At 40.4% G+C, this 72089-nt stretch overlaps 1 protein-coding gene across 1 annotated transcript; it reads right to left on the reverse strand.

Annotated features, from left to right (window-relative positions):
* Positions 1-4898: 4898 nt before the first annotated feature.
* On the reverse strand, positions 4899-59088 carry cfap74 (cilia and flagella associated protein 74). Its single transcript, XM_061074641.1, is given in 39 exon segments — positions 4899-5003; positions 5558-5692; positions 6294-6421; positions 7705-7837; positions 8138-8330; positions 8449-8452; positions 8731-8851; positions 8984-9139; positions 9391-9510; positions 9998-10053; positions 10162-10271; positions 11838-11972; positions 12400-12554; positions 12741-12875; positions 14960-15236; positions 15407-15540; positions 15855-16028; positions 17986-18073; positions 26589-26717; positions 34532-34653; positions 34761-34883; positions 38003-38100; positions 39538-39652; positions 39863-40048; positions 40434-40523; positions 40977-41043; positions 51196-51314; positions 51517-51675; positions 53756-53893; positions 54003-54213; positions 54373-54530; positions 55239-55341; positions 56326-56436; positions 56778-56951; positions 57250-57354; positions 57455-57553; positions 58437-58583; positions 58883-58946; positions 59082-59088. Coding segments are annotated over 39 exon segments (4884 nt in total).
* Between the last annotated feature and the right edge of the window lie 13001 nt (positions 59089-72089).

Here is a 72089-nt window from a genome sequence, read left to right on the forward strand (position 1 = left end):
GTGTTGTTGGAGTTTACGTGTGTGAGACAGTGTAAACTCACTGACCAACATTTTGCTTATTGTTGACTTTACCTTCTTATTTTCATGGTTTAGAGGCCATAATTACACATCCCCTATTGAATCAACTTAAAAAACAGAGGCAAATAAATACAGGACGAGCGGAAAACACTGCTCCTGTGTGTATACACGGGTGAGTCTCTGCGCTTGTGTATCAGGCAGTGTTCTGGGTGTGAGTTTCCACCGGGACTCATCGGCCCAGGTTAATGCAGCTGAGATTTAGTTGCCCCTGGATACGCCCCTGCCTGTCTGCATATATGTGTTGTGAAGCGTCTTTTGGATTCAGACCACAGGGGACAAAGCTTATTCTCTGTATTCAGCCTTTTGAGAAGAAAGAAAACAGTCCACACCTCAATGTACGATCTGTGCCAAACTAAGCTAACTGATTTCGTTATTTTACATCGAATAAGCCAAGTGATCATTATGAAGCAAATTACCCTGAATGAGGAAAGCTCATTCATTTATTTTCCTATAAGACACATTAGTTTATTCTTTTCATAGCCTTCATCACTTACTTTAGATAATAACAAACCCATCAGCATATTTAAACTCTACAAATAAAATGTCTGTAATGGTGTTTACCCCTAATTAGAGAAAAGTATGAGTGTGTCACAATGTACCAATTCACATAGCTGGGAATAATGTCTGCTGCGTGTATAAATGCAGTATAAATTAAATGAATTGGCTTTCATGAGAAACTTTTTAGTCAAGTCTATTGGCAGCACACTTGAAAACAACCGCAGTTTACCATAGTGCTGAACATTGAAAGAAGACGATGCAAAATATAAGAAAAGAGTACAAACCAATAACATAGACTAGCATAAAATCAAATTAAATAAAAATGCGATGATTTGAATAAAAGCAACTTAAGGACTCCCATGTGGACCGAAGGGCAGCACCTGATTGTAAACAGTAGACTGTTCTCAAGCTTTTAATGAGTATGAGTATGAGATTTAGGAAAGTCACCTTCCCTGGCTGCTCATGTGCTGACAGACGAAACAGGCAGACAGACACGCACACACCACTGAGTGGAGCGTGGACCGTAAGTAGCACTATCTCACAGTATTAGCGAGAGATCAGAGGAGAAATCAGATTAGAAAAAGGGGCAAAATGACAACACAAATATTACCTAATATGATCTTGTACGTTTCATAAAACGGGTGACATTACACGAGGCTAAGCTCATAATGACCTTGCTTTTAATAGGCAGGTTGGGGAACGGTAATCTGATTTAGCATAATCTCCTACAATCTCTGATAAATGCTTACAGCATGTATCTCTCAGAGAGGTCAGACCCTATTGGTCGGTTTCGACGCATTAGTGACATCTGCTGTTACACACACACACACACACACACAAAGCCTCTTTCTCGTACAGAAGGACACTCTTCAGAGTGTAAAGAATTTAATGATGCACGTTTAACAGATTAATACTGGGGATGAAAATAATTACAGTTTTATAAAGATTCAAATAAATATGTGTTAGGAATAAAATTTAATTCAAAAAAGGATTAAAAACTGGTGTACTGTGCGGTGTAGTTTGTATACAGCTTAGACATTACTAACCCCCGTACAGCCATGAATCTGTAGAACCTACAGTCACACAACAACATAAAGATTGAAATAAAAGAAAGCGGTTGAACTTTCTTAGCTAAAAAAGTATGGATAAACTGTTGAAGAAGATATCTAAAAGTATAATGAATAATTATCTAAAATATTTAGTTTTATATTTGGTTTGTCAGATTTATGTCCTTTTTTTCCATTTCACACTCTTAATCATATACTATGAATGAAAAAGGTGCAGGAAGAAGTAAAATGTTATGTCAACCTTCCACTTTCATAAGAATTACAACATACATGCAAATGGCCATTCCTTCTTATTTCTTTTCATTTCACAAATCGCATAAATAAATTAATCATTCATTAATCAATACCCATCATCATAACATAAATGTTATTATTTTTTTTATCTTGAATCAAATAATATTCAAGCAACATTTTAAAACATTGTCAAGAGAATTCCATATTTTCCCTTCATAAATAGAAATACACATAGTGGACAGATGGACTTTTGAGATTATACATCCTTCTATGATTCTCATCATTCAATAATAATATAAACAGCGTATGTAGGTGTTCAGGTAGCAGTCCCTTTCTGACTTAACATATAACCAACAATATTTTTGACGTCAACTGAATCTTTATGGTTCAACATGTGATTTGATGAACAGTCTAATCAGTATGTTCTCCTACATTGACCAAATCATTTACTTTCATCAAACCACACTTACATTTTACCATTTCACAAACAACATTGTCTGTAACTGCTCTAAATTTAAACCTGAAAAAAACAATTGTTTTATCTGTAAACAGTAGGAAGTGTAATATTGTGGATACATCACTAATAATGTCAAATAAAAGGTGGTCTCTCTGATTTGTAACCAGCCAACTGTCCAAACTGTTGTTGTTCTCAAAAGAACTTCTCAACTATCTCTTAACAGATTTCAGCATCTTGTAATTTTCTAGTGACAAAGAGTTGTCAATAGTATCAAATGCATTCTTTAAATCAATAAACACCCCGCCCATGTATTGCTTTCTTCCTGATATATAAACAATTAAACTAACCAACTAAAATAAACGCACAAACAGCTCAAATAGTTAGTTCAAGTTAAAGAGTTGAAATAATTAGGTAAGGTAAATGTTGGAAATAGCTTAAAGTTATGAGTCCATTGTGACTGAAACACTGATAATTCAAGTGTTCTCCCCGTTAAACGAATTGAAAAGAGGCCACTTGGAATGTGACATACGCAGTTAATGAAGGGAACCAGTACATGAGATCATGTGATGCAGGAGAACTATCAATCAATCAATCAAATTTTATTTGTATAGCCCATATTCACAAATCACAATTCATCTCATAGGGCTTTAACATGGTGTGACATCCTCTGTCCTTAACCCTCAGCAAGAGTAAGGAAAAACTACTAAAAACCCTTTAAACAGGTACTGTTCTACAGCGTGTCACATTGATCCACTCATCTGTGATTGACAAACAGACGTGAGGAGGTAAAACTCTAACTATGTTGACTTGTTTTCAATTCAAATATTGAAAGTTACATTTTTAAATTCAAATTTACCATGATGACAAAAAAAGCGTTTGAAACATAAATCGATCGGTTGCATAGAATTGTGTACTTTGCAATTAAAATCCATTCATTACCCATGAATGGATAAAGATGAAATATTGTGTTTGTTAAAGAGTATTTTCTACAAACTTGTTACAAACTGAAAGACAAACATATCTCCATTCATTAAATAACATGATATTGTTTAATAAAAGAATTGGACACATGATGGCAGAGCATTTGTTATCTTTTAGTGTTACCTAGTGTTTGCAAAGATTTTGTCAGCTGATGAGTGGATAAAAGACATTAGAGGAAACAATAAGTTCTGCAAATCATACAGTTTTGATAATTATGTACTTTCCTACATGATTATTCTAAAAACTTAGATTATTTGACATTTCACCACTTTAAATTCCAGGAGTTATCAGGATCTCCATAACCACTGTTGGACATGGTGGGTATTTGGGCCTCCCAGTGGCAGCAACCTGTAAGTGCATATATCTGGTGCTGCTCTGTGCTCTTTCCAGATCCTCTGGATGTGAATGATTATAATATTATATTCTCTCCATACTGTCTAAAATCAGTTGCAAACTGTTCTGATCTCCACTAAAAGTCAGACATTGACCAGTAGGTTTAATCCACAAGAAGAGGTTTCAGTGTGATGTGAGAGAATATTTACTGTGTAACCGTTTCTGACAACTTTAAAACCGATAATTACCTTAAAACCTTTGGGTATTTAGCTGACACTTCTATAATGCTAAGATACTTCACTGCCTTTTTCCATTTTAAAAACATTTGACGAGTGGAAAACCTTTGTTTGAGAGATTTATACAGAATATGCAGAGAAAATAGGAAAGTTGATGAGCTAACTCACATGTCATTTACGTCTTTGGTGAATAATCAAAGTGCAAACATTAATACAATAAAGCAGATTTGTAAATGATAATTATAAGTGTCTGCCTACTACAATAGCTACTGGCTCCAGATTGCTGCTGATACAAACTGACCAGTACGTCAGTGAAGGCCTGATCAACAGGCTACAATTTCATTTGCTTTTATAACAAATGAATCTATGAATATGCATTAAATCACATTCTAGTTCATAGACAGCACCTTGTTTGACCTCAGTCTGAACTCTGTCTCCTTTCACTTCATGTGTACAGTACTAGCAAAGTTACAGTATGCACTTTACACATCTGCTAGTTTCCACCAGCTGACACACCATTAACCAGGGGTCTAGTGGGTATCACATGCACCCTCTGGTGGCGGAATTAGGTTCATTCAGTCAAGTGCGTGAAGTGGTGAACAGTAGTTTGAAGCTCTTCTCCGCTACATCTGAATCATCTAGTCTGTAAGAAAACTAGCAAAAATGTCAAAAGCCACTAAAGCTTTGTCCTTGAGTGGAGTGTTGTGATCCCCACGGCTTTACAGTAATGCAGCATTTAATCATCTACATTTCTAGTAACTGTATCTTCTACTTTATGTTGCTGTCAAGTATAACACAATGAGGATGTAGTGTACACTGTGACTGTGTGGTAGAATGAAATGGTTCAAATTAAATTCTCAGACAATTCTTACTACCTTTCATTTTTATTTATGTCGAATAGGGAATTCATACATGCACTGAATATACAGTATAGGGCATATCTGTGTATAGTTTCAGTGTGTGTGTGTGTGTGACCAGGTCTCCACAGTGGACGTCATCCAGGTGCATCAGAGGTCAGTCAGCAGTGTGGGAGATAAAAGCCATCAAGGTGATTCTGTAAACCTGCTTCTCCTCCCCCTTAACAGTAAGAGGCACACATGTCTCCACCACCTCATAGGGCTGAATGGTGTTACACGTGCACACACACACACACACGTACACAAACACACACACACACACGCACATAAACAATTGGTGAGCGGAGAGTATGCACAAACAAATAGTGAAGTTAAAGGTACAAAAGACACAGGATTTAAAAGGTTGATGATTTACAAATTTTTATAGTTTACAAGTATTTGCTTGATCGAAAACCTATTTTTCTTTTTGTAGAATGAGCAAAATTCTGAGTTTCCACAATCTTTCTCAGGAAGAAAAAAAGCTGAGCGAAGACTTTTCAGACTTTCACCCCGGACTATTTTTTTAGGGACCTGATGTCCTGTTACAGAGTTGGCGATCAACAAATACAATTTTACCTAAAGATGCTTTGACTTTTGTATTCATCGATTCAATTAATCATCAAGCATCACATTTAATATGGAGCAGGTATGAAGTCCACATCTTGCCATCAAATCCCAACTGACACAGTTTAAACTTTTGACTGATTCATTTGTAAGACGTTTTTATGCACTCGCTTCTGTAAATAATTTAGGAAAGGAAAGTGGTCTCTTTCTCACCTTGTGTCCACTATGGGGGATCCATGTGACCTTGATGGTGCGTTTGTGGCCTGCCTCCACTGTGCCTTTGATGGGCTCTATACTGAAGCCCTGTTGCTGAAGGGACGCCACATTATCCAAGAAAAACTCACCATTCTGCAAACAAATTGGTACAATGAGCTTAGAGACAATGAAACAACCTAAGGGCAGTTGAATAATGAAGAAATTAACATACAGAATAATAAGGATATAGAATAATAGTGATAGTAAATTCTGTTAAAGGATCAGTGTGTAGAATGCAGTGAGTGAATTTGCATGATCCCCCCTCACCCCACCCTCCCCTTCCAAACATGAACCTGTGGTAGCCTTCAGTTGTCATAAAAACTCAAATGGTGTTTAGTTTGTCCAGTTTGGGCTCCTGTAAATTACATGGCGGCCTCCATAGAGAGGACCCGCTCCTAATGTAAATATAAAGTATTTAAAGATAAAGGGGCCATTCGAGGGTAAAGAAAACAAAAGGGTTAGATTGATTAAACACTAGTGAAAACATCGCTACAATTATTGTATATTTAATTTCTGCCAAAAGATCCTTTTCCCCTGAATCTTACACACTGAACCTTCAAGTATGTGTGATGTTTATTCCTTTCCTGCCTGAAATAAGCTATCAACCCTCCTACGACACATGTCAGTTCACTTGTTGAAAACTGCATTAGCAGTTTGTTAATTGCCTCTGTGGTTCCTCATGCAGTCCCAGTACCTTCTTATTGGAGGAGATGCAGCCCACCTGCAGCTCCCTGACTGCAGGCGTGAAGGCACCCCCGCTGTAACGTGCCCGTAGGGTCACCAGCACCGTGAAGCGGGGTTCTGAACTCCCATCTGACTCATCTAGATAGAAAGAGGGTCATGTCAGCAGTTTTAGCACATTTAAGTCATACAGACTTTAACTTCTCTTGAAGGGAGTTTTCTGGCACAGTTCATTTGAATCCCAGTTAAACATTAAAAAAAAGCAAGTGACCTGATTTATAACTTTGAATGCAGTGCTAGTGGCTCGGCTCTAGTGATCGCAAAAAGAATCTGTCAGTCTGGGAATTGGTGAAATTTGACACAGGCCTTCTACACAGCGCTATCAGGTCAAAATTAGAATTTGTCTAAACACTTTGCTTTAAATATTTTAAGAGCCAAGATAAACTAAGCTAACCATGTTGAACATTACATCCTACGTTGTAACATGTTGGCATGCTAGTGTTAGCATTTAGCTTACAGCACCACTAAGCTTGAACATGGCTTCACTACTTGGTTCGACTTTAAACATTACATTACATAGATACTTAAATATAAATGTTTACATTTTCAGACAAAGGGCAGATATTAGCCTACATGGTAATGGAACTGTAATATCACACAATAATAATGTGACATTAACATGGATTAATGCCCACCTCATGTTCAGTATGAGCATGTTTCAAGAGTCTGATTGGTTTTATACTGTAGGGAAATGAATGAAAGCAACAGTCTGCCTATATGGAAAATGGTCAGAAAAGACATCAAGGATACAAAGTGTATAGTGAAGGATAAATAAAACACATTGTCCTATAGTATCATCTTTCTTTAAAAAAATATGCAAACTTCACAGATGCCAGTTTTGCTGGGTGTCATCAACATTCAACATTACATCTTCTTTCCTGCAGGAGCCTTGTGTCTGTTACACAATCAGCAGAGATCTAACGTCTCATCCAGTCGTTGATGTGATTTTAATGCACAAACCAACATCTGTCTGATTTAGTCAAACTCACAATAGCCTTGTGAAGCAGGTGGGCCTATTCTCACACATGGCCTCTGTAGTGGAATATTATCTGACTGCTGGTGATGAGCCTATGTGCTGTCAGCATGCTACGATTAGCATATATTACTACTTCTCAGGTACTGGCCTTGCTTGCATAAATCATGGAATGTGTCAGGGAGTTATTCGTCATCTTCATAGCGCCAGGGTCTTTATTTTCCCTACCTGACTTCCCTGTCTTGTTGAAGTCAATAACTGAGATAACGTGCTGCGGTTGAAGCTAAAATCAATTTTCACAGATCATTTCCAGAGCTCGTTCAAACTGACTTTGTGTTCCAGTAAAACATCAGCAGAGGGGAAGGAGTTAGGGAGATGGAGGCTTTTCTACCTTTGGGCTGAGGTTGACCAAGTGTCAGTGGAAGGAGGAGGGGTTCGAAGGGCACGTTCAAGACATCTCCTCCGTGTAGATACATGTTGTGCAAGGAGGCGGCCCCCTTCAGATCCATCACACACACTTCACTCTGAGAGGCAGAAATGACACAGTGGTGAGGTTGTGATATCATGAAGACAAGAGAGAGTAGAGAACATACAGGTGCATTTAGTACATCTGGACAAGATGGTCCCGAGCTGACAGCCTGGGCCAAGTGATGACTTTTACAACCAGTGATGAAGGCCAAGGTCAAGTTGTGTAAAGAAATGCAATAAATGCTTAAAGGGTGGGTCTGTGCAGGTGTGTGTGTGTGTGTGTGTGTGTGTGTGTGTGTGTGTGTGTGTGTGTGTGTGTGTGTGTGTGCCTGTGTGTGTATGTTACTATTACTGACCTTATTCATGAGCTGTATGGTGAGTTTGTCAGAATATTTGACAGACTGGTGGTCAGGCTGGAAGGTGACAGTGATGTCTTGGCTCTGCCCTGGAGCAATGCTGCCCTTCACTGGACCTGCACTGAACACACTTTGCCCACTGTAGTTCTGGGTTCCTGTTTAACATACAACAGATAGATTGCCATCACTATGTCTAATAGTGCTATGTCAGCTAATAGTACGGCTGATACACAAAAACACTTTTCAGTTTTAATCAATGTGACCAAGATAAATACTGAGTGGAATTTTTTACAGCTGGGAAATCATCTCACTGACCTACTGACATATACACTGATACTATCTGCAATCAACCTGCACTAACCAATATATCGGCCTGGATGGCTTGACTGCTCAACTTAAAATTGTACTAACCATGTAAATCATGTAAAGGGAAGCTTGTGATGCTATAGAAACATACAGTATAAGCAGTACAACAAGTGCAGTATAGCTAAATACTATTTAATCATTTTAATGCTATTTGTACCACACAAACTGACTGTATCCGTAAAGTACATTACATTAGAATATTAGCGTACAGCTTCATTTCAGCTTACCCACAACTGTGTAGTCACCCAGCATGACGGTGACAATTTCAGCCGCACTCTGAGGCCGGGGGGGAGACAGACTGGCAAGCAGCGCCCTGAAACTCACATCCACCGCAGAGTTGTTGTGCAACTGCAGACACAACCAAGCTTAATGTTGTTACCAAGGATGCAAAGTGATGCCATGCAATCAATGCATATTAACAGTCAACACACTCGCAGTTATGTTATCAATCAAGCTCTCACACTTCTTCTCTCGACTGACCTTTACGACCTGTGAGGTGCTCTCCTTCTCCATCACACAGCCGAAGTCGAAAAGACCTCCAGGGTGGGACGAGGTGACATCGGGGACCACGCCCTCCCCACGCAGTGTCACCTCCAGGCTCATTTTATGGTCACAGATGTCCAGAGTCTCACAGTACTGGAGAATAGAGGAAGTGGGGAGGGTAAGGTCTTAATATTCAATAGGGAATCACTAACTTTCTTTTGAGACTTGCAATGGCAAATCGGTGGACTAACATGGGATCTAGGACTAATTTAGAATAATTAACTTGTTGACGTCTGGGTCATTCATTATTGTTGAGAAGTGTGACACACTGGTGATAAACAGTATGTTTACTCTTTGTTAGAATCCAGCAATAAACCAGTGCTTCACAATGAATTCCAACCCACCGTTTTCTCCTGATCTGGACTGAAGGAAAACAACAGAGTGTGTTTTCCTCCTGGTCTAATGCATCTGAGAGCATTGAGGAGAGAAATTGGTCCATGGATGTCCAGCAGTGACGTCCTCAGCTTGTGTATGGTCAAAGAAAAGAACTGTGAAGGGTCATCACTATCATTTATTAATATTGACCTGTGCCAAGGAGGTTATGTTTTCGGCCCTTAGCGTTAGTTGGTTTGTTTGTCAGCTGGATTGAACATACTTTAACAAACTGTGTGTGATGGTGAATACTTATAGTTAAGTAAGAAAACATTTATTGATAAAGTTCTTAGATTTTTCAGTTTTTAAAACATTCACTTGTTGCTTGAAGTCATTCATGTATTTGGCATAACCTCTTTGAAATAGTGAAACTGTAAAAGACAAATGGATGAGCACAACAAGAAGGCATTATGATCAGGAAACAACCCAGTTTTAGGGAAGTAGATACAATGTTAGAGCGGAAAGTCTGATTAAAAATCACAGTATCTAAGATTAAGGCTAAGATGAAGCAGAAATGTAAATTCATTAGCAGCTGTTAATTCTATTAGCACTTGAGCGCTGGTTCTGCAGAAAGGATACATCCAAGGGTTCATTGGAAATGTTCTGAACTGTAAACTTCTTAAACACCCTCTGTCCTAAAAGCAGAAGACACAAATACAAAAAGGGGTTTGAGGTGTTTTGAAAGTGAACATTTATAGTGTGTTAAGAACCATTGAGTCACACAAACATTCAGAATGACTCACCCACTGCCACCTGATGGAAGTCTATGATGTTTTGTCCGTTATTGGAAATCACCAATAGTGAGGGCCTGACAGCAGGACACTGCAGCTTCAAGTAGAGCGTGTTGAAGGCACTGAAGAGATGTGGGGACATGACAAGCTATGAAATCAGGAATGTGGATAGTAGCTCACACTTCATTCAAGCAGGTTGAGTCGGGAGAATTCTTGTTTTCATGCTGATGGACACAGATTCATATAATTGATTTGGGTAAAATGTTTTGCAATTAAACTTAATAAAAAGTTGTTGGGAACATATGTTTGGTGAGCTGGGAGTGGAAAATCAGGTATGAATTTATACAGCAAAACATAGGAATAAAACTATCATATGTAATATGGCCCCTGGCAACCAATATTAAAACAACAACTTAAAATCTAGGTGTCACATTTGATTACCAACTGAATTTTAAAACACACACCAATAAGATGTTACTTCCATCTATGAAATTTCCAAAATTAAATCAGTTCTATCTCTCCCTGACATAGAAAAGCTAATACATGCCTCTGTCTTTCAACGTCTGGACTATTGCAATGCACTTTATACCTTAGTAACTTGTTTGCAAGTTGTTCAAAATGCTGCTGCTCGTAGTTTAACTAAAACAAACCAGATGTCTCATATCACACCAATCCTTGCTTTCCTCCACTGGTTGCCAGTTTAATTCAGGATTGATTTTAAGATTCTCTAATAACTTTTAAAGCTCAACATGGGCTGGCTCCTACTTTCATTTCACAGCTCTTGACTCCGTACCATACCAGTCGCACACTGAGACCGGCAAGCCTGTCCTTGTTAGCTGTCCCGAGGTCAAGGCTGGCTACTCAGGGTGACAGGGCTTTCTCTGTCAGGGCCCGAGGCTCTGGAACTCATTGCCTGACGAGATTAGATTCACCAACTTAATACCTATCTATCTTTAAATCCCTGCTTACAATATATTTTTTATAGGAAAGCTTTTTTAACATGCGATTTGTAACTCTTCTGTTAGTGTGTTGTTTTAACTCCTTTATTCCTTTTGTCTCACTTTTACTGCAACCACATTTGGTGTAGTTTCTTAAATAGGACATCTTCTGACTCTGCTGCCTATGAGAGTTGGTATTAGTTTAGTTTAAAAAGGGAAAGAGGTTATGACGTCTGATCTACTGAGCGAGCCACATGGCTTTCATAGCACTGCCATACAAGCCAGTAGACAGTCAGATTTACCTTCAACCTCAGCGAACCCTCAGGTACGGCTATAACCTTATTGCAATAAAAAAGGCTGAAACACCTGATTATCCCGGGGTACAATTGAAGATTATTATTATTATTTTCATTATAACAACCAGTCTGACAGACCTCAAATGTGATGGTTACACAACTGTTCCTGGTCTCTCTCTCTTGGTGAATGAGGCCCATTGATACCAGTTTCATATCTGTACAGCATATTTGAAGCTACAACTTTCCTTCCTCTGGTATGAAAGAACACTTCCCACTAAAGCTCACTAAGTCACATGCCTTATTATATTGTGTATATCTGTATTATTATTGTTTCTTTTGAACAAGAGTGTGTTCAAAACAACATGTTGTCTATTCCTGAATATTCTCCGTCAAGTTCTGAAACTTCCCCGGGCTGACATGTTGCCTACGTACGGAGGTGGACTCCATGTGTTACCTCCATGTCGGTGGGGCCTGTCTGTCATCGTCAGGTTGGTCTCCATCTGATATGAAGCAGGGAACGATGAAGTCGCTCCAGCGCTGAGTTACGGAGCACAGCAGAGAGGCCCTGGCCTGCTCATAATGCACTGACCTAGAAGCAAAAGACCCCACACATTTAAATAAATCAACAAGCACTCCTTAAATTTTGCACAATGAAATCCTTTGTGTTTGTGGTGTGATCAGTGCAAATCAAGAGAAGAGGGAATGCTGATGAAACCACTTATGCTTTGGCAGAAGAGAGACTGTACAAGTAAAAGCTTTGTGTGTAATGTATATTTCAGTGTTGTTGGATTTGAGACTTCTAAACAAGTTATTAATTGGGTATAGCCTACTTACAGAGACGGGCCTTCGGGGAGCATGTGAAAGATATTTCCTTAAGAATAATTTATTCTCTTTATGCAGACCTAATCTTTGATTTTTGGCAATAGAATATTTATTAATGATTTTTTACTTCACAGGCATTACCCTTCGGCAAACTAGACATGTTTTCCAAATCAAGTTTGATAAAAAGTGAGGACCAAGACAAAAAAAACTCCCACCCTGGCTGTATGTCGGCAGGATTTGGTGATTCTGATTGTTGGTCTGTCTTTGGCTCATCTGGCTTCTTGTTTTGCTTTCGATTTGCAGGTGATTTTTTTCCTTTGGCGGGTTCCACTGGGATCTCCTTTTTAGTCTTATATCACAAACATAAACATGAGTGATGGGTTCATACAACGGTTCAAATCCTTGTGCAAGTGTGGTTATGAAAGAGATTAAAAAAAATCTGCACGCTGACGAAGAGTGTCCAAATTTCAAACTCTCTCACCAGCAGAGGGGGTCAGTAGAGTAGATGTGTGTGTGTGTGTGTGTGTGAAGTTACCTCCTGTTCATTGAGTCTCTTCCTCTCCAGCTCCTTCTGGCGGAGCAGCTTGGCTCGCTGGAGAACACGCAGTGCCTCTTCTCTGATATCTTGCTCCAGCAGTCTGGGTTGGAACGTCACCTGAACCTGGCATCTCTGGTGAGAGGAGAGATGGTCGCATGTAAGGGATCAGTGACCTCTTTAGGACTGAAAGCTACCTGAAGGGTAGAGAATCATAAGGAGGGATACTTTCAATATATATAATGTCCCAGACTATCAAATATTAATGTTCTTAACGTGCTGTGGTTTTGTAAAATTGTTGCCTGCAGACTAAGAAACAACTTTTAAAATCAATTTTAAAAAGACTTGTTTCATATTTATATTCCTGGATAAACGGTTCATCACTTCTTCTGCAACAATTACGTTAAAAACATTATCTGCTGTTAGAACTTATCTTTTTCCTGCAGGACTTTGTATGTACAGGACTATCTGCCAGTCTCTGTCCTTCTTCACACAAACTGACCATCTCATGTATTTAGACAGTAATCGATGATGTCGGATCATGTGTCCGGATCGTTCCGGTCACTTTAACCCTGATGTGCGTGTCACGTGTAGTCTCATGTTGTGTGTGGCAGGTGAACTGCTTGTGGACAAACTGTTTAAATACACGTCTCATAAATTTTCAACCTAATAAAACAAACACAAAGTAATTCTCAATACTGTTTAGGTCCTAATAACTTCGGATTAGTGTTGGTGTTTATTGTGCAAAGTGAGCGCAGGTCAGAGGGAGGACTTGCGGCAGGTTAATACAGCACGGTACAAGAATACCAATGTGTTTCTGCCCCAATCAGGAAGCAGCGACAGGCTGCCACTGCAAAATAAACGTAGTGGAAACCCTGCCTACCTTATATTGAATATACTAGGTGACAAATAATTCCCATAGTTTTTTTCCAGAGACCCCCCAGAATTTTTCTATTGAGGCTTTCAGAGACCCCCATATTTTGCACTCAGCCCTCAACCTAATCTTAACATTAAGCTTGACGGTACTTACCACGTCACACCATAAAGCAAAGCTTAATTAAAAAAAAAAATCTCTGCGATGTTAAACTTAAAAATATGTATGCAATTTTTTACTGAGCTCTTCTGGTGACTATGATGTTAATTTTAGAACTGCCTTGCAGGAACTCATTGACTGCCTTTTAGCGACCAGGTGCTTGCGGGCATCGTGTTGGCTACCTCTGATGTGGTCAATCGCTCACACTAATTGTTTCAAGGAACTGGTGATCAGTATTGTGTTTTGTGTCGAACACATTTTCAGGAAACTGGAGAATGACATTCAGATTGCAGTAGTCTTAAACCCTAGTGATTTTAATCTCTACTCTGATCCATACTTCGAAGTCTAAATTACTTTTTGGGCAGTGTGTGTTCCACGGTTTCTCATATGACGTGAACCACATCAAGTGGATTGAGATTTATAATCCCCCTGTCACACAGTCGCAGTGCTTACTGGATTTCTCCCTGTGGGCCTCTGTTATCAGTTTGGAAATATAAATACAATCGATAAATCTTTTCTATAAACACAGTATAGAGACTTCAAATACAATCCAGAGCAAGTAAACTGCAAAGATGTTCAAACTGTCTGATGAATATAACATTTTGATTCATTATTTTTCTTATTGTGTTCTGTACTCATTGATATTAATGCACAGACGATGCAAAAGAATGAGAACTTGTTCACTTCCATCAGGCGTCCAGTAGAGTGCGGTGTTACACTATGAAATCCTCTGTTGTGAGTCAGTCGCAGCTGCGACCCTTGTTTGTCTCACTGTAATTATTTACAACTCTATTGAATTAAACTGAACAGCAACATCTTCCCTCTGAGATCTGTGAGTTTTGAGATTGTTACATATCTGTGGCAAAAGTCATAATGGGACAATACCAGATTACTTCATAGTCCAAGGTTTAGTTTGATTACATAGTAAAATAATAGGTTGTGTTTCTGTTGTCTTTTTAAACCCCACCTGCCCTCCACTTTCTGATGTGTTACAAAACAATGCAGATTTCCTCATCAGGTTTGTGTCCTTAGACCTGTCGAAGCTTCTCAACAGCTCCAACGGGGAATTCAGAGTTGTTTTTTCATTTCTCAGGACGATCAATCTACTATTTAGTTAAATCTTCAGGTAAAATCTCTCGAGTGCCCCTTTAACATTAAGGTAAACACATGATGGGTTTTACTCAACCTGTCCGGGGAGCAGGCGTCCTACTGAAGGTGTAATGCTGATGTCCGAATCCTTGGGTAGGGCGAAGGAGAACAGCCTGGGTCCTTCAGCAGTCGTGACGTTCTTGACCCCTGGCGTTGCTGGTTGTTTGGATTGGTTACGGTTGGCGTGAGGGTTTGTGAGGTAAATTATGGCTTTGGAGTTGCCACATAGGGCCGTGGCTCTAAACTGGATCACAGAATGGGAGAGCTCAAGGGGAGGGCGGACACCTACTGCTCGGCAGGACAGCAGGAAATCTCTGATGCAAAAGGAAAAGAAAATGTTAAGTAATAAATTAACAAACATATCATTTAATCAATTAATAAATCAGATAGCAATCAAACCAGATTTCCCCATTCCATAAATCAATGTCCCATAAAAAACATCCATATAAATCATACAAATTTTTATAAAGTACTACAAGTGAACCTGTTAATTTCAGTTTTGCAGGTGAGCTGGAAGTTGTACTCTCTGGCTTCGTTGGCACTGAAAATCAGATCAAGGTCCAGGGTTTCTTGTGGGAGCAGAGTACCAAAGCCATCATTAGGCTGGACCTCAATACACTGTAATGTGGGAAAACACAATCAAAAACAGCTCAAATTTGTTTTCTAGATTTTACCTCACTGTGTAAAAACCTTACTGTTAATTGATCACTGTTAGCATATAGCATTACAGCTGCAAATGAGACAAAACTAGTGACAGGATGGTTGAGGCTAGCACTGAACACACTCGACTCCTCTCCATTTTGTAGTTTTCAGTGAATAGTGTCTGGATTCAGGTTACTGTACTGCATAAATACATTAACATTTAACCCAGGAAAAGAAATTCGTACAACAGCAAACTGAGGTCATAGAAGCTTGTGTTATTCATGCAGTACCTCTGGAACTCCCAGGAAGCCAAACGCCTGTGGCAGCAGGGACAGGTTGGAGAGGCGAACGCGGCTCCTGACCGAATGGAAAACGGAACAGTAGCCAAAGTCCACCTCCGTGGGCTCGAACTGCAGGTCTGTGCAAGTCACCACTGCCTGCACTGTATAATGGACAGGCTGCACCTGAACACACAAACATGGGGCATCTTTACAGACCTGCATTTAATGTGGATTCTCTATATTTTATCCAACCAACATGTGAACGTGTGTAAATCAGGATGTTTTGAATTTACGCTACATAACATGGTTCCAGTGTCTGTTCTGAAATCTGCTTGGCACTGGTATCACATCTAAAATCTTAATTGTATATTTTCACATCATTCAGACTGTAGGAAAAAAAACTGAAAGGAGAACAAAGAACATGGCACAAGGATGAGTTGATGTTCCTTTATCAAAAATTTTGAATTTTTACGTCTGTGATTTCACACATATATGCACTTTAAATGTATATTAAAAGCAACATCAATGTTTAAGACAAGGCCAGTTTAGTCATCCTCCATCATTGAGTGGTTGGTACACAAGACTGTGTGTGTGTGTGTTGGATTGGTCCCTGGAAGGTTTGTTCAGGATCACCAGGTTATTTGACTCCTTTGGGTAAATAATACATCTACAGAAAACTAAATAATCTTATGATTTTGTGAGCAGTGCTTCATTGAGTCAAGATGACGTCTTCTAGAGTCGTGTCAGTGCTCAGCACATGACCTGGTTTACTGGTGTCTGCACCATTGCTGCTGTGTCGTCTGGTGACCGTACAACAATGTGTGTGTGTGTGTGTATGTTTGCACTTGGGTAAATGCCAAAAGCTCAGGGCCTGGGGTAGGGGTGACAGCTTTAGTGCTCCACAGGAGCATCCTGGCCCATTCTTTTGGCTCCCCCACCCACCCCCACACTCCCCTCTCCTCATCCTCGTAGGGAAAGGGAAAAGGGGGTGGACGAAGATGCACCAGATTTAAATTGACTGAGAAAGAGGACTGGCATTGATGCAACACAAATGTTTAAGCAGCTGCTGAGTGTGTTTTTTAATAAAGCTGCAGCTGACAAGTTAAAGGAATGCGGCTGTTGTCAGGATTTGATTTTCCACTTCAAGGATTTCTGAATTTATTGTTTTCATATTTCAAAATACAAGCTGCACCCTGAAGAATATATTTTGAAGTGTAGCTGTTGAGAGGAACAACGATGATGTCAGTATACAGCAACAGGTGTAAAGAGGTACATCCTTGTTGCAGTTGAAAACAAAAGACAGAAAAAGACTGAAGCCGAGGCTTCAAAGATTAACCCCAGATCTCGAAGTTAATTTGTTTAGATTGCAGTTTAGGTTACCAGTTTTCTAGAAAGCATGATTGTTACCACGGTAACAGGTCATTGGTTGACTGTTTCGTACCAAAATAAACCTTGGAAGCTGTGAATTAACTTCTCTACAAACATTTTTATGTGCTAAATTATTTTTTACCTGTTTCAGAAGGAAACTTTGATGCCCTAAAAAATAACTAAGTATTAGTTATGTAAGACTTTATCTTCCAGGAACCACCTGTCTGGTAAACACACATTATTTCTAATTAGGAACTCTAGTGAGTATCTTGTCTTCTTTATCTGAGGGGACTCCATTGCCTGACATTCACCAATAATGATAGAGGCAATATGTGAAGGCACTATAAAAATAGTATCCCTCATTCCATAAGAGCTTAGCATGAAAGGCAGGAAATTGAGTAAAAACAACAGAACAATAGGAATGCATTTTAACATGTAACATGTCCAGGATGGAATAAGAGAATAACACACACTGTAAATTCCTTCACAGGTCCCTCCCATCTTTTGAGCTTCAGGAGACATTTTCAGTAAAATAATGTGAAATGACCTTTACGCTCTGCTTATTGACGCCTGTGGACTAACTGGGCCTTGGAGGTGGGAGATAATTTTAGCTTGTTACCAGCTAAATATGTTGCAACCTTGAGTTTGTTTCTGTGAGGGACAAAGTAGGACACAAGCCCGGTATGGCAGGATAGGTTCACTGTTTACATGATCACAGAGAGCTGTACTGTAAAATACACTGATTCTACACAGTGTATAGTACCATACATACCTGGCCTGCTACTTGCACTGTCATTGGAACCTCCAGGACTCCTGTATCACTGTCAAAGTACTTTGTGGCATCTTTGCACAAGGAAAGTCTGTGAGAGAGGAAAAAAACTGATAATGTAAGAGCACGGACGATTATGCAAAGTGGCCCTCAAGAACACTGCTTCATCTTAACATCATGTACAGAGGAGGGCAAAGACGACCAATTAGAGGTTGAAAACAAACAGTAATTTCAAAGGTTTTTAATATTCTTTTATAAGTCAGATACAGGCAGTCAAAAGCTAAGAGCACCTGTCAAGCTTTTCAAAGAAAGATAAAGTCGCAGACCCTGAACACCCATTACTTTATGTTAACCCACGACTGTAGGATCGGCTTGCCAGGGAAAGCAGGAGAGAGATGTGGAGTGCGCCTCCACACTAGTGTAGGTTGTAGCCATGGTGATGGCAGAGACCTAAGTATGATTCAAAGAGGCCCGGTAGTCATTCACAGGCTTATATAAAACTCCAGTATCTCAGTATCGTCCAGTGTTCAGAGTTGCTTACGTGATAATATAACCAGTATGCATGGTCTGTATGTACGTGTAGCCTATTATCATGTAAACATTGGTCAAACTGGTCAAATGCAGTTTATGGTAGAAATCCACCCCCTCCTCTCGCTTGCTCACTTTCCCTCCATCCTTCTCTTTTTTTCTCCCTGCTACTCCCTCCTCTCTTTCTCTCTTATCAGCTGTCTTCTCTGTCTTTCTCTCTTCACGCTCTTAATGCTGGCTGAAGGTTTGAGAGCTAATACCGTAAATGTCAGTGGTTTTAAAGCTCTCCAGTTGTCAGCTTGTTTTATTTTTTACAAAGCGAAACCACCAAGCCTCGCCTTCAACAGATCTGTCAGCTTCAGGTTCAAGGACAGGTTTGCCTCCATGTTTCCCAGGCCTCGTTTCTGCAGACGAATGTAAACACGCTGTCCTGCTCCGACACCGTGAAAGACTCAAAGCTAGATTGGACACTTCCTCACAAGTTAAATCTCTGCATTTAAGAATACGAGTAATGGAAAAAAAGTGTTTGTTTCCCTCTGCAGCTTGACCAATGAGCAGAGAGGGTGTATTTAAGGACCCACTCTTGTTATGCCTGCTAATAGAATCTCTGCTGGAGAGTCACTCTTGAATTAGCTTGGCAGGGCAGAGTGGAAAAGCCTGGTGGGACGTCGACAGGCCATATGCTCGGGAGAATTTTGCGGATGGATGGGGTTTCAGATTTGTCGGAGTCCTGCAAAGATTTACTCGTGTGCTCGTCCTCTCCGTTGCCAGATTATTCACAGCCTCATCCAAAAGTAATTCTCCTCCGTGCTCTTTAATGATACTTCTGACATCAGTGGAGGACATAGTAAAATGGAAATAGACGTCTAGTCAGAGAGCTGTGATGTGTAAAGGATTTGACCAAGAACTTTTGGAATATCTGGGCAGATCAACCTTATCTACACTTGTTAAAAAATAGAAGTTATAATCACGATGAGCAAATATAATACCTGAGAGCACCCAAAGGACATTTTTTTTATCAGATTAGTAAGCGTTCGATGTGGGTAAAGTAGCAGGTTTAGTACTTCAGGTAGATGGGAGCCAAAAGGGTACAAAAAATGACATGTACATATTTACATATATATCAAAATCCTTTTCAATATGGGCTCCAGCTTGAATTTCACCTCACCAATACAAAAAGGGATCATGAAAAAGAACAGAAAACGGATTTCGATGCTCTATAGCGATTTGACATAATGTCGAAGTGGATTGACAAAAAACCTCCAGTCAGTGAGGACAAAAACAAATCTTAAGAGTCTTGTAAACCAAACGAGTTTTGTTTTTTGCCAGTTGTCCTGCAAATTGCAGCGTCATTAAAGTTTCAGGCGCTGGCGTGAGCGGTGATCTGGAAGTGACAGCACCGGAAGAGCCGGCGGTTTAATCTGTGGTAAATCATCCCTGTAATCTCCCTCTTATCAGCTGGAACCGCTGGGCCGGGACACACAGCTCGCTCTCCAGAGATTACACCTAAACTGTTCATTCAAGCAATCCTATTCTAATGATCTAGTCATTGGGTTTTCACAGCAAAATAAGACACAAATTGTCCGCTTTAAAATCTGTTAAACTGAAATTCTCCACATGCAGGATGTTTACTTAACGCTGGAAGGCTGGTTTATGGTTGTATAAACTAGTCAACTAGGAAAATGTTCAAAAGCCAAGTTAGCTGGTCACATAGGTAACATAGCTCATACTAGTAATAATGAGCCATGATGCTAATTCTATCACCACCTGTCAGATTTAGTCACTTATCATTGAAAACATTAACCACTCCAGGATATAGCTTATGTGTCCACCAATGTTTCCTACATGTCTGAAAAACGAAAATGAAAAAATGAAACAAAATAATATCATATTGTGAACAGAAACTGACAATTAAACACAATGAACAATGTCAGGTTAAAGTAACTTTAAGTCTGTCTTCTTCGAAGTGTAACTAAGCAACATCCCTGTTTGCTGAACAAGATCACAAACCTGTGTGAACCACTGGCCTCGATACTGTGGAGGGGATTATGTAGAGAATGGAACAATAGCTGTGGATATGTGAGGGAAACATGTGGGCTGTATGCAGTGTTGGGAAGGATACTTTCAAAATGTATTTCGTTACAGAATACAGAATACATGTCCAAAAATGTAATCTGTAACGTATTCCATTACATTAACTTATCTGAGTAACGTATTCTGAATACTTGGAATACTTCCGGTTTGTATTGCATTTTTTAAGTGTATGATTGCGGCGTTGTTATAGTCAGTGGAGCAGCAGCAGTTTAAACTCTCTCGGCTGATGCGGCGGGCCAGCTGGATGTCCGGCTCCCATCCACTCCCACCTCTGTGCGGGTCCCACCGGAGGCTTAAGCCCCGCGCTGCGCCAAGGCTGCCTCGCGCAGTGCAGCGATCGTTTTGTTGAGTCTATTTTAGTTTGAGCTTGACGCGAGCGTATCGCTCCATGAAACACACTGAAAAATGATTTTAAAAGATATTGATGACATATTTTATATGATATAAATGATAAAGTATGCATCCCATAGTTTGTATTCCCCTTCTGTTGTCCTGGAGTTTTAATTTTACCAATTTTACCAATCACATTATTAAATGCCCCCTTCTGACCATCCACTACAGACACACAAGCAGTCATAAAGATAAAAAGAGAGAGAGAGGGGGGGACTCCCCATTGGCTTGAGTGGAGAATACGTAATTTACCCTCGACACCCGACATTGAACGGAGCTAACAGCGGAGAAGTTCTTGAAGATGGATGACATTAAATTATTGATGATATTATTAGCGCTGCCCGGCGCTTCAGTGTCCGGTGTGAACCCGGCGTGCCTCGCTGGTCTCCTGCAGAGCCATGACAGCGGAGCTCTGGAGCGCAGGTCGGTCTTCTCTCACCAGGCGCTGGAAGGGCAGCTTGCGGATCAGCAGCTTCGTAGATTTCTGGTAGCGACGGAACTCTCTCAGAGCCACGGTCCCGGGCCTGTAACGGTCCCGAGCCGGTCGCGGTGAGGCTTCTTCACGCCGCCGGGGGCCCGGGCGCTCTTACGGCAGCCCTGGTCTCCAGCTGCTTCCTGGGGGTCTTTGCCGCCGGTGGATTTACGAGAGAGTGAATAAACTTGTGAAACAGAGAAGTACCGTCATGTAATCCACTGATTTCAACAATGTAACTGTATTCTGAATACCATCTTTTTAATTTGTAACTGTAACGGAATACAGTTACTCATAATTTGTATTCTAAATACGTAACGCCGTTACATGTATTCCGTTACTCCCCAACACTGGCTGTATGGTGACAAATAAAAGTGGAGGAAGACAGAAGGCAGAGAGGGATGAAGCGAAGGAAAGACAGTGGAGGTTGTGGGCAGGTTGAGCGCAATCCTCCACAGTAGGAAGCAAGAATGTGCCCACCCTATGCTGAGGAGCCAGACGAAGGAAGGCAAGAAGCAAACACCTGCGTGAAGACTGAGAGCTGTGAGTCATTTCAGAACCGAGGTTTAACGTGTGAGTGTGTCTGTGGATGACACACAGTGAGAGGGAAAGCAGGGCTGCTAATGAGGATTTTGGACATTCAAGCAGGCTCTGGCTAGGGAGACTTGGCAGTGCCATTTTAAATGACACACTGCTGCTGCTGCTGCTGCTGCTGCTGTGTTAAAAAAAGCAAACCTTTCAAAAATCAACAGATTGGAAGGCGAATTCCACCGTGACAGAGATGACACATCTTCCTGACATATATGGTTTGTGCATGATTTGTATGGATCTCCTGCTGTGGGTGAGACAAATCTTTGGAGGCTCTGGGCAAGATAAATCCCTGAAAATAAAATCTTTAGAAAGTAATCCAACAAACCTTATCACTGTTTTAAATATCTATGTTAAATACATCTGCTATTTCCAGAATCATCAAAGAGTCTGATCTGTAAAAGGAATATTCCAACCGTGCACAATAAAAATGTCTTTGTTCATTTCCCAAATCATACATGCATATTCCCAAAAGTGAAAAATGGCTAAAGAAATAAAAATAAAGACACCAATAGAGGAGATGCGTCATGACTATGAACTCATTCCCTGGACTTTGCCTCCTGATTAAGGAGAATTTTGGTTTTGATCAAGGAGTTTTCACTGTGTTTCAGTATCTCAGTCATTAACTTGGTGTGCTGATGATGTTAATATGATCACAGACAAACCTGGGGGCTAAAAGTACAAAAGTAAAGAACAACAAACTGGAACAATCCTTTGAGAAGAACACTGTTATGAATGAGAGCACAGGGAACTGGGTCTGGTGTCCTAGGTTATGTAAGCAGAATCAGGGCCAGCCATATAAGCAGCGGTTGGATGGTGGATGCATGGAGGGATGAGAGCAGTTTGAGAATAACAGAGAGAGGCAGAATAGATTCAGTCAGAGGCAGGGTGGAAAAGCACGGAGACAGAGAACAGTGGAGATCGAGAAAACCAAAAGGGTATAATTAAGCAAAGAGGTGAGAGGCCAAGAACAAATGTGTGTGAGAGAGAGGGAGAGAAGTTAAAGAGAGAGGGATGGAGAGTGTGATAAAGTGTGAAACGTGTGATACGGAGGCAGTAGGGAGGGGGTGGTAGCTGTGTTAGTGCTCGTGAGCGTGGCACCATCTTAGCAGCAGCACGAGTAATGCTGTCCTCTAATCCTTGCATTAAAACCTCTGCCGATTCACTAAGGCAGATTACTGGCATTTCCCCACTATCTCCTCCTGCCCCCATGACTGAACGATGACCCCTGCATTCCCCCGAAGTTTTGTCAAGAACGGAAAAAAAACATCCTTCTGGTTGTGTTTTATTTTCTCATCAGCTATCAATACACAAAGTTGCTGAACTGTGGAGGGAAAAGAACTGGAGGGTGGGCAGAGGGATACTTGCGCCCACGCTGAGTTTTTACATACTGCACGCCTCTCACATCTGCCCTGGGGGTCCCCGGTCGGCTCTCCTGGCAGCTCAACTCATGCCTCTCCTGCTGTCTAAATATAGAGCCGATATTATTGTAGAAAGAATTACCATGTCCTTCAAAGTCATTCTGAACCATTATCAGAAGCCTTTGTGCCGCTGCACTCAGAGAACAGGTTTTGTGTCGCAACTGTTCTCTACCGGCTGGCTGATTGCTGTCATTTGTGACTCTGCTAGACTCTACAGCTTTCTTTTGTCAAAAAGAGAAGCTATCATATAAACTGCGTAGTATCCTAGTCAATGATTTCTGAACAGATTTAGTCAGATAATATTCTATTTTAATTCAATTTGGATAGCTACTTGATCATCGCTCTTGAGATATTTTGCACTTTCATGCAATTTATGGCAAGCTCTGGGTTAACCTTTAGATCATCGGTTCCCAAACTGGGGTACATGTACCCCCAGGGGTACATGAAGTGGTTCAGGGGGTACGCGGGGATAACATTTTATTCGCGTTTTCAAAGTGAAAAAGCCCATTACATTTTCAAACTGAGCTATAAATAATCATGCAATATTAAATAGTGTGAATAGCCAAGTCGCATTGCCAAAAATACTCATGTATACCCATATTCAGCGAAATAATTTCGTCGATGACATTATTTTGTCATCGACATAATTCTGTTGCATTCACTGCCAACACTGCAAAGCTATATGTCTCCATGAGTGCCTGAGGAGTCCACTGCTCTTCTTCAAGTAGGAGGTCGGAATATCCGAGTGGCCTGGAACACAGCACAGTGAGGATGTTAGCAGCTTGAGGAAGCAGCCCGTAGCTATACTCTTTAGCCCTCTGAGAGGGCAGCATCTAGCCGCCGGGAACTAGCTGGATTTGACGGTTCTCGACCTCACAGTCCGTTTTTTGTCACTTCCTCACTCCCGGAACCCTCACCCAGACCTGGCTCTGAACAGGAGAACCTCATTGAAGTCGGAACAAGTGGATCCATTAAAATTGAATTCAATCAGAAGCCTCTGCCAGATTTCTGGATAGGACTGTGCACAGAGTACCATTCAGTGGCCAAACGCGCTGTCAAGACTTTGATGCCATTTGCCACCACATATTTATGTGAGGTTTTCAGCTCTGATGAGCATGAAAACTAAATACAGGCATAGACTGTGTTTAGAAGATGATTTAAGATTCAAGGCCGGCGCATGCTTCTGCGTTTTCAAGGGCCCGGAAGCGCAAGAGCCCTTCCGGGCCCCTTACGTGCTTACGTACCCCTTCTTACGTGCTTACGTGCGTCGCCCAATTTTTCTAACTAGACGGCAAAGCTCCGCAAGCCTCACGTAGCCGGCAAGGCTGTGATTGGTCTGCTAACTACATCCTTTCCAGAGTCGCATTTCCGGTTTCATGCACGGAATATTTAGAAGAACGAATATGGACCAAATAGAATCTCTTCTTGGCAGAAGAGATCCGAAACTATGACCACTAGTATAACCCGTCACTGACTGGCGGATTTGTCCGCCAGAAAAAGGCTATGAGGAGCCGCCGTGGCAATGTAAATAAACGGCTCTACTTCGTGCCACACATGACTTGCCAACTTCGACAAAAAACATTACTCCGCCTAGTGTTCTGGCGGGGAACTGCTTTGCAACTCGCGCAACGCTTGGAAAACCATGAATGACAATGAGTCCTGCTTCACAACAGCGTGAAAAGCCGCAGACGCCGTTGCAGAAGCATGCGCCGGCCTTAAGACTTTCTCCAAATCAGCCACACATTGCAGAATTATGTGCATCGTCTCAAGCACACCCGTCTCATTAACCTGTGCCTGTGGTGATTCTGGCTGAACTCCGCTCCGGCCACGCTCCTTTTTTCAAATTCAACGCACACACTTCTGCACACTGTTTAGTTTATTTATGTTCTTAGTTAAACATTGTTAGTTTGTTTTCTTCCGGCATTTGACGCTGAGTATCTTGGTTTTCATCTGTTTTGCCTTGTTTGAGTTAAATAGTTATTTGCGTTAAACCCCTGAGTGAGTTAGTTCAACCTCCTTGTTTGTTTTTCATTTCCCTTTAGTTGGGGGGGGGGGGGGGGGTACGTAGCTGGAGATTGAATGTCTGAAGGGGTACGGGACTGTAAAAAGTTTGGGAACCACTGCTTTAGATGATATGAATGCACGTGCTTCTTAAAAAGACAATTCTGTGGTACAACAGATTTTGCTACAGTAGTGCTTGGAGTTAAAACAATATCAATAATTATAATATTTATTATCATCAATATCAATTTTTGGGCATATCACCCATACAGATCTCATAAGTTGTAGAAAATCATTATAATGTTTTGTATATCTAGTAATTCCAGAAATCTCTGTCTGGCTGTCTGTATGTGGAACAAATATCTCAGACAACCCTTATCTCATCGCCTTCACACTTGGAATATGTATTATAAAAGGCCCTAGGAAGTGCAGTGGTGCGATTTGGACATGCAATGCTCTATATTGATGAACTCTAAATAAACGTTGACTAATGCTGTGTTGTAGCGGCAGCCGGGACTCGGCGTAAGTGACGTTGTCAATCCTGACAACACTGCGTTCATTAACATGGCAATGATAACTGATTCTTTGGGGTTCTGTGTGATGAGTTGAGCTTCACTGAACTTTGAAACAGGTGAACAGCTCTTTGTGCTGCAGTGGTGGTGCAGCTTCAGGGTTTAACTTACTGCGACTCAATTACTACAGGTCACTTTTACAGTTTCAGGAAGAAAGCTGCAACCAGCAATAACCACATGCAAAGCAAACAGGCAGGTTTAGAATGGCACTGCACTAGTAGAAATGATGGTCAAAACTACAAGATTAATAAACCAGACTAGCAGTAAAGCAGAATTGTCTGTACTCTAACCGTGTATTGTTCCTTGTGTGCTGCTGACACCTCTAAAGAAACTAAAGAACCAGTTCCACAGATGCCTGAACATGCAGAGGATAGAACGCCACGACCTTCTGACTCAATACATATGATTCTCCTTTGGAGTGACGCAGTTTTCACTTTGAGGGAAGGTGGATAGAATCTTAACAAGCTGACAGTCCAAAACAAGATTATCAATGCTCCACTGATTCCATTATCATTGAATCCTCTGTGTGTCCTTCCTCACCTCGGCAGGAACTTCAGTTGGGCATTAAAAGTTGATTGAGCCTGGAGGAAGCCGGTCTTTGGTAAGAGCTTCATGTGTTTCCTCATTTCCGGGCACACGTCAAAAGTCACCTTCAACGCTGCGGTGGATCTGAAAGGAGAGAGTTTCATTGGCATAAAGCAAACACATCAGGTGCATGAACCTAAGACAAAGGTGATGTATAGATATATGATTAGGCACAGGCGGTAGCACACAGGGATTTATATACAGGGACATTGTAAAATCTAAAAGGGAAGACATCACATTCCACCTATTCTGATATGCCACAGCTCCTTGCTTGAGATGACAGTACTGCACCAAGATGATCTCTTTATTAGAGCTGCAACTAATTATTCTTTTTATAGAAAGTAATTTGCTGATACATTTTCTATAATGTACACACACAAAAGCAAAACATGTTACCATATGAGAAGAGATCAGAGTCATTTTGCCATTTTTTCTTGAACAGTAAGATAAACAATTAATAATTATCAACATAATTTATTAATATAATTATAATATCTTTACTCTTGGTATAGTTTTGCCTTAAACCTTTTTAGACACATGGAGAAAGCCACTGCCCCGTATTGGTTAAATGATTGTTAAAACAAACCCTGAATTTACAATCCAACAACTGTATATTTAGTTATTCATAGTGGACAATTCTGCAAAACATTCAAAACACTTAAATAATAAGAAATTTATTTATTCCTGCAGTGTCTCCAAAATGTAAAACACAACATGTTTAAGATTATTGGAAGATAACAGTTAAATTCCAAATGTTTAACTTATTTGATTTCATTTACAACCTCCTTTGTTTTGTCAATCCCCAGTAAAATCTCTTTTGCATTTCATTTGTTTGAAGGTGTTATGATGAGGTATGATTATAATTATCTACAACTCCCAATGAGGCCCTTTGCACCCCTGGGTTCAGGACCAATACTGCAGCCAGCCCCCACATGGGGATCAAGACGCTTTGGCTTCACCTTTTGGCCGCTGTCATGTTGTCCATTTTTATATACAGTCAATAATAGGGACAAACCCCCTCTGTCTATCTGTGTACTACATATCCATCCACTAAAATGACCTATACACAATAACTTTTTCCCTTTATGGATGACGTTCTTCCCTGGCTTGCACTGACATCTTGTATCCTGCAGTGTTGTTGGAGACTGAGCTGGGCCATTCAGATTGATTCTTCACAGAGAGCAGAGTGTGTAATGAGTTCCCTGGAAGGGTGATTTGATGACCTACAGTCTTTTAGGTCCTCAGGCAAAATCCTCTCCCTTGGCTCTTTGATACAAGAGAATAACTCAAAAGTGTCATTGGTACGCCTGTTCCCATTGACAATTGGCGCTGCAGGTTTTTCTTTTCAGGTGACATAAACAAGAGAAACAACAATAAATAGATATTTTATGTGCTTTGCCCAATACACATCCTCTAATCAAACCTCTAATCCCTCGAGGACTCGGCAAGGACAAACAAAATACTTTTGTTTGAGTGACACCTACAGAAATGGCCTTGTATTGAGTGATGTACGGAACGCCACGTCCGTATCACTCAGCTGACCCATTTTCCAGGAGCTCCAACAGATGGTTGTGCCTGTGGCTACAAGGCTCAGTAATAGCTGAGGTTTGTGATATAAATGGCTCTTCACCTTGGGAATTCCACAGCCCACACTTACACACCTTCTAAAACAATGACAGCACAAACACACTGAGGAAAAACACTCTCTTTGCTGCTGGTGATGTGCATGTACAGCAATCATCTTTTGTTGCGCCTGCTCATGTCTTCGAAGAAGTAAAGGTAAGACATGAGCAAACTGAGGCCACACAGACTGAGGAAGCCTTCATTTTTTAATTCCCCTCCAAACTTAAATGACCCTCTCTGATGGGGGTTAAACAGATGGTTGTTTCCCTGAGGCGAGGACTCTCAGGGACACTCTGGGGATATTAAAAGCTTTCTTTATTCCAGCCAAATAATAACCTTCAAATCACTCTTGGGGGGAATATTCATGAATACATAATCATTTAGGGTAATTAGGATTTTTAATTAACAGGGGTATTTAGCTGATCCTGTCTTTTTTATTGGCTGCCTGCGTGACCAGTTTGTTTCTGAAGGAACATTTTGTTATTTACAGATAAGTTCATGGCAGCTCACACTGTGATGCTGATGAGTTTACCTTTACAGTTAAAGTTTTCTTTCCTTTGTGCATACATTTACATGATAAACCAAATTCAGGGAAGCAATGTGGTAGATATGCTTCTAAAATGTATACTGAAAGAAGAGTTTATTATTTAATGGAACCATAGAAAATAATGGCACACTGTTTTTCTTCCGGGGCTCATGTTGCTTTGCTTTAGACCCCTTTATTCAAATTAGGTAACATTTCTTTCAATGTGACAATGGTTCGGGGAGAGTACGTTCCAATGTCCCATGGACAATACTTCCTGCACAGAGCCACGTCCATGACAAATGTTTTTCCCAGTTGGATGTGAAGAGACTGTTCCGCTCAGAGTAATGACAACATCAGTCATTTCAGCTAGTGCCCCAGTACGGCATATGTTTATTTTCAAGTGATAATGAAAGACATAAGACTGCATATGGAGGGGACGAGGTGGATGCATGGGTCAAAGAAAAGTAAGGTCAGGACATATCAGCTAAAAGTAATTTTTTAACCATTTGCATAATTGTTACATATGCCTAACTATGTAACCATGACGATAAAGATCCCCTAACTTAAAGAAAGTTGTCATTTTAATCTAAATCATGGTCGTTCTCTAACCGAATCAAAGTGCTATAATGTCTTTGTGCCCACAAAGCTTGGGTTGTGACCTAACCAGGTCATATCAGAAAACACTGTCATTCTAGGAGGCCTGAGCAAATGTAATATTTTGTTGTTAAATTTAAAGGACTTAAAAGTCACCTTAAGATGCATTGGAAGACTGACTGAGAGCCAGGTCCTATTGTCTAATATCAGTGGCTGACCTTTGTGATACCCTGTTGCTTAATGGGAGAAAATAACGACAGTCAGGATTGAAAATCTTGTGGAAACAAGCTCCTTAAGGAGTGGAGACTATTGCAGCTGCAGATAAATGAGTGCAATCTGTGCAGTCCATTGTGTTCTGGCTATCAGGCTACAGCGGGTACAAATGTTTCTCTGGGTTTGATTTAATTTGCCATTTCTGCAGCCTGCATCCATCAGCAACATCTCCCACTCTTCCATGTGCTGCTTGTAAAACTAACTTCCTGGCAGTGAATGCACACCCTAAATATATTTTAGTCATTTATTTTCAATTAAATCACTCTCTGGAACTTGAGCATGACGTGGTTCCTGGGCTAGTTTGAGGCACTTTAGTGTAACAGACATTTATCTGACTGGGAGCCACTGCTGCATGTCAGAGCCCTTCTTCCCCTCATGTTTCCTGTCTTGTACCTCTGTTGACTGCTAAAGGCAAAACGCCTACAGATAATCTTGTAAAAAAAAAGAAAAAAGAAAAGATAAAGAAGTTCAAGGGTTCTCTTTTTCCAAACTATAGAAGATGAAAATCACAAAACAGCTTGTTCTCAAGTGAGAGTAATAATTGAACAAAGTCACTGTGTAGAGACTATATTAAGAATCATGTGAGTAACAAGGAGAATTAGCATGAACATCATCTTTAACTGTTTGTGTAACAGTCCTAAACAGCTGACATGTGTGAAAGCAACACAGATGACACTCATGTTGAGTCTGCATGCAGAGCTGAGTAAGTGAGAGCTCGGCCTGTGTTTGCCCACAGCTACATCAGAGCCTCTGCCCTCTTTTGAAAGGGCCAGGTGGCTGCGCTTGCTTACTAAGCCTCATGGGATACCAAGTCTTCGCAGCAAGGGCTCTAGGAAACCCCCCCCCCCCCCCCAATACAGCATTGTCAGCTTCATACTAAAATGAATCAACCTGCTGGAAGAGCAGGGTTCTTTCTACTTTCTTGTCATCTATATATTTCTTTTCTTCAAGCCAAAGAACACGGGACACAGGCTGGACTCAGACAAGGTGCAGTGGGGATAACAGAAATGCGGTAAACAGAGAAACCGAGAACAGACGGCTTTATGAAAATGGTCGGTCGTGTTTGTTTGTGGCAGTTTGGAGTTTGGGCAGGAACCCTGGACTCCCCAGCAGGGGCCAGTGGAGGAGGGTTGGAAATGAATAGATAAATAATAAAAACAGTTCCCAAAAAGAAAAGAAAATATCTGCCTACCGAGTTCAGAATCAGCCAATCACTGTCTCACAAGCTTAAGTCAGACACTGCACATTTGAGAGGCTCTTACAAATTCCTTCAGTTAGTGGGAGTGATATTCAAATCACTGACTCGCAGACAAGAGAGACATATTCAATTATGCGTGTGCTGCGCTCTTAAAAAACGAAGGCGGACTTGTGGGATAGGATCTGTTCATCCACTCAAAGGAAAAAGTGACAAACTGTGCAATGAAAGCCGCAGCTCGCTTATTGTTTCCCTGCCAAGTTATCTTGTGATGGAATTACTATCTTGGAGATGGAGTGACATATTGCACGGTTTGCTGGTGCAAGCTTTAGCATTTTTTTTTTTTCCAACTTCAAAGCTTCTGTTCACACTGACGCTGTCATCGTCATGTTGTCACATGTGCTGCATTGCCAGCACACCAGATGGCAGTTGTCACAAATGCCCCACCCCCACGCATGCTCACCCTCCCCCACATGATGTGACACGATGACTGGCTAGGTGGTGGACCACACGTCTGTAAATGTCGTCGCCCCCCCCCCCCCCCCCCCCCCCCCCGGTGTGTTCTTAACCTCCCGTGTGCCTCGTAATACATCACATCCATAATCATAAAGGATTTACTTTTGCTCTATATGCTATTGTATGGGCCAAAGAGGATTGTGAGGATGTGGGCTTATACTGCTTAGCCCCTCACATCTCCTCTCTTTAGGAATATTTATCAGCTAATACATCTCTCTTTTATTATGTCGGCACATTTGTTGAACATCTCAATACGTCACTTGGTTCCCTAGTGTACTGAGGCGGAGAGTTTTGTGCTGGCTGAAAACTAAGCTGGCCCTGTCAATTTTAAGGGATTTCCATGAGCCGTTTTTCTGTGAAAATTGCCGCTTTGGCAGAGACTCAGTATGTTAGGGGAGTTTTAGTTTTTGCATTCAGCAGATAAGCTGGCGTGCTAAGTCAGTAGTCCGTGCTTTTCACACTCTTACTCCAAGGACGTTTTCCCTGCATAACAACAAACAAAATGGAAATATGACATGTACCACTCACTTCTGCAGGGGGTTTAAACAGCCTCTCAAATAATAACAGGAGAAGATTTGGTGTAGTTCATTGTCATAACTAATATAAACTACACTAATGCTGTAACGATGGAAGTGAAGTAGTTCATTGTTAAGATTTTGTTGCTTCTAATTCGTTAAATTTAAACAGCATAAAAATTGTACTGCTCTGACTTTTTAGATTGATCGATATAGATTGTTACGTGAGCATAAAGACTGATGAAGAAGTTGCAATTCATATTAAATAGTCCATCATTAGCTCATATTAAACAGTGACTAATGCAGATCTGGTAGGAGATTAATACATCATGTTTCATTCGGTTTGTTGTGGACTTGTGTTCACTTACAGGAACTTGATAAATAATATAGATACGGTATGTGTCTAATAATTTAGGAAATCTCTCACTGTCTGCTTGTGGTTCACTCGAGAAACACTTGGTATGTGTAATGTTACCGGCCCAAGGCAGCGCAGTGTGGAATTTGGTGCAATTTGGACACGTTCAATTTGGATACAATTTGAATAAACAGGTTTACAGGCAGTCATCAATGTAAGTGACTTTACTGATCACAACAACAGTGAAGCACAACGAGTGATTCTCCAGTTCAGGGTTCCACATACTGAGTTGAGCTTCACTGAACTTTAATGAGAACAGCTCTTTGTGCAGCAGTGGTGGTGCAGCTTCAGGGTTCTGTGGAGCGAGTCCAGCAGAACCCGGGCTTTACTCACTGCTGCTTAATTACTGCAGGTCGCTTTTACAGTTTCAGAAAGAAAACTGCAGGCAACATTAACACAGTCTGAGAGAACAGCCCATACAGAAAGAAACATGTTACTGGTACTGCAAGTTATAGAAGATAGAAGATATAATTACACGAGGTACAAACTAAGAAAAAGAACATCTATGAATAACAATGATAAGTAAAGCTGACTTTAAGTACTGTTGCTGTCTTATATGCAGAACTCCATCTGCTGGTATATTGGACTTTTCTTGAAACAAAAGCTTGCGTCTATTGATAAAAGCATTATACATCACTCTCAATACAAGCACTTTGTGAAGTTCATATTCTTGTTGTTTCTGACTTCTCCCTAGAGATGTATAAGTTCAAGACAGTCCACAGTAATTCTCATCTATCCCTCCTAATGAGCTTGGATTAATGAGTGCTGTTCCGCTTTGCCAAAGCAATTCATTTTATTTGGCATGTGCAGTCATGACTTTCCAGACACTTCTCTTTTCCAAATTATACATTTCTGTGACTGGAGGCTTCCACCAATTATACAGCCATCATTTGCCTTTTGTTGCCATGACAAAACATAGAGAAGTGGGGATTTTCATAATGATGTTTTTAACTTGTTTTGCGATAAATCTCAAATTTCCATTTTAGCTGCATTTCCAATTGCACAATACATGAAAACGTTGCTTTGCCAGTTGATTTCTCCTATAGGTATAAAATATATGATCAATATTCACAGATTGTATACAAAATATTTTACCTGGAGACATACAACTTCACAGAGGTCTGAATCGAAACCGTGGTGGGAACATTTTGATCTCAATTAAGTAAACTGCTCAGTAAAGGCTACAGCTGGTACGGCTGAAGAGTACTGTGCTGTTTCCTTTGAGAAGAGACTGTATCTCTATCTGTGTGTGTATGTGTGTGTGTGTGTGTGTGTGTGTGTGTACGCGCGTGTGTGTGTTTGAGAGCCATCTGCTCAAACTGTACATGAAAACACAGATCCCCCTGAACTGGCAAAAACACTGAAACTGGTTTCAAAGAAAGTTTCCCAATGATTTCCTTGAGAGGAACCTTCACATGGTTATGTCTCGGAGAGTTTGTTTGGGTAAAGCTGAGCTGAACATGAAATTATCAAGTTTGCTTCGATACAGCCACTTATAAAACTCACTAGGGGAATAGATCCCACTCTCTTTCTGATTAACACTAAGTTACAGACCTTGTCCCAAAAAGACAAAAGGTCAACTGGCCTACAACATGAAAAAAACTTAAAATTTGAAATTGCTAGTAATTTCAGGCACATCCACTTGAAAAGAAGTGTGATACAATTACGTTTTTCACACAGTTTTTTCTTTGTCCTTTTCAAGCTGCAGGTGATTATTTAAAGTGACACCAATTGGGTGTTAGATGACATGTTACTTTCCTTAATTTGGGTGTTTCATGTTCATGGATAAAACAGCTGCGACAAACCGCACAACTACTTTTACTGCATTACAGGGGATGTATTTAGTGTATATTTAGTATAACAGAAAATGAGCTCACAATGTAGGCAGTTAATGGTCTTTTAGATTGTGTTTTCTGCAGCCTAATTTACTTCAAGCTTTTAAGACAAAACAATACATGTATTATTATGCAAATTTGTTATTTATAAATTGACCTCGAGGACTGTTAGTCAGTCACATAATCATTATCGTCATTCTTTCCTACTATAATGTGTTTTCATTGCAAGCTGTGCAAGACATATAAATACATTTTAAAATGCTGCAGTTCAGACTCTTAAAAAACAATATAGAGTCAGGAGTAGTATGAGCTATATATATATATATATATATATATATATATATATATATATATATATATATATATATTTATAAAGATCTCAGCCACCTGAGGCTTTGGATCCTACCTGCTGTGGACCGCGACAATGTCCTGATAGAGGCGGTCGAACATGCAGATCTTTAGATCAACAGTGGGTCGATCCACCCATACAGGGATGCTGACTGCAGCACCCCTCACATGGATAGGTATCTGTATCAACCAAAATACGTATCACCAATCACAAATGATTTACATTAAATAACATTATTTACGGCTCCATTAACTGTCATGTGCAAGGTGATGAATAATAGTCTTACTGGTTTGCTGGATTGGTCGGAGAACTTGATGTGGAAATCTAGTGTGGCCTCTCCTGGAACTGTTGGAGCGAAAACAATCTCTAGTTTGACGCTTTCTAAAGATCCAATCTCCCCCTCTCGAACCTGAGGGCAACACAGAACAAGCAAACATTTGATTATAACATATTTTAACTTACACAATATCTGTGAGAAATATTGTATTGTAATACATCAGAATGGTGGATGTATTGGTGATTGAATACAAAAAGGACAGAGTTACCGAGTTAAAGAGTCATGACCAAAAAAAAAAGTCTATCTATGCACATGAATGATGCTTAATTTACTCAGATATATAACTTCAAATGGAATGCCATCTAACTACAGTGAAGGGAAGTGTAGGTTATTCACCCTGCTACTTGGCGTCGGGGTAGTGAGAGGAATTATAAAAACAAAAGGAGAAGAGAAAGTCATGCAGCCACTAACCGAGTGAAACCACCATAGCTTGATGGATAATCCACCATTTAAGGCACCAGCCTACAACCACACAATGTGAAAGTATCAGTCAAAATGACACTGTTCAAGCCACGGGCATGCTGTCGCACGCCATACACACCGCCGTAACAAGCGCAGAGGGAGAGGCGATGCACCATTAGCCCCCCGCCAGAGAAGTAATGAACCCTGAACAACTCCAGAACTTCAGATGGGCCACAAGGCACACACAGCAGCAGTGATAAAAACAGAGGGAGGCAGAGTCTTCAACAGACAGAGATAATTGTCTTATCAGAGACGGAGCAGGTGTCTCTCTGGGAATCCAGTTACACGGGGTCACATCCATTCACGGATCAATTCATTGATCGATGGTTCTGGTTTGAACTTGTCGGCCAGATGGGACCTCTCCGTGTCTGTGTGACTTTTCTCCAGTTATTGCAGCTTTATCTAACAGTCAATTGTCAATTGGAGAATGGCTGTAGGTGTGAATGTGAGGATGAATGGTTGTTTGTCTCTGTGTGTTGGCCCTGTGACAGACTGGTGACCTGTCCAGGGTGTACCCCGCCTCTTGCCCACTATCAGCTGGGATTGGATCCAGTTCCCTTCGACCCTCACAGGATAAGCGGTGTAGAAAATGGATGAAATTAACAGGTTGAATTCCAACAGCTGCATGGCTGGCAGTGTTGGGAAGGATACTTTCAAAACGTATTCCGTTACAGAATACAGAATACATGCCCAAAAATGTAATTTGTAACGTATTCCATTACATTAACTAATCTGAGTAACGTATTCTGAATACTTGGAATACTTCCGGTTTGTATTGCATTTTTTAAGTGTATGATTGCGGCGTTGTTATAGTCAGTGGAGAAGCAGCAGTTTAAACTCTCTCTCCAGCTGGATGTCCGGCTCCCATCCACTCCCACCTCTGTGCCGGCCCCACCGGAGGCTGAAGGACCCCCCCCCCCCCTGCGCCAAGGCTGCCTCGCGCCGTGCTACGATCGTTTCGGCGTCGAGTTTATTTTTTTTTGCGCTTGACGCGAGCGTATCGCTCCATGAAACACACTGAAAAATGATTTTAAACGATATTGATGACATTTTATATGATATAAATGATAAAGTATGCATCCCATAGTTTGCATTCCCCTTCTGTTGTCCTGGAGTTTTAATTTTACCAATTTTACCGATCACATTATTAAATGCCCCCCTCTGCCCATCCACTACAGACACACAAGCAGTCATAAAGATAAAAAGAGAGGGGGGGGCGGAGAATACGTAATTTACCCTCGACACCCGACATTGAACGGAGAGAACAGCGGAGAAGTTCTTGAAGATGGATGAAATTAAATTGGGACGCGGTTGCAGTTAATGTTGGAGCAACAAGTGACTAAATGCTTTTATACTACTTGGTCAACGGGTGATATTATTAGCGCTGCCCGGCGCTTCAGCGTCCGGTGTGAACCCGGCGTGCCTCGCTGGTCTCCTGCAGAGCCATGACAGCGGAGCTCTGGGAGCGCAGGTCGGTCTTCTCTCACCAGGTGCTGGAAGGGCAGCTTGCGGATCAGCAGCTCCGTAGATTTCTGGTAGCGACGGAACTCTCTCAGAGCCTCGGTCCCGGGCCTGTAACGGTCCCGAGCGGGTAGCGGTGAGGCTCCTTCACGCCGCCGGGGGCCCGGGCGCTCTTACGGCAGCCCTGGTCTCCAGCTGCTTCCTGGGGGCTTTGCCGCCGGTGGATTTACGAGAGAGTGAATAAACTCGAGAAGTACCGTCATGTAATCCACTGATTTCAACAATGTAACTGTATTCTGAATACCATCTATTTAATCTGTAACTGTAACGGAATACAGTTACTCATAATTTGTATTCTAAATACGTAACGCCGTTACATGTATTCCGTTACTCCCCAACACTGATGGCTGGTGATGTTCCCCCACAATTGCAGATACGCCGGCATCACTCCAACAATGTCCACTCATTTACACTTTGGAACCATATGTATCTCAACAAGTGTGACAGTCTACAGCTGTGCAAGCAGCTCTGTTAAATGGTAAGGCTAATGCCAGAATGCTAACGTGCTTTAGTTAAAGAGGTGTAATGTTTACTGTGTTCACTCTCTTAGGTTAGCTACTAGCTGAGACCTGTTATCATAAGGTAAGTACTTATTGTATGTCGTTATCAAATCAAAATATTGGACATTAATAATTTTGAGCTGTTGTTGATGTTAAAGGAAACGCCTGGGGATAATCTCAGTCAAAGATTCATCCTCTGGGGATCACAAACTTGCCCCTCTAGTGATGCCCTGTTGCAGCACCCTATCCCACTTTATGTAATAGCTTTTAATGGTGATCAAAAAATTCCAATCAGGAAGTGGTGAACCAACCAACTGACAGACCGACCAACAGACAAATCAACCCAGTGACACAGCCATCCTTCGAGCCTAGCTGCTAGCACGGCTTCCTTGCACTCAACATTTTTATAATTTATTATGCTATATCTAATTATTCTGATTGGTGCTCCCAGGAGGCTGAACCCACTTATTTAAAACAACATGTATCATTTCAGTCATAATGTCAACTCTACTGGCCTGATATAGGCTACAAGTGACTCATATGAGAATTTAACTCTAAAGGAAGCTCATAAAGAGCCTTGCTGATGAATATTACTTTTATTTGTTATGAAATAAAGTTATTTACTATCTTGAAACATATACAAAACTCACATTGATTTCATCATTACAGCTGAAATCCACAGTGTTCACAGTATGACTCAATACTTACATTTCCTAGACTTATGTCACTGGTGTCTTCGTCTAGCTGGAGTTCTGCATCAGTGGCCTCAGGAATAGCTTCCGGACTTACAGCTGAACCCTCTGACTCTGACACACATACAAAAAAAAGACACAGAACATCATAGGTCATTTTTACTGTTGGTACGTTGTGCAGCAAACCTGCCATGAAGAGCTGCCAATTCACCAAATGCAACAAAAACTCAACATGATGGTGGCACATGTGGGAGTTCTTAAAGCTTATCATAATCAGAAGTATTTTTCTTGTGGCATTTTGAGCGCACACATCAAATTGTTTTTAAGTATGAGCAGAAATCCGTCAGTTGGGTCAAAAGCTATTATGAGAGAGAAGAAGAACATTCAATTTATTGACAGATAATTGCATATACTGTATGTTAGCTACTGTAAGATTCAGTCCAAGCAAAGAACATCAGCAGCCTGAAAATGTGGCCAAGAACACCATCTCTGAACGGTTGCAGATGAAGAATCGAGGCAGAGCCACTTCAACACAGTTTTTTCCAAAGCTAGCAGAGCAGAAATAAAAGACTGAGCGGCTTATCACAGCATCGGTGGAGGAAAGTGCTGAATACAGTGATGAAGACTTTAGATCTGAGGGAACATGAAGAGAAAAAGTCTCCTTGTCACCAGCTGTGAAAGCAAGGTGAACCCTCTGCTTTGTGTGTGTGTGTGTGTGTGTGTGTGTGTGTGTTCTTTTGCTTTCCCTCTAACAGGAACCAAATGTCCCAACAAAAATAGAAAGATGAGACACAGTTACAGCTGAGGCTGATGGAATTTGATTATGTACCGAAGTATTTAAAAAAAACTACTTTTGACCCGATGACACTAAATTATGTTTTGTTTGGTGAAGACAAGGTTACAGGATCGTCAAATATAAAGAGATGGATCATGATGGGAACATGAATATCTGGACCAGATAATCAGACAATCCATTCAATAGTTGTTGAGACATTTCAATTAAAACCCCACACCCACCTCCCAGTGTTGCTATAGGAAAAGTCAGAGGATCCCCAAGGACAATAGGATTCATCATCTGGGAACCATGAATGTGTACAAACGTTCATGGCAATATATATACAGAGGTTGCTGAGATGTATCTTAGTCAACTTTAGTGGTGAATGGGTCTTTCATTGTCATCCATAGAGCTCTGCTGCTTGCATGGCTAAAATACCTGCAAATTAAATATATTATTAAAAAATTGTTCCCGAGAAGGTATGCAAGTGCAACTATTCCTCCTAAACTGGTGAACAATATTACTTTAGTCATATAGTGGATATTTTTAGACTTGGACCGGTTGCCCTTTCTGTGATATTTGTCCATGGTTGTCATGTAGCATGGTAAACATGCCCAGTGGAATAAACAGAGTAGACTGTATACCAAATTCTTCAGTACTAGATACATTCAGAGGGGTTAGATCTAAAAGATGTAAGTGAAGGTTCAGGTCCATGCAGAACTCTAGTTCAGGTACAAACTAGTGTTAGATAATGTTTTATTAGATATGTATAATACCTTCACCTGGCTTCTCTTGCTGTGCTGCCTCACAGAGCTTCTGTCTCTCTTGCGTTGATTGGATTTCTCCGGAGCTCTTTTGACTGCCACATGTTGTGTTTTGACTGCTTGTCTCCTGTCAGCCAACAACACAGCACATTATTTATAATTTACCCATGACGGTTTATTTAAGATGACTCTCTTTCAACGTGGCAATGTGAATTGTCTGTAGTCCTTCTGTGCGCTGTTAATTCTCTAACTTTAAATTCCCTGATTTACTAATGAAATTTACTCCATGAATTCATCAAAGAACAGAAACTGTTGAGATCCTAATAGACAGTCTGACCTGGCATGTGGGGGTGGAGACTGGAGATGGCATCTGGACATGGTGAGATTCTGGACTGAGCCATGTGGAGGTGTCCAGGCTGAAGAGGGTGGCCAGAGCTCCCGTGTTGGTCAAGGTGATAGTCCGTGAAATAGTCTGGCCCACCACGTGTGAGCCGAAGTCAACTAACTGACAGTCAACCTCCAGCTAGAGAAATAATATATTCATGTAGTTCATCAGTAATCATGATAATAATTATGATAAATAGTGATAAGATGGTAGTTATACAGAATACAATTCAATAGAAAGTCAGGCTAGAAAAGTAATCAGCATTACATGATGAAGAATCCTCATTCCTATTATTAATGCATTGTTAGCAACCTTACAATCAAACTAATCAGGCGGCTGGCCAAAAGAGTCACGTGACAAAACATTAACATGCATAAATAAACAGATAGAAAGAACAATTCCTTTTAGAAGCACAAGAATGATTTGAGAAAATAGCAGGGCATGAAAATTACCCTGAAAGTCATAAGTCACGCTCAGTAATTTCCCCTAATGGTCTGTAGGTTGGCTACAGCACACGACTCACTTCACATTTCTTTATGGTGCACCTGACAGGCACAGAGAAGGGACCCGATCCCGTGGAAAAATAGAGGTCTCCTTCCAGGTCCTCGTTGATCTGCAGGGATCAGATAATGGAACAATGGTTCGCTTCATAACAGCATCGGCTACCTGACATTTGATTCAGAATAAAGGTCGGATTTTAGATTAAACCTCAGACATTTGATCCTTAAACAAACGAGTGGAATGGCAGTGGGCTGAGAGTTGTGAAATGTGTGAGGACTTGGCTAATAATAAAAGGTAAGCTGTCGGCACAAATCTATGGTTCATATGGAAGTTCATTCCCTCTAAGAATACCACAGAGGACATTTTGCACAAGGACACATAGATGTTAGGTAGTTAGATTTGATTATAATGACTTGTCCTATTTGTTATATAACCCTGTCTACACTCAGCTTTGACAAAAAGCTGATATACAGATATATATTGCACATTCTTTAAGCTCAAAAGGCACTGAAGGAAAAATGACAGATATGAGCATGTTGTGAACTGTGGTGATCATGTGACTAACCAGAGGTTGGAAAACAGCCTGCATGTCACAGGACATCCCGACAGATAGAGAACCTGCAGGCTTGAAGCTGAAACACAAATTACAGGGAGTTATGATTACTACTGCAGTTCCGTTTCTAAACCAGCTTGTTTAAAAGGAGCTGTTCTCTTGTTCTGTGTTAATGCTCCAGAGCTATACTTCAGGATTGTCATAAGTGAGTCCTCTCACAGTTCTACAATATACTGTCACTTTCTACACTGTGTGCTGGACGTTGTGGGCAGAGCTTTTTGAGAACAATCGATGGTGCAGAGTGAATATAGAAAACATAATGTTCTTCACCTAGTTTAACTGTAATGAAGATTTAATTTTCAACGTTTTTCTTAAAATGGAAGTGATTTTGCTTCATTACTGTTAATGTATTTAGTTTTTATCCAAGTTTTTATCCAATTTTCAATGATTTACTTAACTGCTGTTATGAACATTGAACTTTCCCTTTGAAGACAAATTGCTAAACGGGAAATTATTATACATGTTTTTACCATGACAGAGATCAGTACCCATGAATGTCTGCGTCAGTCTGATTTGGTGAAATATAAATAATGTAATTATCAAAATGATTCGGTGGCGATTTACAACTGCAGTTTGAGCCAGTTGCCGATCACTGCTGTGGTTTATTTGAGGACGTAGAGGAAGAAATGTTTAACTGGATGTGTCTCTGAAGGCATACTGCCATGCCTCCACTGACAGCAACCGAGGACTGTTTGTATTAATATTGAACATATCGGGTTTCCAATTTGCAACTCCTAGCACAGTTTACAATACAAACACTAAATGTGAAGTCGATTAGATGATCTGTTTGCAAGATATCAATTTCATACATACAGACACACATTTGTGAAATTAGTAGGTTAAAGATAATTTGGATTTCAAACTGCTGCCTGGTTCTATGGCACAAAGACAAAGGTATCCCTGCTCAGAGTAAAATATTAATAGACTGACTACGATGATTAACAGAATGTTAAATCAGTGAGTCTATGAAAGACATCATGTGTACAACAGTAAAAGTTTGAATTTAGAGAAATACACTGTGATCAAAAAAAGATCAAAATGCTTTAGTGTGATGAATCTCCGGAGAGCAGAGTAGATAAAAGGTCAAACGTCAACTTGATGCTCAGGCACAGAAAACAAAGAAAACAAAGAGCTGTTGTTCCACATGAAAACAATGCAGTGTGTAATAGAACGATCTGGTGATATTTCACAGCCCTGGTCTTATTATACTGACTGCATATCCAACCAGAATCCTACAGTTTATTCCCAGACGAGAAAGAGAAACATGAGGACTGTGAGCTACATTTCAAAGCAACATGTGTATCTCACAGCACATGTTGATTCCTCTCTTGATGCTGCCCCGAGGAGCTTGACAACTTGCCGCTCTTCCACAGACACAAGAAGAGGGTCGATAAAGATGAATATGGCAGGCAGCCAGCCAGAGAAGCAGGGAAGGATTCAAAAAATTCAATACATAAACAAAAAGACATGCAGCCAGGGGCAGTCGGCAGGTAGCAGCAACACCTACAGCATACTGTAACTAGTTTTTTATTAGCTACAGTATTTTATCATTATTTTACGAAGAAGGAAATGATTAAATCACTGTGGAAACATGCAGGAGCTTAGAGCTTAGATAACGAGATATCTTGTGGGTAAAGCTGACTTTGTTTTGAGGGTGGCACAAGACAAAAGTTCAGTTTTTCTATATCACTTTTTTTCCTGCTTCTTTAACTCAGTGAAGAATAAGACTGGGTTAACATGGTTTTCTCTCTCTGGCTGACGAGCTCCAGTCTGTTGCAAAAATTAAAAAAAAAATTCAGAAATTGACAGCGTGTCTCCATAGTAACGCAGGCTTTTCAATGTCAGTCAAATACTAACATTGGAAACATCTCCCCAGGAGGCCTGTAGCTGACACTGTTTACAGAGATGTGCCCCCAAAACAACTATTTCACCCTGCTCTGAAAAGCTAGAAAAAGATGCAAAAGAGCTGCAGTTTGATAAGCTGTATTTTACAGTTCAAACTTGTGTACAGCTCCAAAGCATCTGTTACCAACTCTTTTATAAATGAGCTGCAATTGTGTTTTCTTGAACACAAAAATGTTGAATAACAATTCTAAACAGTCAAATCTAAAACCATCCATCCATCAGTTATTTGCCTTTATCTGCTTTCTGTGACTTTAAGTATTGTTAAGAGCCACGCTATACAAATACAATTTCTCCTTCTTCTATTAACTGTATTGATGTTGTTACTGTTATAGCAGTTAATAAGTGTATGTTACTGTATGAATGTGTGCGTGAATGGGTGAATGTAACTTGTACTGAAATCGCTTTGAGTGGTCAATTAATGTTATTATCTCATTTCCACAGGTTTTCATTTCCAAATAAGGAAGCTGAAACATGACTCAGCTGTGTAAAGTGGAAATTAATTCTTGGTTTTTGCAGCTAAGAGCTGCTAAGGCAAAAAAAAGAACCCACTATAACTTAATTTACATGACATAGATGATTAATGAAAATATGTAGAGATCATTGGTCCAACAAGATAAATTAAGCAAAAAAGATTAGCCTTAGCCCTTTCGGAAACTTTGTTTGAACCGTGATGAACCCAAAAGATAATTTCATCAGATTCCTCATAAATTTCTCAGTATTTTCACCCACTTTACACAAAAAATCTCTGACAAACAGTAAAACTGCACCATAATAAATCTGTGCATATTCTTGCCAGTGCAACTTCATAAACAATCTGTACTGTTCTCAGCGCAAGTGGGCAAAGGTGCATTGGGTTTGCCTTAAGCCAGTAGTTTGAAGTTGGTCCAGCTGTTAGGTAAAGAATCTGGAGCAGTCTGGCTGAAGCTGCCATCCAGTTCACCACTGTGACCTGGAAGCGTATGAAAGTGTTTGAATAAATCTGTTGATAATTAGAAATGTCATGTTGTGCTTTTAATTGCACTTCTGGCTAATCCCCTTCCTTATTGGTGTCATTCGTCTTTCCCAGCGACTTGACAGGTGGTCTAAAAAGACGTGAAGAAAATAGAACAGTTCACTTGGGATTAAACGCTGAGTGAGGCTGTGTTTGAAAAAGCCTGCTACAGCAGCCCTAGATAAAAAGCTGCAAATTAGGCCATTCTGTACATCATATCCATTGCAGAACACTGCAGCAGTGACTGTGCCGTGTGTTCTGTTATGCATTCTGGATGCATTCTCCCCATTGGCTTCTCCTAAAATTAATCAATAAGCATCTTAAGTTTGTTACTCAGTTCAACTCTGCTTAAACACCCTCACACTCCCGAGAGCAATGAACAGTGAAGCATCACAACTCTGACAATCAGTGCGAACATTACTTGTATTATCTCGCTGTTGTAGTTATTTCACAAAAGTGAAAACTTGTTCTGTTAACAAATGATCGCTACAACAAAATGTAGATTTTTTTTTTGCAGTTTAAAGGGACTCTTACCTTTGTTGCATTTTTACACTTTTTGTGGATAAGGTTAAATTGGTATTAATAAGGTAATGACACTCTAAAATGCAAGACAGACCCACCAGGAGTTAAAACAAACAATTATTTCACTCTCGTAATATTTAGTGAAAACTTCAACCAATAAAATTCTTCGGACCGAAGGACCTTATTGGCCGACAGACCTGTCTGTTTGCTGCATGGAAACAGACAGGAAGCCCGTCTGCTTCTTGTGGCGCATTCGGGCCCGCGTCATCAAGGCGCGTCCTCAACTATAGGGTTTGTTTTGATTCCACGGCAGACAGTGGCGAGTAGCGACCGTATCGACCGTAGCGACTGACGATGGCAGACCAAAGTGGTCCACGGCGTACTGAAACAGCCGCTCCCAGGGGGAAAAACAAAAGTTTAAAACACCGCGGATGGGAACGAGGGGGTGGGGCATTGGAGGAAGGCGGGATGATTTGAATGTGCTGTAATTCTCAAATGCAACAAAGGTAAGAGTCCCTTTAAGGAACCATTTGAAAGCCAAGTCTAAGACGTTAATAACAGCAGCTTTATTGGATGCAAATCTTTGGTTCGGTTGGTTGGGCAGGTGAGAATGATTATATTGAATTAACCAAAAACCACAATGAAACCAAATAAATACACTTATAGATATCAGGTCACTAAATGTGCCTGATTTGTTTTTATAAAGGTCCATGAAAATGTTGAAAATGTCTCGCAATTTATAAGAAAGTGAAAAAATATCCTACATCCACAAAAGAATTGAGTGGGTCCTCCTAAATCATATCGTATCCTTACCCCGGTCTAATGGAAATTAGTTGGTTTTGTGTAAAACAAACAAACCAACAACCCAACGGATGAGGGCTTTCGGCAGTTTTGACTGGTAGAGTATTTGACAGACTACCAAAGATGATAAATAAAACAAGCTCAGTTAAGTGCACCGTGGTTTTCTGGTGTCAGACACAGAAACACATTTTACCCTGACAGATTTTAAGCTCTTAAAAAAATGGAAATGCCTTTACCAGTTGTCTTTAGCTGTCTGATTGCAGCAGGATCATACTACTTGTATGGCTGCCATTTCTATTTCACAGTCACAAAGTCAAACTTCGAAGATGGTTCAAGCAAGATGGAACTGGTGGCATACAGACTGAAAATGGGAGAGCATGCAATGTAGAAGGTAGCAAGCACAGGAAGCTTGAGTGCGTTGTCAAATCCAGAGACACAATTCCGTTTGTGGGATTATAACAGTTGTCATTGCTTACTCTCAACAATGGATTTTAGTTCATGAACATTTGTCATTTACGGTTTTGCATGAAATTTCTTGGCAACTGTTAAATAGATTACAGTCAAGTTTGGTGTATACATTAGTTTTTCCCACAGGATAATTTGTAACTCCCTGACTAATCCTGAAGAGCCATCATCAAGTCAAAATTCGAATTTGTGAAATACTAAACTCTGGAATTTGAGCACATTGGGATAACACTGTATTAGCGCACTTGCATTTGCATTTTGTTCAACAGTAAGCATTAAAAACAGGCCTTAGTCCAGCCTCACAGAGCTGCTAATAAGGCATAGACCCCTTTGTCCCAGGCTATGGAGAGCCTGCTAATCAGTGTCTCCATTAACTCATGGTGACAGAAACCACAAAATAAAGAAGACCTGAAAATAGGAAATATACTTATTTTTCCCTTTGGGTATATAATTATTCTCTCCAAAAAAAAGACAGGACAGTCAATTTACAAAGCAGATGCATGTTGTTTTTTCTTTTTATCTCGCTTCATGGCAAAGGTTCCAACTATGGTCATGAAATATCTAGTGCAGGAAAACTGGCACATGCTCCTACTATTGTCGGCCTGCTCATTAACAGGCGATAAATCAAGCTTCTGCCAATGTGCACGTTCTTTCTGCATATCGGGGCTCTTATTTGCGAACGTATGTGTGGATTTCAGGTTTAAGTGGGTTTTGCATTAATCTGCTTCAGGTTGGGTCCCGAGGTCATGGAGACCTTTACAACTGTATGCTGTAGCATGAACATTCTAAATTAATTTCATTCAAAGACTTGAATGCTACTTTTGTATTTGAAGGCCCCTTAAACAGCTTTGTCATTTATTAACTCTTAACTGAAAAGATGTGAACAAACGCAAAAAACACAAACACTTTTCCAGATAGACTTATTGCCTTTGAGTCCCTCTGGCAACTAAAATGTATTCAAATAGTCCTTTAGTCCACATACTGACCGATTTGGATGTTTTTTTATTGATTTACGTTAGGGTTTGGGTTAGGGTTAGTTGTTAGCTGTGAATCAAAGTGGTAGGTAAAGACTGACACTCCACACGGGACGTGAGGTCAACTGCCTTTATCCTGGACAATTCTACACACCTGGTGGCAGCCCACACCAGAGAGAGCGAGGAGCACAACAGCAGCTGACGGTGCGTGGCGACCCAACAGACCCCCAGTCAAGACATGACTCCAGAGACAGTAACCCAGAGCACGGACTCTGTTACACTTCACTACTTCATAATGCACGGGGACACTTCCCCATCACTTCTGAACTGAAACCATATGAAAGCAACTGAGCTGGCTGAGCTCAGAGCCTGGTGTGGCTGGAGGGGACGCCCAACAGACTGCGTCGTGGTTCACGGGCCGCTGGTGGAAGACATCGCGAAGTTCGGCTGAAAAGCGTGAGTAATCCGTAAAGTAAACTACACACACAGCAGTGACTGAGATAAATGTTATCGGGTGAACGTGAAGGAGCTTGTGAAGTGAATAGGTCTAGCTTTTAATTGTAACGGGGCAATTCAATTCATCTCGTAACACAAGTGTCATAGGTATTCTTAAGTGACATCCGATCCATAGATAGGATAAGACCTCATTTTGTGCGGAATACAATCTTACATGTCTGTTTGACTAATTGCCTGTTATTGTTTTTATGTTCTATTCTATTCTATTCTATTAGACAGGTTGCAAAAGCTAACATTGCATCTTATCCTTGCTCCATTTTGGACCAACTTAAATTGGTTTTTATGTGATTGCCCACTCAGATCGACTAGCCCCATTTCTACTACAGGCTCAGACTTTACCTCACAGCTAATCTCAGGAGCATACAGACCACAGAAGGGTATCTTCCTGTCACAAGCAATATAATGTGAAGAAGTGATACTAAAAACACAGCTTCTATATGGCTTTTCCCCAAGTCTGGCAAGCCGTAGGCTGTTGTGGTTTTTGTCCCAGTGGTGAAAAGATACAGCAGAGCCCATTCTGGCACAAAAGCGCCTACGCTGGGGAGGGGTAGCAGGATGGGAAACCATTTTTAGAAACTCAGGGGGCGTATAGGGAACCATGGGTTGGTGTGAAAAAGCCCTGTGTGTTTCTGGTTCACGTATCTCTCGCCTGCTGTGTTTGATGTTTACTGTTTTTAGCTGGGTGAGCCAAGGAGGCTTTGGTCACGACTGATCTCAATATTGTAGGTGTGAGTAACCAGCAGGTTTTACACACGGCAGACACTGAGTCATAAAAGGAGAGTGTGTGGACGGTGCAGTGGCAGAAACAGGTGAGTCTGTCAACATGTGTAAAGCATAAACAACTTCTGCATTTTGATATATCCTCTCACTAAATTAGATTATTCCTACACCGCTTCCCCAACGATGCTATTGCAATTACAGTTACATTTTTTACGGTTTGCAGTTATACTGTGTAACTATTATATTCAATTAACTGTATCTTTATTTCTTTACTAATATTTATAAGTAGAAGAGGACCTGTTGCCTCTGTAGATAGGCTCATTCTAAGCTAATGGAAACGTGATTTGTAGTTTCAGGTGATTAAACATCAATGAAAACATAATTCTGAATATTATATTACATTTCTGCCAGTTCCTCCTAACTACTGCACTGATTCTTTAAAGACAACGCAAGGGGCTCGGCTGCAGGGAACTCGGTGCTTCCACATGGGGCTTTACTCATATTTACATAAAACTCTGGCCACTGGTGGCAGCACAGAGTACACTGCTACTATGCAGGTCTCAAGTTGTGCATGAGAAAGAAACCCTGCACCATCTTTGATACGACATGATTTCTTCTGACTGAAGGTAGGGTTGGTAAGTTGTTTCATGTGGGCGTGGTTTTGAAGATAGGGCTGATGGGAGGTGATGGGATGTAACGGTTGCCTTTTTTAAGTGGTGTCCTTTTGCTTTTTTCCCAAGGATTACCAACCCTAGCTCTAAATGGTAAACAACTTTCCTTGTTGTCAAGTTGATTGTTTTTCTGCTATAGATGTTATATTTCCCCACATTATTAGTCATAAAAGCAATCGCTAACCATATGTCCCGTTCAGATTTACAACAGTCTTCCCATAGGAAATGTTATGAGAAACTAAAATGTCTAAAAGTTTTTAGAGACAGCCATTTAACAGCATAATTAATAGTGTCATGATGGTTGATCAAGACTGGACAGCATTATGCACTGATCATACCAGACCATGTTGCAGCAGAACTACACTGAATAGAGAAAGTGTGTGTTTTATAGGTTCGGAATTGAACTTTTAATTTGTGTGAAATGGATCGTGCTTTTAACTTTTTTGTATAATCTATTTATTATTATTATTATTATTATAATGTATCATCTTTTCCTTGGAACATCCACCATCAGGTTGCTTTAAAAAAACTGGGGATCCACGGACAAGCCCTTGGCCAGACCATAAAAGAAACATCACATATTGCAGCACGCTGCAGCCAATGGCTCCGGATCAGGAGGAAAAATGCCAACAATCTTGCTCTAAGTTCTAAAATGGGACAGTGTTTAGTCTAAAAAGGTTAATAATGTCTGATCTACTGAGCGGGCCGCATGGCTTTCATAGTAGTGCCATACAAGCCAGTATCATCTCAAGTTCGGCCTGTATCATTGATTACAAAGCCAAAACACCTGATGAGGCTAAGGTGCACAACAGAGGGTATGTCCCTAACATCCGCTGGTGGCCACTAACACCTGCTAACATCTACTGGTAGTTGGTAACTTAAATTGTGCAGATGACCTCCAAATGTAGACGGCATATTCACCATCTTGTCCTATATTCTAAAAGTTACACAGCTGCACTGTAAAAAATCCTATCCTCCATATTTGTGGCAGTGAATAATGAGTCTAGGGAAAACAGGTGCAGCAGAAAACCACATAATTTTCACGATGAAATCTGATTTTTTTCAACATTTTACTAATCCATATGGAAAAAGCAGGAGGCCCCTGTTGTTGCTCATCTTCAGATTGATTTGATTAATACGGTTTTGAATTGAGTCTCGGAACAGTGTAAATACAGATAAAATACAGTATACTAAATCTTGACTGTGCTGTGTTTCAGTGACATGAAATGCAGATACAAGAGAGTGAGTGGGTATAATGCGGATGATAGAGTATGTGTGCATTCACCCGTTTGGTACGGAAGTGCGTGTTTGCTACATGTGAGTTACGAATAGTGGCTAGAAGGTGATATGTTCAGACAAGTGGTCGAGCACGACGGCTCAAGAACAGCATCAGTATTTTCCCACTGCCTCTGCTGAAGCCTGGGAGATGGTTCCCTCAGTCAGGCAGAAAGAAGAGAGACGAAGAAACCAAGTCAAGTCATGGGGAAGCTGATGAGGAGGTGCCTTACAGTGAGTGACCTGGAGAACAGTGCATCTCTGCTCGGCCTGTAGGCTGCTAGCAGGCTGAGAGTGAGGAGATGCAGCAGAGACTCGGTCTGACTCACAGAGCCGAGTCTCAGAAGAGGAGATGGGAGCGTGGTGATCTAAGCTGGCGTCCATAAGTGGGAGGACAAGCTTTGCTTTCACGTCAACTCCATCGTCTTTTAAAATGACAATAAGTGGTTATATTAAAATCTTAAGTGTCGATACACAAGCGGACGTTTCCATGTGATAATTGAAGCGTGTGGCTTCATGGGAGCTTTAACATTTGTCGAGGTAAATATGTGTAACTCAAGTGTTGTCACACGAGTAAAATAATGTTCTTTGTAAATATGTATGACCTTTAGCTAGCTAATCAAACAGTACAATAAACAATGCAAGAAAATAATGCAGGATTCATTTGTAGAAGTGAGTTGCTTGATGTTATATTTGTTTATCCCCACAGTGCCTGATCTGACTGATGCAAACAAACTGAAACTTCTGGCTTCTTTCAAATCTCTTATTGTGTTTTTGGAATATTATTAATCAAGTCTGATGTGGCATTTGTACAAGGATCTGAGGAGAAAAATACAAAGTTTGGGCTAGGGACCCCCGTCTAATCCTTCTCTTTTCCTTGTCTTGATAATAATTACTTCACCCTTGACCTTGTTGACCTGCGTGCAAGGGGCACAGCTTTCTCTGAGTTCATTCTGTTCCGGAGCGGCAGTTTGCTACCGAACTTTAGCTGATATTATGAGTATGTGTGAACACAAATGTTCAAATAAGTTGGACCAGTAAAAAAGTCTGTGGTGTCCAACCTCATGTATTAGTGAGTTGCAACAATATGCTAATTAACATATTGCAGTTCCACAACAGTTTCAACAATGTCATGAATTTCTCACATTGACCTTACACTGTCCAGCCTTGTTTGAACTAGTCTTGGTATTTATCAGATTATTTTACTGTCAGTGGGGCATTAATGTAATAATAGACTGGAAATTCAAAAGTGACAGGGCCACTGACACTGCACCAAGGCAACAAGACTGTTTTATAGCAAACTGCTCACAGAGTCAATGTTAAAATCTTACTTGATAGTGATGAAATCCTTCAGCAGGGCTGAGACCCCGAGAAGCTTGCAGTGGTTCTTGATGTAGCTGGTGTTGGTCAGAACAATCTTCTTCTTGTACATTTTCCCCACTTCAAAGTCCTAAAAAGACAATAAAAAATATTCTAAATCATCATGTTGCCTTTAAAATATACCAAACAAAGCTAAATAACCAAAACTTGACTGTTCACATAGATTTAAATGGAAAACTTGCACAGAACACCTACATCTATTGCATTAGAATTCCTCTGTTATAGTCTGAAGTCAGAAGTGATGTTTTTAATAAAAGCCATTAGTGTGATACCTTGAAGAGGATGACCTCTGGTTTGCTCATGAATAAAGGCCCTTTCCACTTTTTTCCATGAACTGGTTTCGCAGGCACATCGAGCTTTTCACTGGTCGTTGAAGGTTCTTCCTGCTTCACTTCAGTGTGCAACAGTGTTGTCTTCTCATCGAGGAGTTTCTGTAACCACACATTGGAGCAACGGCAATAACAATCGATATAATGAAACTGTCAAATTTCAGCAAAGTTCATGGCTCTTACATAAATACAGCACTAAAATGCCAGAGCATATTAAGGATTTTCATGATCCTCTGAATAGCAAGGCTATTGTGTGAGTAATAACTGTCTGTAATATTCTATAACTCAACTAAAGTGAATCTGCAATTTACATTGTTATTAGGTAATAATGTAAGATGAAAAATAATTCAACATTAAGTCATGTTATAAACCGAAGAGTCTAGTTCACCGTTATATAAGAAGGAGGAAACCCCTTTATTGCTTTACATGTGGATGAACGTGTAGATTCATCTTTTCCTTAAGTTAATTTTAAACTTTTTTCCAATGTCACAGACAATGACCGTATCCAAAACTAATATGTCATATCAGTTTTATCAAAGTCTTATCTTATCTGTATTAGAAGGATATATAGATGTAAATATAATGACTAACTGAACGATTGATAGATTTTTTTTCACTCTTCAGAAATACCAGTCCTGGTTGGAACTAGCTGACAAAGAATATACAGCACATATGTCACGCTGTCAGACAGTGTAGAATAACAATGTAGAAACAGTTTTCCAAGATTACTTAAGGAAAGTGTGCTACCTGTCGTTATCTACATGTGAAACTGTGTTTTTAAAGGTTCTATTTTACTTCTTATGTTTTTTTCATTTGACCTCTGCTCTCTTTTTTCTTGTGCTGTAGAGCACTTGAAGTGAATGAATCGTCTTATTAGCTTTGCTACGTTGTCGTGCTCATCTGGCCATTACTGTGTGGAGAAGTAGCCTTTTGATGAGAGCATCAATACGATCTGTATGTTTGGAGGCGAGATCACTTCCACTCGACTTGTCACTCGCTCAGAGCTCTGAGCTGTAACACCGGCCCTCGCTCTCAGGCCTCAAAGGCCACCAGCACAATCTGAAGTGATGCCTGTCGCCTCACATTTCAAGGGTGTAGAAAGGGCTGGATGAGACAATGGAGCAGACTCACCTTAATGGCAGGGAGCTACAGACACTCCGGCCTCAATCCCCTTCAGCAAGGCATGTGATTGATAGGATAGTTCGAGAATAACAGTAGATCTGATCAATACTCAGAAAACTTTTACCCTCCCCACACTTAATATATAGAATATATTAGAATTTTCTAGTCTACAGTTTTCCTCCGACTGAATTAGAAAATCTGTGCTTGTTGCCTAGAGGCACGGAGTGTATTTTTTCTTAACATGTTTGTATAAAGAGAAAAGACCAGTGTGTTTTTAAAAATTTTACCAGGTTCAAATAAAACATTTTGATATGTGTGTTAAAGTAAAGAAATTTCTCATTTTATAAAGATAGTTTCAATATGTCTTTGATTGATCATTCAAGGAGCTGGAGTCAGGGAATATTTTTTTACTTGATTAAAGACTTAAAATATAGAAAATAAAACATTAAATTGATAACTACAGTTGTTGCCAGGGTTGATTGACCAACAATTTAATTGACTAGTTGTTTCAGTATAAATCAGAAATGTAAATTTGTCTTAATTCAAACATTGTTGGAACAACAGAAGAGCTAATATCTATGAATAGTACCAGTCTAAACACAATTCCATCAGCACTGTGGTCTGATAGATGACCTGGCCGGGGTTTGGAAATGTTTTCACTTTCCACCTTCCACCAATGAACTCTACCAAGTAGATGATCAACCCTTCAAGATCCCATCCACCCTGCATGCATATAATTAGTCGAAAGCACATCTACAGGGAACGGGAACTGTGTTTTTTACTCATACAACCTTCCACACTAATTTCCAATCAACCTGATTAAAAAGTGAACGAGAAATCAGTTTTGACATTCACATAGACACTGCTTAATGTCAAATTAATACAGATATTGTCTTTCAATGGAATTATTTATATGTCAGATAGGAAATGTTCCTGCTAAAATATGCAATAAGCACAGCCATACAGGAAATGATATGCCTGCAGTGAATGAGACAAGATTTATGAGTGTTTAATTTTAGCAACTTGCAGGGATTTGTGTGCGGCTGTTCTTTTATTGCACCTTGTACTTCTCGTCCCACAGCCCAGAACACTCAGGCTGAGCCAAGCTGTCAGCAAAACTAAGGTGGTCCTCTTCCTGGCGCATGGTTTCCTCTGGGTCCTCATCCTCTGAGCTGCTGAGGCCACATGTGTCTCTCAACTGACGGACAAATGCACAAAGATGTCTGGTCATAATTGTTCAGAATGCACTCAATATCTCTATGGGCTTCCCAAATGAAATGGCATCTCAGATGTTATGAACCACTCACAGCTGTGGCTCGCTTCTCTCTGGCCGAAGGGGGTCTGGGTTCCAGGTAGTGCAGGAGACTGTCTCCTACCCTCCCCAGAGATGACAACTTGTCAGTGCCTGAGATATTAGGCAGTTTCGCCTGCTGCCTCATTCTGCTCTTTACCAGCTGTTCCCTCTGGAGGATTTTTTCTACGATCACCTTCTTTGACTTCTGTTTCTCTTCGAATTCCCTGAGAAGAGCAAATCAACAAACTGCATTTTACTGAAATGGGGTCATATATTCCACAGCGCAAAGCGAGAGAAAACACCCACACACTGCTGCATGGAGTGGGAGTAGAGGACATGCATGTGGGAGAGGAGAGGAGAGGAGAGGAGGGAAGATTACGCACTCTTGTTGTTGTTTTATCGTCTCTAGTTGTTTCTGTTGGTGCATATGCCTGAGACTGTTAATGCCTTGGACGTCCAGGGATTCTCTCAATCGTTTTTCTCGTTGTTCTTTCTCCTGGGCATTTGCTTTAGCTCTGCTTTGTTTGAGCCGTAAGTTCTCCTAAAGAAACAACAGCAGAGTAATCAAAACATATCAGATTTCCATATGCATTAAACTGATCAACGGAACGAGAAGAGAGGGTTATTACAGAAACATATTGTCACAAAATCATGAAGTATACCTTTCGAATGTTTGGAATAATACAGCAATAAGTAGATGATGACAGCACTGCAAGATAACAATAACATGCGCAGGAGTACTGTCGATAATAGCATACACAGTCCAGAACTGAATCTAGCCATTGAAACACGAATACAAATGTTGTCAGAGGAGAATTTGAGGTACGTGAAATCAGTGTACACAGTTTGTGATGGCATGCTTTGTGGACGTACAGTGAATGTCAGCAAACAAATGATGCGAATGTAAGTCTTTATAATGCATAATGAAGTTGACCAAATGTTAGGGGTTTTGCAGAATGAAGAATTGCAATTTTGCAGTCATTAATGGACTTATTTTGCCTATTTGGTGTCTTAGTATAAATCACATGAGGTTAAATTGTATCACTGCATCTTTATTTATCTTTGTAAATAATGTATCACTGTATAAATACTGTGCTTCAAAGTTTATCCATGCAAGCTCTTAGAAATGATCTTATGTTGCACTATTCATATTGAAGCTACAGAAAAAGTTAATAATACATGGAACAACAGCCTGTGTATTATCATTACCAAAACAGCCGAATCAATATGGGCAGCTGCTTTTTCTTACATGTGTGGCTGCTATGTTGGATTTCAGCGACTCGACAACTTGTATCCTCTTCATCTGTAACTGTCTGTTCTGTTTCCCCTTCTCTGCCTCCTCCTGATGCAGCCTGGACCAAACAGGGACAATCAAGAAGCATGTGAATGTTGAAACCAAAAATTACAGAACATGAATAATACAAAGATTAATCATAATAACTCACAGAGATCCACAGAGCTGTTACATTGCAAATATGACAATGGAATACAAAAACAATCTTTTTAACCATATAAGATTTCTGTTAAAACTGGATATATGTCTTCCTGTGATTGGCTGAAAGTTTTGACCGTTACTATGCAAGGGCTTCTTTTACTTCTTTGAGCACAGCTACATTGTTGAACAAAGATAGTGTCCTAGTATATACACAAACAATTATTCTCTTTGCTTGTGGGCAGGTTGTCATGATCTAGGAGGGATAATCAACTCAAAGCATTGGTTATTGAAAATTACACGTGCTGCGAGGGGGCAGATTCACACAAAATTGATACAATAAACTACAATGTTAACGGTAGTAAAGGATCACATCAGTCAGTCCACCAGTGTAGCTCACTCATGTACATTTAAATAGCTTTTGGATAACAATGGAGCTCAGGCACAGACAACAAATTGTTAGTGGGGTAAAATTATTTGTTGTATTTTTTGCCTTTCATGGATTTCAGGCAATAAGAAAAATAAAAACATGTATATTTGCCACTCTTATCCTTTAAGATTTAGAGTGCGTACATTTTTTGCACAGTTTTTTAGATTTGTAAAACGTTTTCCTTCAATAGGGCAAAACCTCATGTATATTGAAGGTTGTCTCTTTCCTACACAGATATGGGGATGTTTGTGAAATATAGTGAAAAATGAATCCGTGCATAGTCCTGTTCACTTTCATCTATAACGGTGCTGTGTGACTTTGAGCTCTATCAAGTATTGTATCAGTCCTGCTCATAACATTTTGCCAGTAGTTGTACACATGATCAATTGGATGTGTCAAATCAATGGGTGCCGTGTGATTCCTAATTCTCTTGTTCTAGTCCGAGTCCTGCTTATTGGCTTAAGAGCTGATTACCATTTTCTGGTCTCTTTCAAGTATTTGTCTGTTATCCTGCTGTTCGCCCGGTGCTCTTCAATTTCCTTCTGACATTCAAGCTCCTCTTTCTTCTTCATGGTGACCTGTTTGCTATCAGAACAGAAACACAGACACGTCAGTCTTTCCAAGGTTTTTCATAAATATTATACAGCTAATACACCATACAGACTGATACAGGCTTATGACCCTTCTTAGAAAAATGGCATTGAATAATTTCATGGAAGTGATCATTTATGTGTGTATTCATCTCATTTTGTTTCCCAAATAAAGAAAAAGTGTATCACTTAACAGGTGCATTATAAGTGGTTCCCCTAATCATAGGTATTTTACCAAATTGTTTATATTACCAGTTGTCTTAACAGTATAAAAAAGGAGTACACAAAAAAAACAGATGTGTGTACATGAAGAAGGTTTTTGTTTTTTTTCCCTACTCCTTGAGTTTCTGAATCTTGAGCTGAATGTTCTGGGTTGCGTCTCTTTCCTGCCGCAGCCTTGTTGCTGCATTCCGGACCTTAAGGTCCTGGAAGAGCCGCTCCTCCTCCTGCAACTCCTGCCGGAGCGAAGAGAATCTGTTGAGCTCCAACTCCAACTCATTCAGCTCCCGTCTGAAAAGCCAGGACATAGGATGAGATAAAGTGTAGACAGAAGAGCAAGTTAAAATTTCTGACCGGAGGTGTATATGTATTTGGGACATGTGTTTTGAGAAATTAGCAAACTCAACAACAGCTCAAAACTCATGTGGATTACAACGTTTTGCCAGATAACTTTACATGTGTGTTTTCTGTGTCAATGTGTTTATGTAATGGTCCTATTAAATAGATACATGAGGGGACTACTTTTTAATAATACTAATGCCCATCACAATAAGACCTTACTGTGAAACCATTTTCCTCTCTGACTCACTTTAGCTGCTTCAGCTCAGTGTTGATGCAGCCTTCCACCTCCTCTTCATTCTGCAGCTTTTGACACAATTGCTTGTGCTGGGTTCGTAAACGAAACAGTGCCACACTACAGAATAAAAAAACAAGGAGTGGATGGAAGAAACATCTCATATCCTGCATGGATATATAATAGAGGCCGGTCAATGTTTTGCCTCTTTTAAACTCACCTGTTGTCTGTTGCTTTCTGTTGGTCTATCTGTTCCTCCAAAGCATCCCTCTGCTTCGCCAAACTTTTAACATTCTCACTACAGAGTTTCAGCTTTTCTCTGGAAAACAAACATAAGGTAAAAGAGAAAAGTCTAAGTGTTGACACAGAGAAACACACCAGATCAAAGTGAATCAGAAGGAACATTTTCAAGGCTGTTAAAGTGTTCAGAGCATTAGGCTAATTGATTTCCTTGTGGCCATTGCAACAAACTGAGACAAATTTTGTCGGCTTAAGGAATCTAATGACGATTCGGTAAAAACAGAGAGTGGACACATACACATAAACATCAACAGCTTTGAATTGCCCAGTGTTCTTTTTGCAGTCTAATGGCGTGAAACACAACAATCTATGACTGGAGGGGAAACTGTCAAAGAAAAATCATGGAACACTAAAAGCTGCCGACTGGTTAAAAGCCAGGTGTGCTTAGGTTCCATTAAACTCATGTTTGAACAGAGTGTATTGCGAAATGACCTCTGATGCTTTACACTAAAAGGAAAATGACAGCCATTTTTGTCGGGGACTGCATCACAGTTCATCGGCTGCTTAATGGCTCGACGTGCAGACAAATAAAAAGAGGGAGGAAAATTGGGGACAGAGGACATTATTGGAAATGTTCTCTCTTCTGCTGAAATGATTTCCAGCAAATTGCTGAATCAATTGGTACAGAAATTATTGGCCCTGTAAAGACGGCAAGAGAGGTGAGACCTGGGCGACTGGAATAACACTGAAAGAACAAGATATTTCCAGAAACTGAAAAGATAGGGAGAAAATGCATGTTTTTCCTGGCAATGCAACAACCTGTGACAGAAAGACACCTGTGTTTCTTTGGCATTCTTACAACTAAACAAATGCATAGTTTTCCATTACAAGTACAAGTGTCAGTCTTTCTATGTTTAGGAGCTACTGTGGCTTTAGAAGTGTGTGGTGTGCCAGGTCCGGACCTGGTTTTCAGCACGCCGTGCTCCTTCTGTCGGTGTAAAGAGTCCAGCTGGTCCAGGTTTCGCCTCAGCTTGAACATCCGTGCTGTCTCGTCATTACTCCTCTTCTGACCATAATCAGCCGCAGCCACAAGGTCACCATCGTCCTCTCTTTGGACAGATGCACATTGTTATTTAGAAAAGGCTGCATATTTAAGTCCAACTTTGCTTTTCACATAGATTAAATCATCCAACAATTACTCCTGAAAGTGTTTAATGGGATTTTGCCATGTAGAACATATAAATTGAATATTTTGTATTTAAATATCATTGTGAGAATCGCCATGAGTTACAATGAATTGATGTTCTATGGTGGCTACGAACAAGGAGATGACATGATTAATGCATAAACATGTAAATGTTATTGTCGGAAAGAGAAATGATTCCCAGAAAATCAAAGAAATACTTACTCAGACAACTGTTCTAGCCAATCCAAATGAGGAGGAAGAGGAGGCTCCTGGTGTGAACCTTCATCTGAAATATTTACCGACATTAAATAAGGATATCCCACTCTCTTTGAACTAAGCACATATGGATATCAATAATAGTGAAATACAGAGAAGAATGTGGCTGCACAAGCATCGGGCTACAACAGGTGCTGTCACTCACCTGACATTGTGTGTAATAAGGTAAAGCTCAAATCGTGGCAGTGGTAGCTCGTAAGGCACTTTCGGTGTCAACAGAAACTGCGACTGATGTGTAGAGGCATTTAAACAGCTGCCTTTGTTGCCACACTGTTTGGGGGGCAGATGCCTTTGATGCCACACTGTTTAGAGGCAGCTGTCTTTGTTGTCACACTGCCGTTGGCGTCAGAAACTGGTTACACCACCTTGGCAGTCTTGACATGATTTGCCCTCGAGACTCTGCTGTGGATCGGAAAGTATAAGTGACTGAGTATTTGTGATATGAAACACTATAGGCGTATGCACCATGAAATTGTCTCTACAGCGAGACCTAAAGCTGCTGGATTAAAGACAAGTGAAGGAAAGACATTTCCTACTTAGTTTAGCAGATAAATGGAAACAAGCAATACATTCAAAAAATCTGATTTGCAAATCTGCAAAAAAAGACCAGATACTGAATCAGATAAAAGTTCAATAGGCTAAATAAATATACATATGCAGATAGCGCAATGTACAGATGGTAATGCAATGCAGAGAAGTAAAACATGTAAAATAGCATTTATCCACAGTAATGTCACTTTATTTTATATGCACTTTAAAAAACTAAATTACTAATTAATATTAGGGCGTAATTACATCTTTACCTTGTTCTCCTTGATCTTTTGGGAAACCTAGTGTGGGTAGCCCAAACGCTCATCTACATTATGTGCTGACCATTCAACTTCTTTTCCATGGAGAATGGATTTCTTTGGCTTTGAAAAAAATTATTTGATCTTCATTTGTTCTGTGTTGCTGCTGAGAGTCTGACGTGTGGCACAGGCACATCCTATAAATGATGAGTAGACAAAAATAAAGAATTATCATGAACCCATGAAATGCTTAATAAATCTTACTAAAGTTCAACTAAACCCCTAAAACATTTTTCAGATAAAAACCAATATATGTAATTAGTATAGAAAATATTTATTTGGGAATTTGGCCATATTAAAAATACAGCTCATACAAGCACAGAAAGTAGAAAAGAATAAAACAGATCTGAAGGGATGACACTATAACTCTATGCAGTTATCTACCATCCAAGCCTGGAACAATAACAAGCTGGTAAACGTACACAAACTAGCCCAAATCTCCCTGAATAAGTCACAAACAGCGTGGCTCTCAGACAGTGTGGCAACAGAGGCAGATGCTTCCAAACAGTGTGACAGCAAAGGCATGTGCCTTGCAACAGTGTGGGGAAACAAAGGCACTGCCTCCAAACAGTGTGGGGCAACAGAGGCTGATGCCTCCAAACAGTGTGGCAGCAGAGAATAAGATGCCTCCAAACAGTTTCGTAACAGAGACTAAGATGCCTCCAAATAGTGTGGCAGCAAAGAATAAGATGCCTCCAAACAGTGTGGCAGCAGAGATTAAGATGCCTCCAAACTGTGTGGCATCAGAGGGAGCTGCCTCCAAACTGTGTGGCAACAGAGGCTAAGATGCCTCCAAACAGTGTGACAGCAAAGGCATGTGCCTCGCAACAGTGTGGGGCAACAAAGGCAGCTGCCTCCAAACAGTGTGGGGCAACAGAGGCAGATGCCTCCAAACAGTTTGGCAACAGAGACTAAGATGCCTCCAAACAAAGGTGGGAGCTTCAGCGGCTGGTGCCCTAATGCAGCCTGGAAGCAGTGTGATTTCAACTTTGAGTTCAATGACACTAAACATAAGCAAAGAATTAACAGAATTTAGGCAGAATCGGTACAAATATGACAAAGAAACCAGCCATATAAACGAGCATGTTTCACAAGACAACTGGGTAATACAGATCAATTATTCTTGGTGCCATAAATAACGTACAAATCTGAGGGAATAAGTCACAAACAGTGGTGACTGCTCCCAAACAGCTGGTGCACCTGACAGCTGCCTTTACAAATCAGTGGCAGGTTTCGTCACCGGAAGTGCCTCTACGAGCTTGCTGTCTCTCTCCACACGTGATGGACAGCGCTGAGGTGCTCATGATCAACAGTCCAGCACTGACTGACACCACGTCACATGGACCTTCCGGGTCTGCACCGTCCATTTCACCTCATTCATGAACAGACCAGCCTAAAGAGAATAAGGGAAACTGTGCTCAGTGTCCCGAGAAACCTCTTCAATAACTCACAATATCTGCCCATGTTCGTTCAATTGCTGTCGGCAACTTCAGTGTTTAAAAAGCTGATATCCCAATTTATAATATACATTGATACATTGTATATATGCCGATTTAAAGCTGAGGTCTAACTGAATCGCATTATATGTACAATCACATTTCGAGGTGTGCACGTAAGTATATATTAGTAAGACAAAGTACAATGACCGGATTTCTGAACAGAGTCTGGCGTGTCGTTTAAGTTCGCTACAGAAAAGTCGCCAGCTGGGCTCGGACAGCGAGTAAACACTAATGCTGAGTGTAAACTGTGTCCCGTTTAAAACCCACACCTTCATTTAACAACACTGGAACGTGTGGTACGTGTGGTACCTGGCGCTGACGAGGATTCACTGCTCCTGCTACAAGTATCTGCACAAACCTTCTTCCTCCACCCGCAAACTTCATCCGCTTGTTACTGTTTCCATGGAGACGGAAAGCAGGGGGCGAGGCCTGAGCGTGAAACCAAGTGATAGATAGATAGATAGATAGATAGATAGATAGATAGATAGATAGATAGATAGATAGATAGATAGATAGATAGATAGATAGATAGATAGATAGATAGATAGATAGATAGATAGATAGATAGATAGATAGATAGATAGATAGATAGATAGATAGATAGATAGATAGATAGATAGATAGATAGATAGATAGATAGATAGATAGATAGATAGATAGATAGATAGATAGATAGATAGAAGGATGGATGGATGGATGGATGGATGGATGGATGGATAGATAGATAGATAGATAGATAGATAGATAGATAGATAGATAGATAGATAGATAGATAGATAGATAGATAGATAGATAGATAGATAGATAGATAGATAGATAGATAGATAGATAGATAGATAGATAGATAGATAGATAGATAGATAGATAGATAGATAGATAGATAGATAGATAGATAGATAGATAGAAAGAAAAACAGATGGATTGATGGATAGATGGATAGATGGATGGATAGGTAGACGGATAGATGGATAGATCGAATGTATGACAGCGCTGTTGTATCCACAGTCCCTGAATCTACCCAGGAAGAGGTTAAAGGTGAATGGAAGCCATTAAAAATCACATTTAGCGCCAGTTAATGACAAACTTATTTGAATTGTGTGTTAAAGAAGGAATCGCTGATCCTCTCGTCATACCTCTAATGGCAGTGCAGAGTAAAACAATTTTAATTCACACCAACGCATAGTTTTCATCCTTTTTTGTTACTCTTCCAGCTGTTGGTTCCTTTCAGCAGTGCATCTACAATTCCCTTCAACAACACAGGTTTATTCTTTAGACTGATATCAGTCGAACCACACGCAGCAGAAAATATCTCAGCTGGTTCAGAAACAATGAAGAATCTGTGCGTTATGCAAAATCTTTTGTCGAGCATGCCAGATTGAGGAGCCCTATCTGATTCAAACTGGAAAAGACGATTTCCGGTTGATCAGTGCTGCACTGGCACAATGAGCTTTTTACTTTCCAGAAGTGGAGCTGGGGGAGATGTATGGGCTCTGCTGTACAACACATTGAAATCCTGTGATACAGAAATATCACCATGGGAGACTGAATAAATAAATAGTAGGAGTGTGTTTGTGTGTGTGTGATGTAGGAGGGTGGGCCAGTTTTGTAGTAGAGAAAAAGGCAGAGCAAAGTAACTGCCAGGGAATCAAAGACCCCAGACATACAGTAAATCAACTAGATGAGTACAGAGGGAGTGATGTAGACGTACATGAGGATGAAATGAATACACAGAAAAAGAAAGAGTTTGTGTTTGAGTGGCAGAGGACACTATCCCATTAAGTGCATTGCAGCGTAGCCTGGTATCTTCATGTCAAATGAACCTGCAGCGGAGGGTCCAGTGGGAAGAGGAGCTGCTGGTTTGAATCCACATTCACTGACTCCAGGCCTGTTTCTGCTCCTCAGGGGGAAGGCAGCAGAAACCAGGGCAGGTGCACTGCTGCAGCTGCTCTCCCCACAGCACGTAAAAGAGGTTAGACCTACTTTTAATGAGGAGAAAAATAAAAGGCTGCAGATTTTGGCAGAATGAAGGATACATTTCTTGTTATAATTTAAATGTCCTGTGTTGAATCAGACTGGGAGGAGATTAAAGTGCTTACTGAGATTAGACCTCTGGGACCCACATAATACTTATATAATATAATAAATCCCTTGAGGATTCATTGAATGATTCCTCTGATACAGTCAAATGTGTTTGCAACCTGGTATCTGAAATATTGCTTCTTATATCTAGTGCATTTTTTTCAACTTCCTGCTGTCTGGAGATCATTTTGATGTAAAAGGCCCTACATATAATACAATTAAACACTTGAAAACTAGGTCACAGTAAACTGACAGAACAAAGCATCTGCAGGTGTATCGTTCTGGTTTGATATGTAAAGAGAGATCAATGATTACAATTATAAAACATTAGGACAAATGCAATTTAAATACTCAAGCATACATAGATTTAGGACTGTGCAAATGTAGTGTACATTTTTTTGTGGAGGTGACTGACTGGACTTTAGTTGTTTGCATATGATTATTTCAACAACGTTTCCATTAAGTGATAATGTATTTATAACACAATCATAAAAAAAATGTGCATCCCTGATGCTTACAATAGTCTATGCGCTTTTAATAGTCCTACAATACATGGGTTTATATCTGCAACACTAAATTTAGATCCCACTGTTTCACTTTAGTGTCACCACTATGGCTTCTGTGTGCAGTGCTCAATGAACAGAGTGTTCCCAACCTCAGTGCTTCGCTGCAATGTCACCTGCGATGGGCTCCAGCCCCCCCAACCCCCTGCGACCCTAAATGGATAAGTGGTACAGATAATGGATGGATGGATGAATGGGTGGATTTTGGGGATATTTTTATGCATTTTTGTGTTTTAACTTGACAATAAGACGACAGAAAAGGGAGAGGGGTGTCTGTGGAACATGTAGGCCTGATAAAGGTGGACTGGACACAGTGTCCTTCAGCTCTAGCCCATCAACCACCTGTGTACTGATCCTAGTGATGGGTTTGGAGCTATCAGCGGAACCTTTATATAGTTCCTCACACAAAATTAAAGCTCATTTAAACTCCACTGTTTAATTCTACTGAAGCTCACCATATACGCTAGACCTGGATGTGCTTGGATTATTTGACTCTACTTACTGAGGCCATGAGACTAAACTACCGTCTGTCAGTTACTAATGGAGGAAGATCATCTGAACCAAATCAAGGGCTTGTGGCTTCCTCTTTCGTGTCCATCAGTGTTACAGCCTCTGCTGTCTGCTGTTGTTCCACCAGAGAGAGAGAGAGATAGACCAAAGTTTATCACAGACACTGAGACACTAAATGAACTAATGGAGATTTTTGAAATGTCTCAAACATTACATAATGAAGTCCTATGTTCGTGACAGCCTTCATGTGGCCAGATTGGATCTGACGCTCAGACGGAGGGATCGACAGATTAGTGAGTCTCTCTCTCTCTCTCTCTCTCTCTCTCTCTCTCTCTCTCTCTCTCTCTCTCTCTCTCTCTCTCTCTCTCTCTCTCTCTCTCCCTCTCTCCCTCTCTCTCTCTCCCACTCTCTCTCCCACTCTCTCTCTCTCTCCCTCTCTCTCTCCTCTGTTGCTGGGGGACAAGCGGCGGCAGTGGATCGGTGCGTCTCAGCGGTGGAACCGGGAGTTTTTTTCCATAGGTGCGCTCTCTCTTTACGCGCGCTCCTGGACGCGAGGACTTGGGGAGCTGAACATGGGGTCACCATCGTCTTCATCATCTTCCTCACGACCCTCATCCTCAGCATCTCCAGCGCAACACTTTACTTTATGCTCGGCGGCGCAGGATCAGGAGACGCGCGCTCTCAAATAAAACTCCGTGGCTGTTGTTTTTTTTTTCTGTCGTCGATTTCCAACCAACGGGAAAGTTTCCTCCTGGTTAAACTGTCATCGACCGTAACTTGCGTGTGGAATGGAGATCCCAACTTTCCTGCTGCCGAGTGTGGCTCTGCTCATTTTCGGGGGGGAAATTTTCACCAGGTGAGATCAGCCGCGCTTTTCTTTACTTCTTGCAGGTATTCATTAGGTCAGAGGAAGTTTGGATACAACATAAAGTCAAAGTAAGCTCAGCAATCAAGATTATATCACGAGGAAAGCATTGTACATATGTGGATTGTATATTCTGTGCATTATGCATTAGACAATACCGGGCATCACCATAGATCCTATCATCCATTTGGAAAATAAAAAGAATAGATCTTCCTGCTTAAAAAAAAACACCAGTCAGTTTCCTTCTATCACCTCCTACAACGTGACCTCATGTACATTAAACCTAGAGCTTGTGTACACTGAATTAACGTCACTGTCGCTCTTCACATGCTTATATAAAAATACTTCTCCACACCCACAACCTGAAGTCTGCTCCCTGCTCTGCTCTGCCTCAGGGCACATGGATCTGATGACTCCATTTGCATAATGCATATGCATAAGGAGAGGGGATATTTTTAAATTATTATTAATATTAATGGAGAAGACGGGGGCGAATTGAGTGGGCGTCTCTTCGTGTGGCAGGTAATGTCACCCACCTCCAGGCCTGGTAGTTAGGGGTCAGATGGGGCTGCCATGATACACTCGAATTAGAACAGGCCTCCATGAATTTATAGTGAAAAACAGCAGCTGATTTTGTCTATACATTAATATATAATATAATATATATTTGTGCAGATTGAACTCTACCTCCAGTCGTACACAGTTTGCTAAAATTAGCCTCTTACAATGATCCGACCATCTCCTACCGAGAACCTAAAGTGAGGTGAGATAATCAAATAGTGAAAACAATGAGCCTCTTAATTGGCAAAGAGCTTAAACCCTGACACCATCTAAAGTGACTGTACAACCTTGGCGATGACACAGGTTTTTAGAATACAAAGCAATGGGATTAAACCAGATGGGGAGTTTTAGCCCTTTGAACTTTATAATTATCTTTTCAATAGAGTATATCCAACTGCCTGCACTCAAAATGCCCTTGTGGACTTGTTCATGAGCTTTCACAGGCTTCCAGTTCTTGGGATAACCAGCATCCGCCGCTGAGCTCCATGTTTCCCTTCACAGCCCACACACCTCCACTGAAAAGGTCAAAGTGTGAAGCTATTAAAGCGTTGAGTGAAATTTGGGCAAATCACTTCTTTATTGTCCCTCTTGGCTGTTCACCAGTAGAGGGAGTAATAGCTATTGTAATTGGATTTTCCTGCCTCTAGTCACTGCTGTTATTATTATTTTGTTCTCAGCACAATGGAGAATGTAGGCTTTTTCTTGCACCTCATTATGTGTCAGCTCTTTCTTCTCTCTCTCTCTCTCTCTCTCTCTCACACACACACACACACGCACACTCACACAGTTTTCGCGTTAGTGGCCTCTCCTCGCCCCATTCCCTCTCTCACTTTCTTCTCTTCTATCGTTCAGCTAAGTTGTGCCTTGCCACATTTGGTGTGGCCTGAACTTTACACCCTTCATTTCCCCAACGCAATCTACATATTTTTAAGAATAGGCCAACAGAGACAACAAGAAGCACAGAGCTGTAAAATACTGCAGCATAGCAGAGGACAGACAGGCCACAGACAGGCCTCAATCGGAATAGTGAGTGTCCATAATAATAATAATATGTTGTACACAGATTGTAAGCTTTCAGAAAGCAAAGAACCACATTAGTTGTTTTAATCTCAACGGTTGAAGGTTGATGACGAGAAATTTGAAAATACACTGTACATACTCAAAACCATAACTGAGAAAATGTGTATTACACCACGGTTGAAAATATTCCCAAGCAAATGTACTATTTACTGTTAGTAAGCTAGTGCCCAGCTGTTTAAGAGTGTGACTTAAACTCAAATACAAAATTAGAATATGTATCTTTGAACATTTCCTAAAGATTTGCATATGTGGTACTACGGGCCTATGGATTTGGGGCTTAGATTCAGGGAGGATTTTGAGGCATTGAGACTTATGGTGGTCGCTTTATGGGATTTCATGATACGCACCAATATATAGAATGAAACCAAAGCTGTGTCCCAATTCAGAGGCCTCCTCCTTCAGAAGATGTGGTCTATGTTTGCTCTTTAGACTGTGAAGGCCGAACCGAAATGAGATGGTCTGGTCTACAGAGGTTTTCTGTTATCTGTGTAACCAGCTTCTCCCGCTCTTACAGCTGTCGCCTAGCAACAGAGCTGCAGTTCAGAAAGTTTTAATGGCCCTTGGTTTTGATTTCGTTGGTCGAATTGAAGCCTGATATTTATAAGTGGGAGCATCGGATGTTTTGCCCTCATTGTTTGCTGGCACAACTATCTCTTGAAAAACATATTGTTACCAAAATGCAAAGAATCCTGGGATAGGTTGGCCCAGGAAGGATCCAGCCTTTGGAGCCTTCGTTGTAAGATGGCCGTATTTGGAGGAGCCTTCAAAATGGGACAGCCTACTCGTGCTGCTGTGACGCAATCAGGCTACAAATGCAGCTTCCGGAGAAGGCGGCCCCTGAAATGGGACACAGCTCAATCACATTTTAAAGCGCTGATGTAAATAATGACATTAAAAATGTCTTTGGTTTCAATGCAGTTCTTCGTACTTCATTAGTTGGTTATATACCATCAAATAACAAATTAAAAACACACTTATCACCAAGATAAACACTTAAACAAACATTAGAACAACCTAAAATGACAGAGATACATTTAAAAAAAAACAAGTGTATCAGGGTGAACCCTTTCATTTGGCCCACACAGTGAGGTGAGAGAAAGGCAAACTCCTCTACTGGCAAGGGGAAAGGAGTAAACAACCTTTTTTAGTGGGCTAAACCACCTTAAAATAACTTGCACAACCCACTAATATTGGTATTAAGAGGTATTAATGTTCAGCAAAGAAAAATGTGCACTTGAAACATCTATCACTGTGTTCGAAATTTGCACCATTATAAATTTGTTTGTGAGTAATGGCAGGAGAGAGTTGTTTGACACGAATGTTGTGTCAGCTAGTTTCCAGGACAAGAGTACTGTCAGTTTCAGGGGCATCCATCCATCCATCCATCCATCCATCCATCCGTCCATCTATCCATCCATCCATCCATCCATACCACTTATCCTTTGAGGGTCGTGAGGGAGCTGGAGCCAATCCCAGCTGACATTGTGCAGGTACACCGTGGACAGGTCGCCAGCATATAGCAGGTCTTTCATAAAGAGACAAACAACGGTAACGGTGGGCATTCTCTGCAAAAATATTATAAAAATCAATATGTACAAAATATAAACCTACGATATGTGATCTGCTGTCGATAGGGTATGCACGTGGTGTTATTCTGGTTTTGCATGGGAGCTGCAGTTGATGATAAATGCAAACAATTCCATCATACCTTACTGACCAGTTCTGCTGAGGATGGGCGTTGATCGTCCACAGCGGAAAGAGAAGCTCAGTAAATGTTTCAGCTTTTCAGAGACGGGCAATGGAGGTCGGTTTGTAAACGTTTTCTTCTTACGAGGACACGTGAGCGATGTCCTGAACGGGGTTTAGCAAGTTTTGACGTGATGCAGCAGGATTTAATCCCCAACATTTCATGATCTTTCCGCTCTGTCACGCTTGTCCTTACACCTGCAGGCAGGTGACACACTCGTCTGGACTAATCCGTATGAGAGGCTGAGTCAGCGGATAAATCCCTCCTACTGTCCTGAGAGTACACTGCCCAATAACACAGTGACTTGATCATGTTCCACTGGCTGCATGAGCGGGCTCTAATGCCTGACTCTGCTTGTGCTGAGGGGCAAAGTGGTGCAGGGACGGTTTTCTTCCCCCTCAATTTAGCGTGATGTGCTACATGCAAACAGCGAAAATAAACTGTTTATTCCAATCAGATAATTCAACAATCTGTTGAGTATCGTCACAAATGTTCAAATTATCATGACTTTATAAAAAGTGATTTAAAGTCTAAATTTGGCCATTTTCACAGTTTAAGGTCATTTTGACAAAACCATTATTGTTTAACTGTGATACAATAATACGCACAAGTACAAATAAAGGAAACGCATTTGTAAACTTTCACTTGATAGATATAACTATTAGATATATATTTAATGTATAATCATGAATTCCGTATTTCTCCATCACAATTGATAAATAGAATGTTCAGATACTACAACTGAATACGATTATTTAAAAAGTAGAATATGTTTCTTTTTTCCAATTGAAAATAATTGTGTTTGATAAGGCAGTACTTTCGCCTTAGGTTCTAGTTTAAAAGTCCTGGGCCTCTCTGTGTGGACTGTGTGTTTTCTCAAGGTGCTCCGGCTTCCTCCCACAGTCCAAACACATGCAAATTAGGTTTAGGTTAATTGGAGACTCTAAATTATATGTGTTTGATTGTGAGTGTGATTGGTTGTTTGTTTGTTGGCCGTGTGATGAACTGACAAACTCTCCATGGTGTCGCTGCCTTCTGCCCAATGTCAGCGAGGATTGGCGCTGGCTAACCCTGTGACCCTCAAAGGATAAATGGTATAGAATGGATTGATGGTGTTTGATCAAATCTTGCAATATTCTTTATATATCATTAGAACTGGCTTTGGCCTTGGCAGCAGTTTATATTCAACATTCTTCCTTTCCAATTAATTAATTGGTGAATTGGTTGTAAATAGAACATCACATGCAGCTATGGTCCAAAGTATTGTCTTCACAGCACTCACTGTTTGTGACCAACACATAAAAAGGACGAAGGAAAGCTGGCACCAACAACTGATTGCTGTTTTTCATGAAAAAATATTATTATTAATTAATTGCCAATTTTATCATTCAACTGATTCAACCGAAATAATACTAACAACAATTTACTCATTGTAAATTGTTGACTATATTTTTATTCTTAGCTTTTTGTATTTTGTTATTATTATATTGTATTCAATTACTGGGACTAGTCATTCCCTTCAAGTATAGAACGTCACAATTTACCACCAAACAAACAAAACATCGATAAAAACTGACATAACAGCTACAGGAGATTTAATTCCATGAGAAGAAATCATTCATTATATGACTCAGAAAAATTGCAGTTCTTCATGTACTGTAAGTGTTGTAGTATGGTATCATGCTCATATAATGTCATTATACTATGTATCTGCGGAGTTGAGTGTAGTAAAGGGAGCAGTGTGTGTGACTCTCATGCTGTCCATCCAGCTGTTCAACACCAAATGTCACTTTATTCAAATTTGTAGAAGCTTCTTCAGGCTCTTTAAAAACACAGGGGAGAGTCACTGACCTGAACACGAGCCCTGCAGCACTTTCTTCTATTATGTTCTCACATGTTCAAAATCATTGCTGAAACAACACAGGCAGTCATTACCTTTTGGACAAGTCAAGAAGACCCTTCTGTTAGAGTGTAACCAAGGACTGATAAAAGTTTGGACAGTTCAAAGTCTTTTCAGGGAGATGTCACTTTAAAACACTTTTTAAATTGTGTCTCAGTTTATTCTAGTATGTCTTACATAATATATTAACATAACATGATATATATAAAAATAATGTACGCTGCAACATAAATATAATTTGTAAGTTGATTCCGACTGACCAAAGAAATTAAAAGGTACAGATATGAACCATTGAGAAACTTACAAAGGGTATTTTAATTCAGGGTCCAAAATTGAAAGTCTATATATAGACTATATATATATATAGTAACTAATGATTGATGTCCCTTCTTGCGACATAGGGACCAACCCTGGCAGCAGCACATTTACAAGGTCATAAAAAGTTAGGAGTGATTAAAAAACATTCACTGCGTATATAGTATATTCATTTTATACACTCATGGCACCTAAAGCAAGATCAATGTTTTTAATATTACAGCATCTCAAAGCATAAAGTTAAGTAAGATGACAGGATGTGTTTACTTAAACACATCTCAGTTTTTTCTCAGCCTTAAAGACGCTACTGGTAACACTGGAATAATGTTTTGCCTGTATTTGTGCATGTGCCCACGGTTGCCTGAGTATGTTGCATGTGCGTGACTCATACTTTCCTGCTGACTGAGGGACACTTGGTACCAGTAACATGCCAAGAGATGTAAGAATGTGCCAACAGAGGCAAAGACTGCTATAAAGCAAACATGAACATTACCAATGGTGGTTTACTATCATCCAAACATTAGCTTTGCAGATTTTCGATAAAGAGGGTTTGCTGTATTTTTTATTTAGCCTAACTGTTTTTACAAGAAACTTCAAAATATTTTATCAAATGAAATGAATAATTTGGACGAATTCAGCAGCCAAATCTTATTCAGCTGTTATATTCAAATTGAAACTAGATATTCACCACTCCCCATTTTCCTTGTTGCTTATATGAAAAATACACAGCAGTGTGGGTTTAGTTGGACAGAGATACATGTGTGCTTAGACCTACAAATCAAAACCCAGAAAAAGATAAATACAAAAGTTCAATAACAATTCATTTTAATTTCCATCAATTGACTGGAAATAATAAACACATTGAATAAATTATTTTTTCCACTTCTGGGATTACACATTTAATGTTTAATGTGAATGTAATGGAGTCAATAAAAATATCTGTTTGAATGAAAAACAACCCAGATCTTTCATAATCACTGTGAGCTAATGCAGTGCAAACACCAGTGCTTATTAATGTTTATTATGATTTGTCCAATTGGATTTTGATGACTGTGTTGCGTTGCTCATCTCGTGCTGATTCGAAAAGAATAAATGAAACGGTGAATCACAGATTGACGGTCAGGGGATCGACACTGTGCTTCTGTTCAGGTAACTAGCTAACTAGGTAACTAGCTAGTTACCTGAA

This window comes from Limanda limanda, chromosome 7 (genome assembly GCF_963576545.1).
Source record: "Limanda limanda chromosome 7, fLimLim1.1, whole genome shotgun sequence".
NCBI classification, from domain to species: domain Eukaryota; kingdom Metazoa; phylum Chordata; class Actinopteri; order Pleuronectiformes; family Pleuronectidae; genus Limanda; species Limanda limanda.